Here is a 72,089-nt window from a genome sequence, read left to right as displayed (position 1 = left end):
ATGGAGGAAGAGGGCATAGGCCAAGGAATGTGAGTGGCCTCTGGAATCTAGGAAAGGCACAGAGACAGATTCCCCTTGTGAGGAAGTTGGCATTCTATGGACAACTTAATTTCAGTCCAGGAAGATCTGTGTGAAACATCTAATCTATAGACCATGAGATTAAAAAATAGATTGTGGAAAACCATGAAGTTTGTGGTCATTTGTCACAGAGAAATAAAAAAGTAATCCACTGATACAGATAAATCTGAGTCAGAGATCATGCTCCTAACCTTACTATATTTTAACTAGTAACCATCTTCTGGGTGAGAAGGAAATTATTGACAAGACCAAATGAAAGGTCATTGAGAGTAAGAAAAATAGTCAAGGTGAGGTTTGACACTGATTCTCTCTCTCTCCTGTTAATGAATGCACACATACCTTGCTGAGGGTATAGGTTAAAAAATATACGTTTATATGTGTCATCCATATTCATTTTAAAATACAAAATAAAACAATAAATAACTTTAAACAAATTCAAATGGCCTACTTATGTATTTAATTACCTCGTTAATTAGTATCAGATTGCCTTATTCTAATTAGATATATATTTACTCATACAACAAACCAAGTAAAATAAGCAGTTAATATAAGATAGAGTAGTGGAAATAAGAATTTAAAAGTAAAGATTTTGCAGTTTAGTAAATAAAGTGTTTGTCACAAATTTAACTCAAATTTATTTCTAGAAAAGAGTATGACTAGGGAAATGTGATTATTTTAAAAATTTATATTTTTTGTAACATAAACACAAACTTTATTCTACTGATAGGAAAAGAACAAAAGGGAAAGAAAAAAAACAGAGAGATGAGGGAAGAAAGAAAGGAAGAAAAACACACAGTTTTTAACAACAAATATGAGTCAAAAAGAACAAATTTACTAATTTCTAATTCTGTTAGACTAAAGTCCTTTTTTAATTACATTATTTTAAATTTAAAGACTGAATCACCAAGGATGAACCCTTCTTCCTCATGAATAATAAGACAAAAAGGTGAGAGACATCAAAAGATGAATACCACAGCCTACCCCTAGGTGACTCTTTCCTTTTTCTTTATCATGACTGTTATATTGCATTCTAATTTTAGGGTTAGAAGAGTATTACTATGTCACACACAAAAATTGAGTATTTGAATATGATTGGATTAATGGGAAAAGAGAAAAAAAGTCATTTTTCTTCAGAGATTTATTTCTACAACTATTGTTTATGAGGTAAATATGGATATAGTTCAAACAATACTGTTCAAATAGTTCCAATAGTACATAATAGAAAGTAAGTTGCTTTTTCACATCCAGAACATTTCTCTGTCATTACTTCAAGTTAGCATTCTTTCTTTATATGAATCAAGTAGAGAAAAAAAAAATCTACCCTCTTCAATAAATAGCACCTCTCTGAAGCTGCTCAGGTAAAGTATTGATATGAATAGGCCAATTGGGGGTATTTCCTGGGACTCTAATGAAAGAAGTGGGTTCAAAGGTCTCTTTTTCTTTGGATACTAGTAGGACCTGTGTAGCCTTGGAGCCATAGGATGTTGTGCTAGGAGGGACATTCTTGTTCACAGGGTATGAACAATATAGAGACAGGAGACTCTGGAGAGACTACCTTATTGAAGGCAACCCTGAATCAGAACTTTGTATTCTGCAGTTAGGATTGTGAACTAATAAATATCATTCATACATCTATCTTTCTGGGTTATTTTTTAATCATGTTTCTTTTTCTACAATTTTATTCATTTTTTCCCAAACCAGTTTAAATTGAATTTCTGTGATTTTCAACTGAAATCGACATGGTTAATAGAAGAATAATAACCATATAATTCCAAACCTCTGAGGTACTCTGTGGCAGAGAGAAGGCTTGGTCTACTGATTTGGAGGAAGTGTGGAGTCTAAGAAGATGGCATCTTTGACAGTTTATAAGTAAGTAAGTCATTAGAAAATATATTTTTTTATGTTTTTTATTGATTTAAAAAAATGACAGTGGAATGCATTAAAATTCTTATTGCACATATATACTACAATTTGTCATATCTCTGTTTGTATATAAAGTATTTTGACACCCAATTCATGTCTTCATACATGTACTTTGATAATGATGTCTATCACATTCCACCATCCTTGCAAATCACCTGATCCCTCTCTTTCCCTCCCACCCCTCTTCCCTATCTAGAATTCATCTATTCCTTACATGTTCCCCCTCCTACCCCACTATGAGTCAGCCTCCTTATATCAGAGAAAACATTCAGCATTTGTTTTTGTTTTTGTTTTTTTGAATTGGCTAATTTCACTTAGCATTATCTTCTCCAACGCTATCCTGCAAATGCCATGATTTTATTCTTTTTTATTACTGAGTAAAATTCCATTGTGTATATATGCCATATTTTTTTATACATTCACCCACTGAAAGGCATAACCCAATCAACAAATGGGCCAAGGACTTGAACAGACACTTCTCAGAAGAGGATATACAATCAATCAACAAATATATGAAAAAAATGCTCATCATCTCTAGCAATTAGAGATATGAAAACAAAACTACTCTAGGGTATCATCTCACTCCAGTCAGAATGGCAGCTATTATGAGGAAAAACAACAATAAGCACTGGTGAGGATGTGGGGAAAAAGGCACACTCATACATTGCTGGTGGGATTGCAAATTGGTACAGCCAATATGGAAAGTAGTATGGAGATTCCTTGGAAAGCTGGGAATGGAACCACTTTTTGACCCAGCAATCCCTCTCCTCGGTTTATACCCAAAACACTTAAAAACAGCATACTACAGGGACACAGCCACATCAATGTTTATAGCAGCACAATTCACAATAGCTAAACTGTGGAGCCAACCTAGAAAATGTATTTTTATTGCCTGCACTAAATATTAAATAATTGGACACTTCAATTAACATTAGAAATTTTCAAAATAGATAAAGAAAAAAAAGAACCATCTATATTCTGTCTATAAGAAAGATAATTTATGTATAAACAAAGCAATAAATAGAAAGTGAAAGACTGGGAAAAATATATACTACCCAAGCAGTAAGCACAAGAATGGGCATGTGATGATATTAATATCAGCTGAAATAAACACAAAGAAGATGAATATTTTCTAAAGTGAAAAGAGCATTAATAAAAAATGAAAGGGCCAATTCATCAGGATGGTCTAACTATCCTACATTATAATGAACATACAATAGAAATTCAAAATATATGAAGCAAAATCAAAAGAAATAAAAGAATACAACAAATACTGAAACATAACTAGAATTTTACCACCTCTCTCTTAGCCATTGATAAAAAAAGACAATTGAGATACAGAACACATGAACATGATAGGTCAATTTGAGCTAAATGACATGCATTGAAAAATATACCTAATGATTGAAGAGTTTGAATATATTTCAATTACCTATGAAACACCGACCATTCTAAGTGAATAAATTGCAAAAAATACATGTGTGTATAAATACATAAAATATTGTGTATTGAACAGAGTGATACTAAAAATACCAGGTATATAATAACCACATTTATAAGTGTGTCAGAAAAGTGTTTAAAGGTAAACTTAATGGTTTTTCCAAAGTTTTATTTTTTTTCTCTGATCCCTTTTTCAGGTGTAGTTATCTATCCTTAAACTTTGCATTAGCTCACTCACTTACTAAATATCAGATAAATTCCTGATTCCCTCTCTAGCTATTTCCTGGATTACAGGGGTTGGCTTCTGCGAATGACATTTTTCAAGTCCTCTGACAATTAGTTTCAAACCAGGTTAAATCAATGGCAGTCATGTGCAGGAAAAAGGCAGGTGTAAAAAGGCTAACATCTGGGTTATTCCTTCTCCTTTCCCTCTTCTGTGAGTGGCATCTACAGCTTTACCTGTGCCACCTATCAGGTTCTAGCTCCCACCAGGCAACCCTGCCTCTCTTTCTCTAGTAATAGGACTTTCTCCCTCCATACCTTCAATCTGGTTCTGATTATAATTTTACTTCTTATGTAGATTGATGAGAAGATGATCATTTATTGAATAAACAATTATAATTCTTCATGATACATTTATTTATCAATCATCCTGTAAGACTTTCATTTATATATATATTAAAATATGACTCAAACTCTCAGAATTTTATAAGAACTAGCATCAACATCTTCCCAGTGGACAGTCAGGTCCTGTTGTGTAGTAAAATAATTACAATGAGACCTACCATCTATAGATATGGAGTCTTAAGTTAGTGTTTTTTATTTTTATGTTTCTGAGTATCATTGTTCACCATATTTGATTAATGCAGTCATAAAACAATGCTTGGTAATCTATTTACATGTTTACTTTTTAAAATTTTTGTTTATTTATCTATTTATTTTTAGTTGTTGATGAACCCTTTATTTATTTTTATTTATATGCAGTGCTTAAAATCATACCCAGTGCCTCACACATTTGGAGGCAAGCTCTCTACCACTGAGTCACAAACCCATCTCTTGTTCTTTGATATCTTGTGCTTCCCTGTCCTTATACACTTCCCTGTCTTAGGGGAAAGAGGATGGTGAAACAAGGAGATGACTACTTCTTAATGACTGGTGCAGATGTGAGAATTTTCTAAGTGTGGTGAGCCACCCTGCAATATTTTAACATATTCAATACTTAAGGAGCTGCAACTAAAAATGGATAAGATAAATTGAAATGTTGTGATTTAAGTGCAAATTAAACTCTCAAAAGCATTAAAATATAGGTTTTGCATGTAATTAATGAAGCAAAGAGAGAGTATAAATATTATGTGGTAATTAGATTGGTCTATAGTAAAACTGAGGTAACTGGTGATTTATTTTTCTAAGTCAGAAACAAATTTAGAAACAACTGTATTAAATAAAGCAATTACTGTTTTATGATTTGTAAATAAAGTCATATATTAAGACTTGAAACCTAGGATACCATTCTTTAAAAATAAGCCATTTCCAACCTTGGATGTCTCAGGAGTGCTTAAGTATGAGTTATTAGATCTTTGAAAGTTTTTTCTATTTATTGAAAAATTAAGCTGTAAAGTACTTTATTTGAAAGAATGATTAATTTTATTTCTATTTAAAATAATCATGGACAAGATCTTAATTAATTGACACTTTTAAAATATATGACAAATACAAGACATATCATGATTATGTGCCAAGAAAAAGATGTTTGTTAAAACTATAATAAATCAATCAAATATATCAGCATCAAAATGTGTAGAAAGTTGGGTTGGGGATGTAGCTCAGTGGTAGAACTCTTGCATACTCAATCCCAGGGTTCAATCCCCAGGTACCAGAAGAAACAAAATAAAAAAATTTAAAAAGTAGATTTTTGCACCAGGAGTGGTGGCACATTCTTATTATCCCAGAGATTCAGTATGTTGAGGCAAGAAGATCGCCAGTTCAAAGCCAGACTCAACAATTTAGCAAAGCCCTAAGCAACTTAGTGAAACTCTTTTTCAAAATTTAAAAAAACAAATTAAAAGTGTTTGGGGATAATGTTCAGTGGTTAAGTGCTCCCTGGATTCAATCCCTGATACTAAATAAATAAATAGTAAGTTTTTTTACTTTTTAAATTTAAGACATATTTCTAAGTTAAAAGATATAACACAGTCTTAAAATATTTAATCAAAAACTAGTGATCTAGTGTTTGTTCTGATTCTATTACAGACATTGGACAAATTTAAGCTCAAAACCTGATAATCCCTTTATAATTATCTCTCTATGTACAAATTCCATTCTTTTCTGATCTCTCCCTTCAGATACACTGCACTCAAATCATAAACTTTTGGCTTTCAATTTTTAACACAATCTGTATCATTTTTATAATTTCCTTTTTATCTGCTAAAACAACCTGTCTTCTTTCTGTTTCATTCCTGGATCATCTGAAGTCTGGCTTTCTCTTGAAAGTTTGCTTTATCTCCCCTCCTAGACATTCACACTGTGCCTTGAATGGATCTAACAGATCTCCTTAGAATATGTTGATTGGCACACACACTACCATGTCCACCCTATTACAGAGTTGGATGTGTGAAGGAAGAATGAGGATAAAGGAGTGAGCATAATCTGTAGAGACAGGGCTTAGGTTAGAATAGCAGTCGGATCTCAATTATCTACTTTCATAGTAGCAATAAATATGTGTTTATCAAACAGGTGAATAAAGAAATCAATATTGCCTTTCAAAATTGAACTTTTTGTTTGTATATAATAAAAAGCTTCACTGAATTGTACTGTAGTTCTCATAGACTGTGAGAAGTATATGAAAAATGCCTTGCTCTGATTTCTAACCTGATGGTAACTGTAAACCTGTTCTTAAAAGAATGTATATGTTCCAAATTTGCATACAGTTTGGCATGTTTCATGGAAATCTTAAGATTTTTTATTTAATTTTAATTTGTGACTAAGCACAGAAGGCTTTGAATCACCATTTATCTTGAATGAGTAGTCCATAACACTTAGATGACTATATCTAAGTACTCAAAAGGAGGGAATTATGGCAGAAAATAATTGATAGCAGATGTTAAGAAATGTTGATATAATTAAATAATAGCTGGGAATCTGATTAAAAAATTATAATATTTCAACAATTTCATTTGTCAAAGTTACCAGAACATTTCTGTTCATACTGGCAAAAATGAAGCTATCTCTGATTACTTATATTCAAATTATTTGGTAAGCATTTATTAAATAACAAAATAAAATATTAAATTTCATAAGTATTTTTTAATTATCTATTATTCTATAACAAATTTTCCCCAAGACTTAGTTACCCAAAACAACAGCCATTGTTATTGAAAAGATCTGGACATGGTTTAGGTGGGTCTTCTACTTAGAGTCTGTCACAGTTATCATTAAATTGTTGACTGAAGCTGTATTCATCTCAGAGCTTGACTTGGGGAACTTTCTGCTTCCAAGCCCACTCACATTCTTGCTGTGGGGTTCAGTTCCTGATGGGCTGTTCTCCAATGGGTGCCCTGAATTCCCATGACAGCTTCCTTCATTAAAATGTGCAAGACAAAAAGGCAATAAAATGAGACCAGTGAAACAGAAGTCAGATCTTCTTAACTGAAACACAGAATCTACAACTCATTTGTTGTATTTAATAGAAGCAAGTTATTAGGTTCCAGCCACACTCAGAGGGAGGGTATTACACAATGTCCTTGGAGGTGCAGATCATTGAATAACTATTATTTTGCCTATTGCAGGAATACAAAATTAAGACTATTTGTCAAAGAAGTCTAAAGTAATAAAGGTTCTAATGAGATACTGAGGCAAAACAAAAAAAAAATCACAAGGAAAGTACTTATTGTTACTGATATACTAACAAACAGTTTAATATCATTATTAGCTCTAATAATTATTTTTGTCTTCTATATCTCATTCTTATTGTGTCCTTATATCACAGAAAGATGAACTTTGTAGATCAGAGAAAATGCAGTGAAATGGTAAATCACTATCAGCAGTATTAATAGCCATGTTAGTCCAAATAATATGTTTTTTTTTTATTTCTCATTTACTACTAATGGTAATTACAACTCAAAATAAGAATGAATGTAAGGAAATATTATTGACCTTTATGTTCCATGATGGCTGAATATGAGGAATAGACCCAATTAAGTGTGGGGACAGAAATTTCTGCTTCTTGAAGGCAGAAACTTATTTCCTCTGTGAGGCATATTAACCACGAAGCCAAGGAAAACTGAAGATTCAGGACTTCTCACCAATAGTTCCAAAGTTTGTGTTTGGGTGGGAGATGGACGGATGATCAAATATGAGAAGGAAAATTTTTGTTGTTGCTGTTGTTTTCAATTTTGTAAAAGGACTATTCAAAAATTTAAAGGTTTCTGGTTCCAGAAAATTAGTTTTATAGAGTGTAAATTATTCTTCAAAGGAAGTAAGTTCAGTCTATTTCACATGGAAAAAGAGCATAACCACAGGGGTATGAGGGATTCAAAGTGTGAAAAAAACTTGACTAAAGGAGGAAGAGTGGGCCACTGTGGACAGTCTCTACAACAGTGAGAAAGCAGATTTTCGTCGTGAGGCACCAGAAAGGAATGGGCCCTGCTAACACGGATTTTAGCACAGTGAGCAGCCTTGCAGATTTTGACCTTCAGAATTATCCAATGATAAATTGATATTGCTTTAATCCACTGTTTGTGGTGAGTTGTTACAGAAGAAATAGAAATGAATGCTAAGTATTATATAGTAAGTCTGTGATAATGAACTCTATACCTAAAATATTTACTGTAGCAATGTATACAAAAATCATTTTAAAAATACAAAATAAATTATTTAATATATCAACATGGAATCTTCACAAATTAATGGAATGGTTTTGACACAGTAACTTCATTTTTAGTTTCTGAAAGTTTGTTTTGTTTGTTTTTCTTTTTGTATCAGGGAGTTTATCATAGTGAGGATAAATTTAAAACTGAAAAAATTATAATAGCTATCTGCGCACACAGAATGTAGTCATCTAATACACCCATATAGAAAAAGTACATATAAAATTAAAAATTAATGTCAATTAAAGAGAAACTCTGGTGTTTATCACCATTGTTTGGATTTTGATCTAGAATGTTTCCCCAAAACTCATGTGCTAAAAGGTTATTTGCCAATGCAGCAGGGTTCAGAAGTGGGGCTCAGGCAATGGGTAGATCATGGAAGTTTTATCCTATCAGTGGATTAATCCATTTATAGTCAAATAGACTACTGGAATCTGGGACCTAATTGGAGGACATAGGTCACTGGGGATGGATCCTGGAAGGGTTTATCTTTTCCCTGCCCCGGCATGAACTCAGCAGTTTCGTTCTACCAGCCTGTCTGCCATGTTTCTGCAATGGAGTCAGCCAACCATGGACTGAGATCTCTGAAAATGTGAAATCTTTTTCTTGTATGTTGTTCTTATCAGGTATTTTGGTCACAGTGATAAAAAACTGACTAACAGAACTTGGTTATGATTTTACTTGTTTCTCTCAGAAGACAATTCAAACTAATTTAGTGTGCTTTTAAAAAGAAAGTAGAAGTTTATTTACAATTTCTGTTCAGATGTGAAACAGATAAAATATTTACTAACTAATCAAGTCATGATAAGAAAAACAGCATTAAATCAAAACATCTATTAATATGCTTATAGAAAAAAATAAAATGTCCTTGTTTTAGAAAATCATTGTTTTACTAAAAGTAAATGCATTTCACATACTTTTGTCATGATGCTAATCTAGAGTTCAGGTTCTAAGAAGCAGAGTGAATAGAAGATAAGGAATCTGTTACTGTCCTTATGAAGGAATTTGTTAATGCCATTCTGAAGTCCTGAGATCTGCAATCTGTAAGCTGGACACCAAAAACACTCAATGATGTAGTTACAGTTTGAAAACCAGAAGGCTTGAGACCCAAGAAGTGATGATGTTCGGTTTGCACTGGAAAGCAGGAAAAGACCAACATACCAGCTCAATGCCACCATACAGGTGGAAATTTTTCCCTCTTTTGCCAGGGAGAGTTAGCCTTTTCCTCCTTAAGATATACATCATTCTTCTGTCATCATCTCTGATCAAAACATTACATTCTAATTTTGTTTTTAGAGTTTTGTAAATATCCCTAGTTTTTCAGGTTTATTCTAAAAATGCTCAACCTCATTCGAAGTTCTTTTCTGAAAATGTTAGATGGTGTCGAATTATAGACATTATGTTTTTGATAAGTACATTCATTAAAAGTAGTATGTATAATAATTTAACCTACATATATATGTTGTGCATATTAAATAACTGAGGATATAAAACCATTCAGAAAATGTAAGAAACATAATGTTGTTACAGGGTTTCTATGTTCACCAAGAATGAATGATATGGGAGAAAAGGTAAAGAAAAAAAAAAGATTTCTCTGACTCTCTCTGCATGATATCAACATTCACAGTATGTGAATTTTAATTTCTTAAGTGAGAAATTATATTCTAATAATTAAATTAGAATAATTATTAGAAATTATATTCTAATAATTAAATTACAAAAAATTAGAATCCCAAATAGATCCAGAAACATGAAAATCAATACGTTTATTATTATTTTACACTCATAGGACTTTAAGAAATTAAATGAATCATTTCAGTCTGTGTCATCATATGTTTTACAAAAATAAATCTTCGCAAGCAATATGCATGACATGGCCTTTCAGATATATTTTAAGATTTTATTTCTAACTTATATAATTACATTTTTGGTATTTTGAACAACTACTAAAACTTTTCAATGAAAATAAAGAATTCCAGGGCTGGGGTTGTGGCTCAAGGGTAAAACACTTCCCTCACACACATGTGAGGCACTGGGTTCAATCGTCAGCACTACATAAAAATAAATGAAAAGAATAAAGGTATTGTGTCCATCTACGACTAAAAAATATTTTTAAAAGACTTCCATTTAAAAAAATAAGAATGAAAGAAATACTTTCAATGTATGACTGATATGAAAGAGAAAGACATAGGTGGAGAGAACATGAAGTTAAGGAAATAATTCTATAAAATGGGCCCACTGTTCTGACCCCTACATGTTTTCATTTAAAAAAAAAACAATTCTGCAACCTTACCTGATGTAAGTCCACAAGGTGTGTTATAGTCCTGGCCTTCAAATGCTGATAATAACACAAGTTACCCTGAAAGAAGGGGAGGTAACGATTGTTACACAGACCATATCCTAGAACTCTGGGAGTTAAGAATAATTCCCCTTAAGTATAAAATCTATAGAATGAGATTGCAATTAGAACCAGTCACCATGGGCCAAAGTGACCTAGAGTTGTCATGCACAGTGAGGAGGGGATATAAAAGTCTGATGTCATCCTCCTGTCTATCAAAAGTCAAGAGGTGGACTAGGTGGGACTCTCTTAAAAACTTCCCTGGGACCCTCAATAAAACTGGAGGCAGGAGAAGCAAGCTGTCCCTTTCCTCTCTGAGAGGACCCACATTCTCTCCCTTTCCCCTTTCCTACCCTTTCTAATAAACTCATACCTGTTACTCTGAGTGACATATCTGGAATCTTTTCTCCTGGTAGCAAGAATTGGGGTGAAGGGGAACCTTCTTCATGCTGCTTTAGTTTTGTGAAAGGCCTCATGCCATTAACATGACCAAAGTTTATTTCATTTCATTTGAGGTTTAGGTTTGAAGACCCTATGGTCAACAGTATCAAAGCAAAGAACAAAGCAAATTTGGTCTCTCCAGACATTACCACTAGGCAATACAAAATATTTAAAAAGGTAGCACAGTGAATTTCACTTCTATTAAAATTCTATAACTTGGATAACAATGAAGGACAAAGGGACACACTTTATAAATATTGTGAGAAGAGATTGTAGAGAAGGATTTTGGATGATTCCATAAAAGAAGAAAGCTTCATGCATTTAGGACAGAGAATCAGCAGCAATGGTTTCTTGAGATTGGAAATAAGTAATACTGTGGTGAGTTGAAGGTCTAAAACCAGAAATTCAAAATCAGAAAGATATTCTTTTACTTTCTAGACCATATCTTCTCACTTATATGGAATAAGCAAGCTAGTTTTAATATGTTATTGAAGTTTTGCCAAATAGCAATGAAGAAACTTGGGAAGGTTCCTGAAAAACAGCCTTGAAGGATAAACTAGAGAAAATGACAATTTGTCATGAGCGTGAATCATCCTTTTATTTCCAGTTGTGATGTGTTCATACAAATCATGAGCACTTCTACTATAGTGAATAATGTCAATTTTTGGCTCACCTTGCCAAGTGAACCAGTGGATACCACAAATTTAAATGAAAATTTTCTCCCTTAGATGACAATAAAAAGCAAATAATCTATATAAGGTCAACAAAATATAGGTCACACTTGTAAATTTGAAAAATATTTGAAATAAGACAGGGTGTTATTCCTGTGACCAGTGCTGCACTAAATATCCTTTTGCAAAGAGAAATAATTTTGTGCTCACAGTGGCCAGAGAGCCTGTGGAAAGTAGCTGGTGCAAATGACCAGGAAAGGGAATTTTGCTGTCATTAAACCTTATATTATATTTAAATAATTGCATGTGGATAATGGCTGCCATATTGAACCAAAAATTTCTAAATAACTGAGAGTTTTGAACCCTTTGTCAATTTCAGTGTCTGACTATCAGGATAAATTATGAGCTGAAGTTTCTCTCTTTTAGCCTTGGGGGTACAGCTACTGAAGCAATATCACTCTCTGCTAGAAATACTTCTGTCTGTTTCATGGAGTGTGCCACAATCCAACAGGGGAAAAATAAAACATTATTCACCTTTTCTGCATAAGTGAATGTTGATTTTTATTTGTCGTAAGTGAAGGCATTGATAACATGTAACCTTGTAAATAGCATTTGTGTATAGACTGGTGTTGAATATTTCCTCTCAATAGAGATGCTGCTTCTATGAGTGAGGCTTACCTTGGGGAAAGAGTCATAGTAGGTTGTACTGTTTTCTCTTTAGTCATTTTAAGTTGTCTTCCTTCTACTTTTTTCTTTTCCTTAAGTAAAAAAAAAAAAAATCTAGTATGTTACATCTATATTCCATAATGACTGAGAGTCTTACTTTGTATAAAGTCTCTATTATGTTGGTAATAGTGTTCCTTGTTAGAATATTAAGATTTTATAAATGGAAAAGAAAAGCAAGGGGTATTGAAGAATGCTTAAAGTTAATTAGAAGACAATTTTTCAAGCTTGATGAATCAGCAAGTGGAAGACATGCAGCTTAACTAACTTTAAACAACAAATACAAAGAACACAATTAACATGTTAAAAAATGTGTTTGTTTTCTTCTTGTTAATTGGTGCATTGATCTCTTTTTGCAAAATTGCAACCCCTGAAAAGCATTGTTTCCTAAACAATGAGAGGACCATCCCTTCTATCCTGAATTTATAAAGCACTAATCTATTGGTAGAGGTAGAAAAAAACATGATTCTTGGGCTAAAACTTGAAAAGAGGAAAGAAAAATATAAGAATTTTTATTAAAAATTTGGGATGAGTATTAAATATATGTCAAATACAGATAAATCAATGTAATAGTAAAATTATGTACAATGCAAAATTTCACTAAATATTTATTTTAAAAGATATGGCATAGATGAAAGTATTGAAAAGAAATATTCTGTGGAATATCACAGTGGAAAATATAAAATCAAGGAATATTCTTATGGAATTTTTTAATTGCTATTTTCATCACTAGCTTTCTAATTAAGTAATTACATAATTTCAATTTATTGCATTAAAATATATTCAAAATTTTGTTTTCAAATTTTCATGTATTTCCTGACATTTTAAATTTTACTAACCACTACCTATGCTAATATTCTAAAAAGTGAACTTTGTGTGACTCATTTTAATACTTCAATATTTTAGCAAAATTGAACTTGACTTTCTCTTGAGAATGATCTGTTATATTTAACTTATTTATTAAGATTTTGAGGAAAGTTGTTATTAGAAATATAGAAATAAAGTTGCTATAGAAATAACTAGCTTAGTATTATCTACTGCTTGTGGAGTTATTCAAGAAATATTACAGAAAGATGAATTAAGAAAAAAAGACACTTCCTATCAATCTCATTTTTATAGGAATGAATGCCTTTGAAAACAAAGCACTAAAATAGCCATCAATCCAAAAATAGTAATTTCAGATATCATACATACATTAGAGTCTAGAAACAAGTGATCTCTATCTCTTGTCTTTATTTCATCTAAGATTCTCATAGTACATTTTCCATTGTCAAAGGAATAATGAAGTTCTTCTATTTCTCTCTATGAGATAGAGATGTAATCTAAGTTCTTACTCCTGTCATTAATATTATTAATATTATATATAACATATATATAAATATATATCTATATTTTTTTCACATGTTCATTGCACACTTTTCACAATGACCAAGAAGATATGGACTCAACCTAATTGTTCATCAACAATGAATGGACAAAGAAAATATGGTATGTATACATGATGGAATATTATTCAGTCCAAAGAATAAAGTTCTTTCATTTGCAGCAACATGAATGAAACAAGAAGATATTATGATAAATGAGGTAAGACAGGTACAAAAACATGAACACTGCATGCTTTCACTTATATGTGAGAACTAAAGAGTTGATTCCAAAGAAGTACAGAGTAATAGTTACCAGAGTCTGGGAAGAGTGTGAGAGAGGTAGGTATATAGAGAAAATGGACAGTGGGTACAAGATTGAAGTTGGATGGAAGGAATAACTTCCAATTTCTATTATATAGTAGTATAAATATGGTTGGCTGCAATTAATTGAATATTTCAAAATAACTAGTAGAGAGGATTTTTTTTGAATGTTCTCAACACAAAGAAATGACAAATGTTTGAAGTGATAGCTATGCCACTTACACTTACCTGATCATTATACATTGTATATGCATAGTGAAATGCTACACTGTACCCCCAAATATATGTGATTACTATGTGTCAAGATATGTTAATAACAAGTAAATAAAGTAGCAATATCAAGTTTAGTCTAGTAAATACATAAACCAGTAAACTAGTCATTTATTATCCCTATCAAGTATTATATATTGTACATAATTATATGTAATATACTTTTATACGACTGGTGGGAAGGTAGGTTTGTTTACACCTGCATCGCCATAAATGTGAAAAATGTGTTGCACTACAACATTATAATAGCTATGACATCACCAAGGTTACAGGAACTTTTCAGCTCCACTATAACTTATGGGACAACCATGCAGATGAGATCCCTTGTTGAACAAAATGTCATTATGCATTGCATAACTATTGTATGACTGATTGCTCTATTTGGATGTTTTATAATTCAGAATATTATGGGAAAAATAATAGTTACAATGTATTTTTATAAAGTCACATGAAAAAATTGTGATTAAAATAAAAATAATGTTGTAGATTCAGGACCAAAAAGTATTTGTTTATTAAAAGTTTGAAACTTTATTTTCCTTTGACTCTATGAAACATCAATATGACAAGGTATCAAAGAAAGGAAAATCCAGTGGAAGTTAAGAGTTGACTCACGAATTTTAAAGTTCAGGTGCAAGGTTGGATTACTCTTTCTGACAATAAGAAAACTCAAAAAAGACGTTCTGTTTTCAAACACAGAAAGTCTTGCAATCTGGGAGCTAATTTTTTTGTACTATAGATAAATTAAAAATAAACAAAACTTGATGTTGGTAAAACTGACATCCCTTCATAAACTTTCAGAGGTCACTTGCAGGGTTCAATGAGTCCCTAACTATCTTCTCAAATGTTTTTGTGAATCAATTCAAAAGAACTTTCTAAACACTGTTCATCTCAGTTATCTTCCCCCTTGTGATTTAATACACTCTAAAAGGTAAAATGAAAGGAAATAAAGTGAAATTCTTAAATAATTTCTAGAATCATTATATGATATGAAATATAATTTTATCACATTGTAGTTATTTTGTGAATATATAGAGGTATGAACATGTACACAAAAATTTAAGTTTTCTAAGTATATTGACGAATAATTCATTAAATGTGGTTATTGTGTATATTTGTTTTTCCTTTTTTTAAAAATTAGAATTATGGAAAGGCAAAAAAATATCTGAAGGGAGAAAACATCTTACACATTTCTTGGGTTATTTTCAGAGAGCAATAACTAAGGATAGCCAGAATATCAAGAATAACAATCAAGTTTCCAAATATGTACAACAAGATCCAATTTATTGTGGTTGTCCCTAATATCAAGTAAATTAGGAATCTGGGGGAGCGGTAGTCATGGTGATAGTCTAATGGTGCATGCATATGTGCCTGTATGTATTTGTGTGATCAATTCATTTACTTTCACTTCCTTATCTAGCCTGTTTTCTCCTTTAAAAATGTTATTGTTTTTTTTTCCTGTTCATTCACTTTTTTTCTTCTCTTTACTATTTATTTTCTATATTTTTGTCCCTTTCTTTAAATCATGTACCTAGAGTTTAAACAAAAAAGAAAGACCAGGGACTCAGAGAGCAATTAAAGGAATGTGGCTTCTCTGAAGGAATGGACAGAAGATTGTCTTGTATGTCCCCCCACCCTGCAAAGATATGCATTCTCTGCAAACACTTCAAGTCAGGGCTAAGCAAGTGGATGCTTAAATCAATCAAAAGACATTAGACTAACCCAACTGAAATAACTTCACAGCAAAGATTCAGTGCAACTTTTATGTTTCCAGACATACTTGACTCCAGCATTTACACAGCTTCCACCTAGAGATCATATGAATTTTTGTATGAACTCTGAAAAGGTGCTTCCCCATGTTATCTGTGACTCCCAAGGTAGAGAACAAACATGTTAAGTAGGACCATAGTACTAAATAGTGTTTGTAAGCAGATGACTGACTTAGAGTATCATAGTTCCATTTTCTTTCACCTTTGTATTTTAAATATATTACTAATAATGCATAAAATATTTTTTCTAATAATAACTACTTTTATTAAAGTAAAACATTAAAATAATACCTTCACTTTCACATTCCTTCATCTAACTCTCCCTCACCCATATAATCATTACTGTCAGGTTGGTGTTTCACTGTTACCAGTTCTATGTTTTATATTTACCTTTCTCTTACCTATCAAATACAGATAAGTGAGAAAAATGTGAGACCCATTATTCTCCCTAAGCTGTTGTTATGTAATAGTTAATTAAATAAAGAATTATCAATTGATTATTAAGTTTCAGGCATTGGGAATGTAAGCATGAGTAGGTATGTGAAGTTTATATACAATAAGATAATACAGAAAAAAATTCACATTTTTTTTTGTTCTTTTTAGATATACATGACTATAGAGTCACCTTATACATACATGGAGTATAACTTATTCTAACTAGGATCCAATTCTTGTTTTTATACATGATATGGAGTTTCACTGGTGTTATATTCATATAGGAACTTAGGAAAATTACGTCCAATCATTCTACTGTCTTTCCTATTCTCATCCTTCCTCCTTTCTGTTTATTCCCCTTTGTCTAATTCAATGAACTTCTTTCCTTCCCTCGCCCACTTATTGTGTATTTGCATCTACATATCAGAGAGAACATTTGGTCTTTGGTTTTGGGGGATTAGCTTATTTCACTCAGCATGATAGTCTCCAGGTCCATCCATTTACCAGCAACAGTCATAAAGTCATTCTCTTTTATGGATGAGTAATATTCCATTGTGTGTGTATACCACATTTTCTTTATCCATTTATCTTTTGAAAGGTACCTAGTTTGGTTCCATAATTTAGCTATTGTGAATTGACCTGCTATAAACACTGATGTGGCTGCATCACTGCAATATGCTGATTTTAAGTCCTTTGGGTATATACTGAAGAGTGGAATAACTGGATCAAATGGTGATTCCATTCAAGTTTTCTGAGAAATCTCCATAATGCTTTCCAGAGTGGTTGTACCAATTTTCACTCCAACCAGCAATGTATGAAAGAACATTTTTCCCTGCATCTTTGCCAACATTTATTGTTAATTGTGTTCTTGATAATTGTATTATAACTAGAGTGAGTTGGAATCTCAGGGTAGTTTTAATTTGCATTTCTCTAATTGCTAGAGAAGTTGAACATTTTTTGTACATTTGTTGATCATTTGGCAGAATTAATATTATCAAAATGGTCAGACCACCAAAATGGCTACACAGATTTAATGTAATTCCTATTAAAATTCCAATGAATTTCTTCATAGAAATAGAAAATACAATTCTGAAATTCATTTTGGAAAAATAAGAGGCCCAGAATAACCAAAGCTATCCTTAATGAGAAAAGCAAAGCAGGAAGTATCACAATAACAGACTTATTTTAATTAGGACCTCACTTATGGGATTTAATTAGCATCCATAGATAATACTATGGAAGTATAGTATCAAAAACAGCATGGTATTGTCAACATAACAGATATGAAAATCAATAGAACAGAGTAGAAAACACAGAGACAAATCTCATACTAGACAAAGGTGCCATAAACATACATTGGAGGAATGATAGCCTCTTCAACAAATGTTTCTGGGGAAACTGGAAATCTATATGTAGCAGAATGAAATTGAACCTCTATCTCTCAGACTGCACAAAACTCAATTCAATGTGGATCAAGGACCTAGGTGGACCAGAGACCCTGGGGCTACTAGAAGAAAATGTAGGAACAATTTTCCATAATGTCATCTTAGGAATTGACTTCCTCAATAAGAATCCTAAAACACATGAAGTAAAAGCAAGAATCAATAAATGGGATGTTATCAAACTAAAAAGCCTCTTCACAACAAAGGAAACAATCAAGAACATGAAGAAAGAACCTACAGAGTGGGAGAAAATCTTTGCCACCTGCATTTCAGATAGAGCATCAATATCTAGGATATATAAAGAACTCATAATATCATGAGCAAAATATCATTATAAGGACAGAAGGCAGAAACAGACTGATAGTGTTAGAGAAATTTTTTTATGGAAGGAGACATTAAAGCTGACATATAAGTAAGCTTAGGAATTACTCAGATTTGTGGTATATGAAAAAGATTCATTTAGCAGAAAGAATGGAAAGGCCTAGAGGCAACAAAATACACACCATCCTCTCTGAAAAAGAGTTTGAGGTATGCATGGGAAGAAAAAGTTGACAAAATGAGACTTGGACCAGATACAACAGCCTTAAGTCAGGTCAGTTATATGCAGTATTTGGGATATTATCATGAGACCAATGAGGAGTCAATAAGAATGTTTAAAATAGATGAGTGAATTAATATGATTGAAACTTTAAAAGAACATTGTCTATAATGGGAAGCATGGCTTATAATGGAGTCATGTGGGACACACAGAGTCTCTTTTGATAAACTAAATGACAGACAATGAGACATTGAGTCAGGATTTTTACAAAACATAGGAGATGAGTGAAGATCGTTTTTAGAGGTACCAGTATATGGACATTAAATTTACCACAATTATAGGATGAATGAATCTAAATATGATTAAAAATAAATTTCAAGGTTTGGGCTTAGTAAGTTGAGTCATAAAAATGAGTTCATAAGAAAGAGAAGCAACTGTTGTAGAAGGTGCTAAGTTAAATTTTTGAATGGCAAAACTTGAGGGCGATGTATTCCATAAATCATTAAAACTGTCTGACAGCTAAAGAGCAGGTGTGAGGCATAAGAGAGAAGAGGTCTATGTGTGATTACGAGTCTTTAGCTAACACATAGGAATGGTCAAGAATGAGGTAAAAAAGAGGCTGAGGGAAAAATCAAACTGTTGTAAAACTAAACTTAGTGTTGAGGAATAGAGGAAGCAGATTTATTGAAATTATACTGTTTTTGGAGTACAATTTGATAAAATAATCTGAAACACAAAGATGACCCAAGGAAAAATCACACAAAAAATGAAAGAAAATGTTTAAAAATGTCAAAATAAATGTATATCTAGATTTCAAATAAAAATTATCTAAATGCTAATAAAAGCAGTGTGATTCTACACTTTCAACTAAGAAAATAGGATTAATTGCTGTCATTGATGTAATGCTGTAAATTAAATGTCCTCTAAAATAAAAAAAAATGATATGAGGAGCTCTTATACAAATGGCCTCAACACATTCTCTTTGTATTATCTTGGTGTGTTATGATTTAATGTTCAATCATTTGTGACTGTCAGTTTCCAATAGGTAATAATATTAAAGGGTACAGTTCAACTCATATACATTGGCTGAGTATTCTTCCTTACATAAATAAAACGTTTGTAAAGGTATGAATCATTCTTTTAATATTAATGTCATTGCTTCAGGAATATGGAATTCCTTTATTATAAATGTGCTTACTATTCCTTTAACTATAAGAATCACCCCACCTTTAGAAAATCATCCATGTGGCAACTGTCAATACTTAAGATTTAGTTTCAGATTACATTACTGATGTTTTTAAGAAAAGATTTATAATGAAATATATTTGTGTGAATGCAGAAATCCATCATATATATATTAAATCTTCTCTTATCATGTGGCCTTATTTGTGCATCATTTATCTAATACTGTGGAAACCATCATCTCAGCCTCAGTAACCTATTCTACACATCACTTGGGATATGTGAAAAGAGAGATACAGAACAGTAATTCTGTGTTTTCCTTATGGCTTAATTCAGTGTTTCTGGTTATTTTATGGAAAATAACAACCATGAATAATGAAACTCACCTGTATGAGATTATATATACATTTTATTTCTTATGTGTCCATAAAAAACATTAACACACTCATTTTCCTTTTCATAAAATGGATTATATTTAAGAAGGAAGTTGGTATTAGGTTCTGATGAAGTTTTTCATCTTATTTATATAGAATGTTTCTATCTATTTGGGTTCTTTGGGGATTTTTGAATAGTCTACTTTAATTTAATGATTTTTCTCTTCTAAATTTTGCTGTAATGGTTTAACCTGTAAAGATTTCCTGCTGTGTAACATGTTTTGAAAATATAAACTGTATCTTTTTGTACACAAATACTTATCAGAATATAAATAGCAAAAACACATACTGATTCTTATGCAATTACATAAATTTAGAAATTTAAAAACACACACATAATCAATATCCAGATGAAGAAAAGAAATACTGAAAACCCATCTTATGCTCCATTTCAGATATTATACCTTAAGTATAATCCTGTGATCTAGGACTATAGATCTTGATATTGCCTGTATTTAAATTTATATAAATCAAATCATTTGGTATACATTTTTAACATCTTTTGCTTGGTTTAGATTTATATTTCTGAAATTCAACCTTTTGTATTTTTTTCAATTGTAGCTTATGAGGAGATATTTGAATTTTGCCTAGCTGATAAATAAGAAAAAGTGACCTAAACTTTTATTTTATTCTCTTATGAAACATTAAAATTTGTGTTTCCATTCTTCTTAGACTTGCTTTATTCCACTATCTTAGGGCAACTTTGCAAATTAGTCAATAAAAACTGTTTCTGAGCCACAGTTATAGGTTCACAACAGTTGTGGCTCAAATGACCATTTTTTCCCTTCTCCCATGTTATCCTGCTTTCATAGACCTTTCTAAACTGAAAATAAGCTGATAATTCTCTGTCTTGATTGGAGCACAGGAATTTTCTCTGAGATTTTCTATGATCTCATATTCAATTGTGCTATGTAGCAATTTTTAATCTGACCCCATCGATTCCTCACAGTAATACTAAGCACCACAGTCCAGATAGCATATGCTGTTTTTGTATTAATGATCTCTTATTCTCCTCTACCTACCCAGGCAAAAGTAATATCATTTCAGTTTCATGACCATTTCAGGTGTCTTCTCTTCAGATGTGTTCATGATAAGTTCTTATAATATCACCTTCATTTTATCTTCTCTGCACATCTTTTAAGATCTTTTAGAAGTTAGACATTTTGCTAGAAATAACCAAGAATGAAGGCAATTTCTGTTTTTGTTGTTGTTGTTGTTCTCCTATATTCTTCCTCTTGTGTGATGAATTAGAGAATAGTTTACAAACTTAAATGGGTACAAAAGTAGGAAATTAAATATTGTTATTATTGATGCATATTTTAGATTTTGCTTTTTTTCTTATATTTATCTGCTAAAATTTTCTGATGACATGGATACAAAAAGAAGATAAAAATTATCTAGAGGGGAAAAAAATAGAACAACTTTTCAATGTTTTAAATCCAGTTAAGGCAAACTTTTGGAAGCTTCTGGAAAACTTTCTGAGGAATAGTATCTTTTAAATCTGGAATAAAGGAAAAAAACTAGAAATGTATGAACTTTGTAACTCTAAATTTCTATTATTTTAATATTAAAAGTCTTTCTGTTATATGGATTATTCTGTTAGATTCAATTACTTAACTTCTTCTGAGGGCATACATACTGTTTTTATAAAAGATCAACAGTAAAAGGAGAATTAGAGATTATTTAAGCTAATCTTCTTGACCAGAGGAGAATATTAAGACTCAGGATGGATAAATAACAAAACTGAGTATCAACCTCAAGAGTTAAGCTTTTCACACATTAACTCTTTTTTTAAGAGAGAGAGAGAGAGAGAGAGAGAGAGAGAGAGAGAGAGAGAGAGAATTTTTTAATATTTATTTTTTAGTTTTTCGGTGGACACAACATCTTTATTTTTTATTTTTATGTGGTGCTGAGGATCGAACCCAGCACCCCGCGCATGCCAGGTGAGCGCGCTACTGCTTGAGCCACATCCCCAGCCCTAACTCTTGTTTTGATCCAAGGCAAAGTATATTGGAATTATATTAATTACATTTAAATTCCTTTTAAGGAATGAATTATTAATTCTAGATGTATTTTAAAATTATATTTTATGATCTGGAGCTAAAAAATTGATGTCCTTTGAAAGTTTTACCTTATATCTCACAGAGTAGAAAGTTATTCCTTTACATGAATAATAATAATAAATAATTGATACTAATGATTACTAAAGTAAAAAAGAGGCTATTCTGTATTATAAATATCAATTTAGTGTTATGCACTTAAATATTATATCTCCTTAAATTCTAACAAGAATTTTAGTAACAAAAGTTTCATGTATTCATTCCTTTCTGATATAAAATGTATTAATCTACCATATTATAAATATTCAATTTTATAACTAATTTCCCTTAAGATGCATATGCAAATGATATAGCTGCTCATCAAATCAGACTCTGTACTTTATTTCTTGTTGTATCACAATTTAAACTAAAGTATAATTTTTTAATATACCAACAAAATTTTCATTCTTGGAAATAGACTTCATAATATATACTAAGACCATATAAAATGAATTATTATTGCAACTAAGTATGCACTGTGAAATGACTTAGCAAAACACTATCTTGCATACCATATTCTTGTCCTGCTTGACAATTGCAATAAAATAGAAATGATAGGGCTATAAAAAATAGTGTAGAATTAGAAACAGAAATTACTGTATATTACATTGCCATTTGATATGAAGCACTGTAGCTAGCTGATAGTAATCTTAATGAGTATCACACTAGAGATATTAAAGTATATATTGCTATCTATTAACAATCAGACACTCAAATATATTTATATTGTGTCTACATTTTATGCTCCTTTAAAAATGTTCTTATTTTAATTAACAAGACATTGAAATCCTATTTGGTAAGAAATTTAAAAACTAAGTTAAGCCATCAAAAAAAATCACCAGAAAAAAAAATGTACAGAGAAAATGCAGAGAACTTGCATGATTTTGAAATTTTAAATGTGAAAGACAAATTCAACTGGGAAAATATAGCATCTGGTGATGACATTCATTAAATTGTGTAAGATATGGCCATTGGCTCACCAGGTGGATAAATGGATCTTGTATACATTTATTCCCTAGAGATGAGCAAATAAGTTTGTATTTAAACACTTAAGCAAAGATATGATTTATTTTTTATATTTCCTTCATCACTATTAAAAAATCTAAATATATATTTCAGTATTTAGGATTCTCTCAATTAAACGTATCAGAGATTCTAACCTAATGGAGTAGAAGTAGAATTTCTTTTGGTAGAGGTGAAGGATGAAAGTTAGGTTTTTACCTTTAAAAAATCCAAGATATAAAACATCAACAAAAAGGCAGGGAGAAAGCTGAATCAAATTACATTTGGATCTCAAACAACAATTTGTCCACTCATATGTTTTCCCTATTTGCATTAATTTAATTTATTTCATTTGTTTTCTACATGATAGTCAACTTGGAAAAATACTCATTTTTGAGTATTTATATTTGAAATTTTCTCTCATTTCTAATTTTGCAATCCAGGGTGAAGTTTCTAGTTATCCCTGCCAGGATTCACTTTCTACACTTGGCCAGGTTTACTTAGATAATGAAAGGATGAAGAAGTTCTCAGGGGACAGGAGTAGAACAGGTTTTGTGCAAGGGAGTGATAATCACTACTATTCTAACAGACCAAATAATTATTGCCTTTCACACATTATTGTAGTTGCACACGAAATTTAGAGAAACTGTTTGTAGTCTTAGTTTAGATGAATTAATCCAAAATTAGTATTGAGTATCTGTTGAGTGTGCTAAATTCCTGGGATTCCACCATAGGGGTGGGGGGCAGCTTTATTGTCCTTACACAGTAGACATTTCAGTATGCAGATAAATAGACAATACAATACTGCCTTGTCACTGACATAGTGTGAAATAAAGGGATTAAGATACAGAATGATATAGGATGGTTGTTTTAAATAATATGGAAAAGCGAAGAATGAAATAAAAAAGTTAACAGCATGTGCAGTCTCTGAGTTGGGAAAGATTATTGGTAACTAGTAGTCCTAGTTAAGATTGGAGAAACAATCAGACCATATGTGAACTCAAATGCCTGGAGTATGAATTTTTATTTTAAATGCAATAAGAAGTCTTTGAAGCATTTCAACCCAGGGAGCAACATGATCTCATCTATATTTTAAAATGATTTTCCCTTGCTGTTATGTGGAGAATGACTCAGGAATAAGATGAAAGTCTTATTTGGTGATATACTAGATGTATGTGGGTATGGAGAGAAATTAAGAATTTAGGCTAACTCCACATTTGAGGGCTTGAATAATTGGAAGGTGCTATCAAAAACAAAAATAAAGACTTGTTTATGAAAAAATAACTGTGATAAGGAGAAATCTAGAGCTTGCTATAGTGCATGGCAATGTTGAAGTGACTGAGAGATAAACAAATGGAAAACTCAGGTAATTATATGCACAATTCTGGATGTTAAAGTGAGTACAGAAGCTGCTTATAGAATAGTGCGTCATATCTCATGTGGATTTCATGGCACTGATTCTGAGACCTAGGAGTCTACACTGTGATTTTCCTTTCTATTATGGCTTCCTATAAGTTATACATAGGTCATTTTCCTGGCAAAGTTATCTTTATAATATCAGTGATTAGTTTGTTTGCTCCTATATTGGAAATGATTATTACCTGAATCATCTGTAGAGGCTTTTGTAAGGCTAGAATACTTTAGCTTGAAGAAATTCCTTCAGTAAATTACTAAAGGTCTTTTGGGGAAGAAAACAGGGAACATATAGAAACTATATCTGCCATGATTTTTCATTATTTTTCCAATGAGAAATGCAGACTTTCTTTCTGTATGCCTTCATTGTCTGAAGAGTGGCTCTAGTTTGGTAACTTACTGCATTGTTTGTTAATGTTGTTGCTAAAACTAAGTAGCTGAGGTGAGTACTTTGTAAAAGTGCTTTCTTTTATAAAGTAGTTTCTCACAGTTCTGTAGATTTGGGTTCATGGTACTCAGCTGTGCTGAGGGCTTCATGGTGGATGGCAATACAATGGTGAGAGTGCACGAGAAGAGAGGTATCACATGGTGAGACAGAAATTAAGAGACCAGGGAGAGGCTGTACTCTCTTTTCTTATAACAACAACTCTTGATTGTACGGGTCCCCTCCAACAAAACTTGATTCACTCTCATGAGACATTGTTATTCTTTCCACAAGGATGGAGCCCCCATGACATAAGCACCTTCCACTCAGTCTTAGCTCTTAAAGGTTCCACCACCTCAACACCACACTGGGGACCAAGCTTTCAGCATATAACACTCTGGGCCACAAATCATATCCAAAGTGTAGTACTTATCATGAACAATGACTTTTCCCTGGGGATGCTTCCCTTGGTCTCCTGATTAGGCAAAATCCTTGTTTGCTGCCCATTTATTTTTCTTTAGAAACAATGAATTCTGTTAATCATCTCCAAAGCTCTTTAAAGATGGTCCTCTATTATTGACAATCTACTGTTACTTCTCATTGCAACAATTTTGACCATCTAGATTTTAAGTTCTACCCCTTGACATCTAAGGATATCAGTTCCTTCACACCATCCTTATTTTTTCATCATCATTTCTTAGCTAGGGTTTACAAAAGGGAGCTAAGGTTTTTAAAGATTTTGGTGGCCTCTCATCAGTACATTCCTCATCACTTTGTTCAATGGAGTATCCTCCAGACTCATCCAGGATGAATGGAGTCAGCCACTGAGTTTTCTTGTTTTGTGTTGAATATCTATTTTGTAATCCCTGGTTCTCTAACATTATGATCCTTTCATTTATTATCACCACATTTTTGACATTTTTACTTCATATAAAATAAATCATCACTTTATGTAAGATTTAAAGAGAGATCCTATTTGCAAAATAACATCACCTCCCCAAATTCTTATCAGGTATTAAATCTTGTATCATAGTGGTATTCTGCCAAATCAAGAAACTCTCCCTTCTTCAATTTTATGTTCCTCCCTGCTATATCAAACACCCACAAGGTCCAGACACAGCTCCAGACAAAACCTATTAACCAGATTCTAAAATTTCTTTGTTTACTTTATATCTTCTCCCTTTAAAAGACCAGCTTCTGTTCAGTCAGTCTGTGCAAGATATAAGATATATTTTTGATTTGGATGCCCAATGAAGGACATAAGAATGAATCCTAAAACAGGCAAAATTTATTTTGTAGGGTACAACATGATCTTTAGACAAAGGAAGGAGGATCTGTCTTCTAACAGGGATAATATGGCACTTTAATGCACAGTTAGCTTAGAGGAATCTGCAAATACAGCGTTCTCCATTGTATCTGCCCAATTGACCATACACCAATCATTCTCTATTATATCCTACTCATTTTGCAAAAAAAACACAACATTAAGTCTTTAGTGAAACATGAAGATTTTTCAAAGCATAAGGTTACAGATATAAAATGCATGTAAAAAATATAAAGATAACTCAGCTAATTAGCTTAACCTGTTTCATTACAAAAGGAAAGGAAAAAGGAAAATTTATCTTACTAAAGAGATTTTTCTCATTGCTAGGACAATTCCTTCATTGTCAACAGATTTCAATAGCTTGAAAAAAGTGGCTTGCACATGAAGTTTAAATACTCAGATGAAAATATATAGAAAAATTATCTTTTATGGATGTAAATGTAAAGAAATAGATATAAGAGAAGTGTTTGCCTAATGTGTGGCTAATTGGTGACATTCTGGTGACATTTAGAAAATTACTTCGATTCTTAGATACTTTGTTCACTGAACAGAAGACACCAATTAAAACAAACATGACAGCATAGTGGTTTGTTATGAATGTTAGAAATAGTACCTGTAAGGCTCTCTATATATGGTACATAGGAGGTACTTAATAAAATTTCTTGAGTAAAAAAGTTTTAATTGTTCAATGCAAGATAAGTGTATTCTTTAAAATATTTTTATAGTAGATGAATACAATGCCTTTATTTTATTTTTAAGTGGTGCTGAGGATCTAACCCAGTGTCTCACACATGCTAGGCAAGCACTCCACCAATTCAGCTAAATTCAGCCCAAGATAATTGAATTTTTTATAATTTCAATTATAAAAAACTGTGTGTCACACAAAATCTCAGAAAAATACATTTTCTTGATTCTATTGGAGTGGGGGAATATTTGAAAAAAAAATAAGATTTTTATATTACCATTTTAAACTACTATTCTTAGGAGATCTACAGTTGCCAAGATTTCTTACACATTCTGAGTAAAAGGAATCAGTGATTTTAGACCAGAAGCCATTCAAAATTCAATTGATATATGTTAAAGAATTTCATGATGAGAAGTAGTTTTATAAAGAAATTTGTAAGTTTACATGTAAGTTTAAATTTTTATTAACAACAAATTTATTAAATACTATGCATACTAATGACTCTTTATAATAACTTAGATGTTGCAGATTTTTTTATGAAACTATAATTGTTCTAAAATATTTTAGAATCTCTCTTTAGATTTCTTTTTTTTTAATTTTTTATTGTTGGTTGTTCAAAACATTACATAGTTTTTGATATATCATATTTCACACTTTGATTCAAGTGGGTTATGAACTCCCATTTTTACCCCATATACAGATTGCAGAATCACATCAGTTACACATCCATTGATTTACATATTGCCATACTAGTGTCTGTTGTGTTCTGCTACCTTTCCTATCCTCTACTATCCCCCCTCCCCTCCTCTCCCCTCCCCTCTTCTCTCTCTACCCCCTCTACTGTCATTCATTTCTCCCCCTTGTATTATTTTTCCCTTTCCCCTCACTTTCTCTTGTATGTACTTTTGTATAACCCTGAGGGTCTCCTTCCATTTCCATGCAATTTCCCTTCTCTCTCCCTTTCCCTCCCACCTCTCATCCCTGTTTAATGTTAATCTTCTTCTCCTGCTCTTCGTCCCTACTCTGTTCTTAGTTACTCTCCTTATATCAAAGAAGACATTTGGCATTTGTTTTTTAGGGATTGGCTAGCTTCACTTAGCATAATCTGCTCTAATGCCATCCATTTCCCTGTAAATTCTATGATTTTGTCATTTTTTAATGCAGAGTAATACTCCATTGTGTATAAATGCCACATTTTTTTTATCCATTCATCTATTGAAGGGCATCTAGGTTGGTTCCACAGTTTTGCTATTGTGAATTGTGCTGCTATGAACATCGATGTAGCAGTGTCCCTGTAGCATGCTCTTTTTAGGAATTTAGGGAATAGACCGAGAAGGGGAATAGCTGGGTCAAATGGTGGCTCCATTCCCAGCTTTCCAAGAAATCTCCATACTGCTTTCCAAATTGGCTGCACCAATTTGCAGTCCCACCAGCAATGTACAAGTGTACCCTTTTCCCCACATCCTCGCCAGCACTTGTTGTTGTTTGACTTCCTAATGGCTGCCAATCTTACTGGAGTGAGATGGTATCTTAGGGTGGTTTTGATTTGCATTTCTCTGACAGCTAGAGATGGTGAGCATTTTTTCATGTACTTGTTGATTGACTGTATGTCCTCCTCTGAGAAGTGTCTGTTCAGGTCCTTGGCCCATTTGTTGATTGGGTTGTTTGTTCTCTTATTGTCTAATTTTTTGAGTTCTTTGTATACTCTGGATATTAGGGCTCTATCTGAAGTGTGAGGAGTAAAGATTTGTTCCCAGGATGTAGGCTCCCTATTTACCTCTCTTATTGTTTCTTTTGCTGAGAAAAAACTTTTTAGTTTGAGTAAGTCCCATTTGTTGATTCTAGTTATTAACTTTTGTGCTATGGGTGTCCTATTGAGGAATTTGGAGCCCGACCCCACCGACTGTAGATCGTAGCCAACTTTTTCTTCTATCAGAAGGTATGTCTCTGATTTGATATCAACCTCCTTGATCCATTTTGAGTTAACTTTTGTGCATGGCGAGAGAAAGGGATTCAGTTTCATTTTGTTGCATATGGATTTCCAGTTTTCCCAGCACCATTTGTTGAAGATGCTATCCTTCCTCCATTGCATGGTTTTGGCCCCTTTATCAAATATAAGATAGTTGTAGTTTTGTGGATTGGTTTCTGTGTCCTCTATTCTGTACCATTGGTCCACCCGCCTGTTTTGGTACCAGTACCATGCTGTTTTTGTTACTATTGCTCTTTAGTATAGTTTGAAGTTTGGTATCGCTATACCGCCTGATTCACACTTCCTGCTTAGCATTGTTTTTGCTATTCTGGGTCTTTTATTTTTCCATATGAATTTCATGATTGCTTTCTCTATTTCTACAAGAAATGCCATTGGGATTTTGATTGGCATTGCATTAAACCTATAGAGAACTTTTGGTAATATCGCCATTTTGATGATGTTAGTTCTGCCTATCCATGAACAGGGTATATTTTTCCATCTTCTAAGATCTTCTTCTATTTCTCTCTTTAGGGTTCTGTAGTTTTCATTGTATAAGTCTTTCACCTCTTTTGTTAGGTTGATTCCCAAGTATTTTATTTTTTTTGAAGATATTGTGAATGGAGTGGTTGTCCTCATTTCCATTTCAGAGGATTTGTTGCTGATATACAGGAATGCCTTTGATTTATGCATGTTGATTTTATATCCTGCCACTTTGCTGAATTCATTTATTAGCTCTAATAGTTTCTTTGTAGACCCTTTTGGGTCTGCTAGGTATAGAATCATGTCACTGCAAATAGTGATAATTTAAGTTCTTCTTTCCTATTTTGATGCCTTTAATTTCTTTCGTCTGTCTAATTGCTCTGGCCAGCGTTTCGAGAACTATGTTGAACAGAAGTGGAGAGAGAGGGCATCCCTGTCTTGTTCCAGATTTTAGAGGGAATGCCTTCAATTTTTCTCCATTTAGAATGATGCTAGCCTGAGGCTTAGCATAGATTGCTTTTACAATATTGAGGTATATTCCTGTTATCCCTAGTTTTTCTAGAGTTTTGAACATAAAGGGATGCTGCACTTTGTCGAATGCTTTTTCCGCATCTATCGAGATGATCATATGGTTCTTATTTTTAAGTCTATTGATGTGGTGAATAACATTTATTGATTTCCGTATATTGAACCAGCCTTGCGTCCCAGGGATGAATCCTACTTGATCGTGGTGCACAATTTTTTTGATATGTTTTTGTATCCGATTCGCCAGAATTTTATTGAGGATTTTTGCATCTAGGTTCATTAGAGATATTGGTCTGTAATTTTCTTTCTTTGAAGTGTCTTTGTCTGGTTTAGGTATCAGGGTGATGTTGGCCTCATAGAATGAATTTGGAAGTTCTCACTCTTTTTCTATTTACTGAAGTAGCTTCAAAAGTATTGGTATTAGTTCCTCTTTAAAGGTTTTGTAAAACTCTGCTGTATACCCATCCGGTCCTGGGCTTTTCTTAGTTGGTAGTCTTTTGATGGTTTCTTCTATTTCCTCAATTGATATTGGTCTGTTTAGGTTGTCTATATCCTCCTGACTCAATCTGGGCAGATCATATGACTTAAGAAATTTATCTATGCCTTCACTATCTTCTAATTTATTGGAGTATAAGGATTCAAAATAATTTTTGATTATCTTCTGTATTTCTGAAGTGTCTGTTGTGATATTGCCTTTTTTATCCCGTATGCTAGTAATTTGAGTTCTCTCTCTTCTTCTCTTCGCTAGCATGGCTAAGGGTCTGTCGATTTTGTTTATTTTTTTAAAGAACCAACTTTTAGTTTTGTCAATTTTTTCAATTGTTTCTTTTGTTTCGATTTCATTAATTTCAGCTCTGATTTTAATTATTTCTTGCCTTCTACTTCTTTTGCTGTTGTTTTGCTCTTCTTTTTCTAGGATTTTGAGATGAAGTATGAGATCATTTATTTGTTGGTTTTTTCTTTTTTTAAGGAATGAACTCCAAGCAATGAATTTTCCTCTTAGAACTGCTTTCAATGTGTCCCATAGATTCCGATATGTTGTGTCTGTGTTTTCATTTATCTCTAAGAATTTTTTAATTTCCTCCTTGATGTCTTCTATAACCCATTGATCATTCAGTAACCTATTGTTCATTCTCCAAGTGATGTATGCTTTTTCCTTCCTTCTTTTATCGTTGATTTTCAGTTTCATTCCATTATGATCAGATAAGATGCATGGTATTATCTCTATTCCTTTATATTGTCTAAGAGTTGCCCTGTGACATAATATATGATCTATTTTTGAGAAGGATCCATGTGCTGCTGAGAAAAAAGTGTAACTGCTTGATGTTGGGTGGTATATTCTATATATGTCAATTAAGTCTAGGTTATTAATAGTGTTATTGAGTTCTATAGTTTCCTTATTCAACTTTTGTTTGGAAGATCTGTCCAGTGGCGAGAGAGGTGTGTTGAAGTCTCCCATGATTATTGTATGGTGGTCTATTAGACTCTTGAACTTGAGAAGAGTTTGTTTGACGAACATAGCTGCACCATTTTTTGGGGCATATATATTTATGATTGTTATGTCTTATTGGTGTATGGTTCCCTTAAGCAGTATGTAGTGTCCCTCTTTATCCCTTTTGATTAACTTTGGCTTGAAATCTATTTTATTTGATATGAGTATGGACACTCCTGCTTGTTTCCGAAGTCCATATGAGTGATATGATTTTTCCCAACCTTTCACCTTCAGCCTATGTATGTCTTTTCCTATCAAATGCGTCTCCTGTAGGCAGCATATTGTTGGGTCTTGTTTTGTGATCCATTCTACTAGCCTGTGTCTCTTAATTGGTGAGTTTAAGCCATTAACATTTAGGGTTATTATTGAGATATTGGTTGTTCTTCCAGCCATATTTGTTTATTTCTGTTACTAAACATGGTTTGTTTTCCTCTTTGATTATTCCCCCCCCCCTTTACTGTCCTACCTCCCACTGTTGGTTTTCATTGTTATTCTCCATTTCCTCTTCCTGTAATGTTTTGCCGAGGATATTTTGAAGAGATGGTTTTCTAGCTGCAAATTCTTTTAACTTTTGTTTATCGTGGAAGGTTTTAATTTCATCTTCCATCCTGAAGCTTAATTTCGCTGGATACACAATTCTTGGTTGGAACCCATTTTCTTTCAGTGTTTGAAATATGTTATTCCAGGATCTTCTAGCTTTCAGAGTCTGTGTTGAAAGATCAGCTGTTATCCTGATTGGCTTACCCCTAAATGTAATCTGCTTCCTTTCTCTTGTAGGTTTTAAAATTCTCCCCTTATTCTGTATGTTGGGCATCTTCATTATAATGTGTCTAGGTGTGGATCTCTTATGATTTTGCACATTCGGCGTCCTGTAGGCTTCTAGGATTTGGGATTCTGTGTCATTCTTCAAGTCTGGGATGTTTTCTCGTATTATTTCATTGAATAGATTGCTTATTCCTTTGGTTTGGAGCTCCATACCTTGCTGTATCCCAATGACTCTTAAGTTTGGTCTCTTAATGTTATCCCATATTTCTTGGATGTTCTGCTCATGGTTTCTTAACAGTCTTGCTGAGCTGTCTATGCTCTTTTCAAGTTGAAATACTTTGTCTTCATTGTCTGATGTTCTATCTTCTAAGTGTTCTACTCTGCTGGTAGTATTCTCCATTGAGTTTTTAAGTTGGTTTATTGCTTCCTGCATTTCTAGGATTTCTGTTTGTTTGTTTTTTATAACCTCTATCTCCCTGTATAGTTGATCTTTTGCTTCCTGGATTTGTTTGTGTAATTCATTGTTGAAGTGATCTTTCATTGTCTGATTTTGCTGTCTAATGTCTTCCTTGAGACTCCAGATCATCTGAAGCACGTATATCCTGAATTCTTTATCTGACATTCCATCTGCTGCAGCTGTTACCTCTTCTAAAGTTGAGTTGACCTGCATTGCTTGTGGTCCTTTCTTTCCTTGTCTTTTCATACTGCTTGCGTTTCTTTCTGCTTGGTGAAACTGTTGTGTTTTTGAAAATTTTCCCCCTATATATTTATATTGCTCTTGTATAGTTGAAAAGTCTCCCTTGCAGGGTCGGGCGGCGGTCTACCTACCTTGCAGGCGCGGGCGGCGGCTCTGGCTCTGCTCTGCCCCTCCTCCAATTGGTGTGAGGTGTCTACCACGCCTGCGGATCCCTGGGCCTGTTCTGCTGGTCGATCGCAGGTCTGCCTACCTTGCAGGCGCGGGCGGCGGCTCTGCTCTGCCCTTACTCCAATTGGGGTGACGTGTGTACCACGCTGGCAGGCCACTGGGCCTGATCCACCGGTCAGTTGCAGGTCTGCCTACCCTGCAGGCGCGGGCGGTGGCTCTGCTCTGCCCCCCCTCCAATTGGTGTGACTTGTTATTTAGCACTGAGCCTGAGTAATTTTTCTGCAAGCTGCAGGCGAATGGCAGCCTGAAATTACCTGTTCTATGGCTGAATGAGCTGTGGTCAGTCGAAAACAGGGATGGTGACGTCAGCTCTCAAAGATGGTGGCCGCTGGCCTCCTCTGTGGTCTGACCAGTGTGGAGAACTGAATTGGATCGCTTCCTTCCCCCGTCTCGAACCCAGAATTCAGCACTGAGTACGGTGCTTGCACCGCTGGCAGAAACTGCAGCGCTGTATCCCTGTGTCGCTATCTCCTCGTTTCCCAGTGCACGCCGCAGACTCTAGCCGCGGGGCGATTTGCTGAATAAGCAGTGTTACCCTCCGTGCGACAAATTTCTCGTGTTTGAGTCCCCGTAGCCGATCCTCGTGCGATGGAAATCCTTCCTCCAGGTTCCGGAGCACCCCACTATTGCTGGAAATTCCTAACAAGATAGCCTTTAGCTGTCCTGACTCCTCATTCTCCCACACAGTGACGTGGCACACGGGGGCAATGCACTCCCCTCGCCGCCATCTTCCAGGATCCACTCTCTCTTTAGATTTCTTAGAGTCAACATGTGGAGAACACAAGGCCACACACACAAACACATGTACATGGACATATTATTTGGTAACCAACCCTTATTTCTTAAATGTATTGTCCCATTTAGTTAACCCACCAATTTTATTCATAGCCATAAAACGGGTTAGACAAGAGTAAGTCAACTCAGACAAATGTGGCATAAAATATGAAGACATATCCAAAAGGATAGCTCCATGACTTGCTTTGGAAAAAGCAATGTCACCAAAATATATGTATGACCTGCAAAAGAAACAACTTGAAGTTATAATTGATTTTGTTTTCATACATGCAGTTCTATGGTTTGTATGTTTGTTTCCCATCCACCATTCTTGTAAAAACCTAATCCCCCATACAACAGTACTAAGAAGTGTATGTCACCACCTGCAGGACAGTTGATTCAGGTGTAACCGAAGCAGTCAATGAGGGGGATGGAGAAAAGACAAACACACACACAAATAAAAAAAAAAAAAGCTGGGTCCTGGTGGTTCAGCCAAGCCCTGATGGGGTAAGATTGACCATGAGCAAGCTCAGCATGTTTATTATATAGGTTTAAATATCAAAAGGATTTATCATGAGAAAGTTTCTTCAAGATAAACAGAACTGATTTTGAAGGCATGCATAACCCAAGTAAAACTTATCAGCTTGCACCCATAATTCTCTATCCCTGGGCAGCTGGCATTAGAATCGGAGGTTAAGAACAATGAGTTTGAAGGCTGGCACAGAGTCTTCCTTTGAACAGGGTGTCATCAGAGCACCTGGGCAATCTCAAATCAACACCCTCACCCAGAGAGTTCTCCGGAAGGGAATCACCTCTGTCACAGGACAGTTCAAAACCTGCTCCTGACAAGTGGAGAATTTAGGGAGTGATTAGGCCATAAGGGTTGTATCCTCATGAATAGATTATTGTCTTACAAAAGAGTCTTATAAAAGAGTCGGAGGGAGTTAGTTCCTATTTATTCATTTATGTATTTATTTTGCTTCTATTTATTTATCGGTAGAGGGTGTATTTTGATATATTATATATACATGGAGTATACTCTATTCTAATTAGAATCCCATTCTTGTGGTTGTAAATGATGTGAAGTTTCACTTGTGATGTATTCATATATGAACACAGGAAAATTGTGTTCTATTTATTCTACTATCTTTCTTATTCTTATTCATCCCCCTCCATTCTCCTTTATTTATTTTGTTATGTGTGGACACAGGGTTCATCCAGAAGTTGCAGCAACAAGGTGCCATCTTGAAAATAAAGGACAGCCCTCACCAAACACTGAACTTTGATCTTGAACTTTCTGTGTCCCAAAACTGTGAGAATTTCTGTTGCGTATATATTCAACGGTCCCAGGTATTTCGCTACAGTAGCACAAATTGACTAAGATATGAAATTAATACTTATTTAAGTTAGTTCGTTAAAGTGTTCTTATACCATCTTTGGATGTCTACCATCTCAATTTCTACCAAGAATGAAGTATTTTAATGTGATATATTATTTAAATATAATGTTTTGTTGATCATTAATTTCTGAATGGATATTAATAGGTTTCTGAATTCAGTGAAATTTATGAATTAATTTGATATGTATAATATATGTATATATATTAATATCAGTAAATATATAGTACCCTAAAATGTCCATGCTAAAATGAATATTATATTTTATAATTTAAATGTCAAAAAGATAAATTATGTCTAAGGTATTAAACAAAACCGAAACTTTCTCAGGATATATATTTTTTTTATTTAGTAAAAAAACAATCTGATAAACATAGGAAAAAAAATAAAACAAACATATATCAAGTTTAAATATTTCCTCTTATCCTTTTACTAAAATTTTAGTTTCCTAAATTATGAGATTGAGGAAAATTATTCAATGAATTTTGGTAAAAAACTTAAGAAGCCTGAAAAATGTTGACTTTATCACTATTTTAAGTTATTCTTTTAAAATTTTGTACATAAAATGATTTTGAAGGTGTAAAATATTTTGTGAAACAAACACAAATTTTTCAACAATGCATGTCAATAATAAAGGTTTGGGGGGAGGCCTGATTTCTTTCCTACTTACAGTTCCCTCTCTTTTTTCAACTCAATGATAACCTAAATTTTGTTTTAATCATCATCATGAAATTTTAAGATCAATACTTAGATTGATTTTAGGTTTTAGAGTGATTTTAGACTTTCACAAAAATGGTAATAGTACAGGGTTTCTAAGTATCCCCTACAGTTTCCTTTCTTACTAGCATCTTGCACTAAAGTGGCACCTTCTTTAAAGTTGATGACCCATTATTGATAAATTATTATTCACTGAAGACTAAAATTTACAGTAGGAATCCTCTTTGTTTTGTAAAGTCTATGGCTTTTGAAATTTTTGTAATGTCACATATCCAGCGTTTTCACCACTGATAGTTTCACCCTCTTCTCCAGCTAGTTATCACAATGATCTCTTTGACAATCACTAATTTTTCATGGTCTCTGTAGTTTTTCCTTTTCTATTTTATCATATACTTGAGTCATGTAATATGTAAACTTTTCAAATTGCCTTCTTAGACTCAGCAACATGCATCCTAGGCCCCTCTGTGTCTTTTTGTGGTGCTACAGCTCATTACTTTTGATTGTTGAATAATATTCTATTAGAGGGATGTAATACATTTTGTTTATCCCGCTATTGAAAGACATCCCGGATGCTTCCAAGTTTTGACAGTAAAACTTCTATAACATTTATGTGAAGGTTTTTATGTCTACATAAAATTTCTACTCATTTGCATAGCATGATTTTTGGATTGTAATGTAAGAATATATTTACTTATGCAAGAAAAGAACAAACTGTCTTCCAAAGTGCTTTTACCATTTTGTATTCCCATTAGCAGTTAGTGAGATCATGTGTTCCATATTCTTATCAGCATTTGATGTCAGTTTTTGCACTTTAGCAATTCCAGGAGATATTTAAAGGTACTTCATTTTAATTTGCAATTTTCTCATTACATGTGGTATGTGTGCATTGTTCATATGTATATCTTTGGTGAGGTGTCTGTTTAGATATTTTGCCCACTTTATAATTTGGTTTCTTGTTTTCTTTTTGTACAAGTTCTGTATTAGATATGTATTGTGCAAATACATTCTCCTAGTCTGTGGTTTGTCTTTCACGGAGTAAAAATTTCTAGTTTTAGTGAAGTTTAATTTATGAAATTTTTATTTCATGGATTATGCTGCTGTTGTTATTTTTAAAACTCATTGACAAACTCACGTCATCTAGATTTTCTCCTATGTTAGCTTGTAAAAGTTTTAGATTTACATTTTACATTTAGATACATCATCTATTAAAGTTGATCTTTATGAAAAAAGAAACATTTATGTCTGGACTCATTTTTCTGCATGTGGTTGTCTTGTCTTGCTGTTCATACCACTATCTATTGAAAAGATTACCCTATCCCAATGAATTGCCTTTGATCCCTTGTCAAAGGTCAGATGAGTATATCTGTATGGTCTGTTTCTGGGTTCTCTATTATGTTCCATTTTTCTAATTGTCTATTTTCTTCAATAGTACTACAGTGTCTTAACTACTCTAGCTTTACAGTAACTCTTGAAGTTGAGTAGTGTCTGTCCTCTGTTATTCTTTGATATTGTGTTGCCATTTGAGTCTGTATTTCCATATAGAATTTAAAATCACTATATCTATATGCACAGAGTAAGTTGCTGCAATTTTGATAGCGATTGTATTAAACCTATAGTTCTGGTTGGGAAGAAGTTACAGTTTACCAATATTACAATAGTGAATATTTCTACTTCAAAACATAGACCCTCTCTCCATTTGAGCAGTTTTTGGTTTTTGTTTTATTTTCTTTTGGTTTTAGATATTGAAGATGCAACACAGGTCCTCACATGCTAGGCAAGCACTATACCCCTGAGTTACAATCTCTGCTCTTTCTGTTTTATTTTTTAGGAAGGGTCTTGCTAAATTGCCAGGGATGACCTTGAACTTGGTATATTGCCTTAACCTCCCAACTAACTGGGATAACAGGCAGGAACCACCAGGGCCAACTCTGTAAAGTTTTCTCATGATTTTTTTCATGAGGGTTTTTTTAGATTTCTTCATTTTATATATATACATATATATATTTTTTTTTCATGAGATTTCTATTCAATGTCTCATTTTTGTGATATTGTAAATAATATTGCATTTAATTTTAAATTCTAATTGTTCATTGAGGATATATAGCAAAAGCAACTAACTTTAGTATACTGAACATGCATACTGCCACAATGCTATCAATGTTTATTACTTCAGTTTTTTTTCTGGTTCTTTGGAATTTTCTGCCTAGACTATCATCTGAACTATGACCAAAGATCATTTTATTTCTTCCTTTATGATCTATATAATCTTTGTTTCCTTTCCTCATCTATTTAATTAAATAGGATTTCCAGTACCCTGTTAAGGAAGAGTGACGAAGGAGAAATCCTTGTCTTGTTTTTTTTTTTTTTTATTTTTTATTTTCCAGTTTCAGGTGGACACAATATCTTTATATCACTTTTATGTGGTGCTGAGTATCGAACCCAGTGCCTCACGCACACCAGGCCAGCATGGTATCACTTGAGCCACATTTCCAGCCCCCTACCTTGTCTTGTTTTTTATCTGAGGAGAAAGTATCTAGTTTCTCACTTTTAAAAAATAGCTAACTGTAAGTTTTTTGTAGAGGTTGTTTATCAACTTAGGAAGTTACATTATCTTCCTACTTTGTTGATGGTTTTTAATTATAAATGGTCATTGGATTTTGTGGAAAGCTTTCCCCCCATCTGTTGACATGATCATGTGATTTTTTTTCTTTAGTGTGGTGATGTGATAAACTACATTATTTAATTTGAATGGTAGATGAGCTTTATATACCTGTTTTTGTAAAATGAATTAGAAAGTGTTCTTTTGCTTCTGTTTTCTGAAGCACATGGTAGAGGATTGGTATCTATTTCTTCCTTATAATCTGCCCATTGGAACTGAACTTTTGGATAGGTTGTTTTTTAATATTTTCAACAATAATAGTGGATTTGTCTACTTCTTTCAGTTTTATCACTTTTACTTCTGTCACTGGGTTAATGGCATTACGTGGTATCATTGGGTGAATGATATTAAAGATTCTATAAAGTCAGGCATTGTGATACCATCAGTATTCCCTTTTTGGCTTTGAATTACTTTAGTTAAGACCCAATCTTTTATTCTTCCAAGTGAATTTTAGGACTTTGTGTGTGTGTGTGTGTGTGTGTGTGTGTGTGTGGTTCTGTGAAGAATATCATTGGTATTTTGATGGGAATTGCAAGGAATCTGTATAAGGCTTTTGGTAGTATGCCCGTTTTGACAATAATTCTACTTATCCAAGAAAATGGGAGGTCTTTTCATCTTGTTCAATTGACAAGGTTTTGTTCAATTTCTTTCTTCAGTGTTCTATAGTTTTAATTCCAGAGGACTCTGGATTATTATTATTATTATTAGTGTGTGTGTGTGTGTGTGTGTGTGTGTGTGTCGCGACCCCCTCACCAGCAAGGAAGACACGACACAGGATTCTTCTTTCAGCGGTTTATTCAGGCCTTAACTCTAGTCTTCTCTCAAGCACGCTCCTCTCCACGCACCCACACACAGCCTAATAAAGCTTACTCAAGTCCAATCAAAAGCTGCCACGTGGGGTTTTCTCATAGGGTATTGAGGGACAGCGCACCAACTTTCCCTAATAAGGAGTTGTTTACCAAGATCCACAACGGAGACCGGCGCCATCTTCTAATGGCGGCAACGGTCTACAACACGGCTCACCACAGTTCCCCCTTATCTCTTAAAAAACAATGCAGGCGAAAGTAGAGGTCCTATCCCACTATGCAAACATGGCTGCAATGTATGGCTCAGTCCCAAGGAGGCGCCTTCCCTAGATCTGACACCATATCAGCCGACGCCTTTTTTCGTGGGACGGGGCGTGGACGTCAAACCCGTATGCAATAGGACATGCTTCCCTTGAGGTCCGGAGATCGGATCACTCAAGTGCAGTGCCTTGCCTCGCATCCTGCATCGTGCTGACAGCGAAAAAGAAAGGGGGATTTTACAAGTAGCCGGTCAGTAACTATGAGGTTGGAAGTGGCAACACCATCTCTCAGCCCCTGAGAAAACGAAGGGTCCAAAGCATAAAGTGCAGCACCAGCATGGAAGCCCGCCTGTGTGCAATGGCAACAAGGCCTGCAGAGTGCATGGGCCTTCCATAACTGGGAAGGCAGGAAGAGGAGGGCATGCCAATCCCAGTGCAATGTCAAAGATAACTTGGGGTGCAATGGCCAAAACCCAGGAAATTATTGCTTAAGTTGCGCAAGCCAAACTTGTGGAGAAATACCATTCTCTAGGGCTGCAAAAGCCTGGACGATCATAGCCTTTTCTTGGCTATGACGAGCTCTTAGGCGACAGAAAAGCCACAGACAAAGGACAACCCCAAAACAACACATCGCTCCAAAAATGCCTACTCCCACCCATTCCTTAAAGAAAGAAAAAGCAGAAGACAGCCAATTCGTAAATTGGCCCAATGTCACAGGGTCCACACGAGTGTTGTTCAACATGGCAATTTGTGTCAGTTGGGTCTGGATCAACTTCTCTGCTTCCATGGACCAGTTTCCGGCCAGGTACTGTCCGATGATTTGAGAGGTATTTCTGGAATCATTAAATCTGAGAGATGTTATACATAGATGTGCACGATGATCAACACAACCCAAATGTACTAGGTCTGACAAATCCTCAATCTGAGCTTGGAGGAGATCCACCCTTTGATTAACGGCCAAAATTCCTGATAAAATATGTTGATTGATTTTACTTTGAGACTCTAAAATGCTGGAAGTTTGTTGGATGACCTGATTAACCGTGGCCGCAGTCTGCACTTGACTAGCCATGGCCACTCCAGCAGTGACCGCTGCAGCAGCAGACACTGCGACCGCTGTCACAATAGCTGCCGTGATTCCAAAATCCCTACGGCTCCTGAGCACCTCAATAATAGGGAAGGAGTCCGGATCCGCAGTAACCGGAATCGGGACGAAAGTCGGGACCTTCATAACAACTGCCGTGCTCCAGGATCCATTCCAACACTCAGACAAGACACATGTACAATTAGAACAGTCAATCATTTCTGATCCTGTAGTATTGGTATCATTGGTCAAAAGGAACAGAAACGGAGAATGAAGACAGACTGCTGCAGGGGGCAGTGTAGCATTGGACACCTGAGAATTGTATGAAATGTTTTTAAGCCTCCTATCATTATCAGTGTCCTGTACAGAGCCAGACACATTAAACAGCCAACTCTGGACTCCTTTCAATTGAGCCAGAGCAGAGACATCGTTTGTGGCCCCCCTCTAACATAAATGCTCTCCAATCCAGATACTTTCCTGGAGAAACACAGGCGCGCACCAGGCTCGCCCAATCAGACGGAGTCATACAAAAGCGAGAAAGGCCCTCCACCTGGGTAAGTGTAAATGCAGCATCCACACCATAGGTTCGGACTGATTCAGCCAATGTCTTGACAATTTTAAAGTCAAGGGGTTCATGATATCGCCCCCGATTGGCATCTTGAAACACAGGGAATGCTAGACCCATGTCCGAATGAACCTTTCTCCAAGTTTGCGCATGAAACGTCCTATTGAGTCCTGGGTTAGGATAGGGTGGAGGATCAGGAGGAATCTCCAAAGCATCAACCCCCTCTTCCTCATATCCCACATCTGTCTTTGGGTTCTTATGTTCTGTGTAGACAGCCTTACAGGGATCACCTCGCCCTTTAGTTTCACCTTTCCCCCTTTTCTCTCTAGCTTGCCGTGATAGCAATTCCAATACTTCCTCATTGTCTGAACTACTGTCTTCCTCAAAGGCTTTCAATTCAGTCAAATCTGGATAAAGTCTAGTCTTTGGCTGGCTTGAACGTTTATCATCTCTATCACTTCCCCCACTCTTAATACTTTCAGCTCCCTCGGACCTCTCCTCATGCAATTGTTCAAGAACCTCCTGTCCTTTGGTTAGGGCGTCCTGACATCTACTGTCAGATAAACAACCCCTTACTAACTTCCATAAAGGAATCACCGCACCTTAGAGGGTCCCTTGTTCGTGTGCAAAATCTAAATCCTTACCTAGTTTTTCCCAGCTGGGGGTCGTGAGACTGCCCGAGTAAGCAAACCATGGGGCCGCTAGATCTACTTGTTTTAAGAACATCTGCAAAGTACTCTGTTTAACTTTTAAACCTTTAGATCGTAGCAGTCCATCCAGGGCTAACAGAATAGGGCTAGAAGCAGAGGCGCCCATTGCGTTAATGCAGAAAGCGAAAGCAAAGAAATAAAGCGAAAGTCCAAAAATCCCCGCTCTCTCTTTTTACAGAGGAGCGACCCGCTAATTTTCTGCGGATTCCCACTTACCTGGGAACTTACCGGTGCACCACCCTGACCGCTGAAAGTTCTGGATCCTGAGATTGAGAGGTATTTGGTTCCTGGTGCGGGCCACCAATTGTCGCGACCCCCTCGCCAGCAAGGAAGACACGACACAGGATTCTTCTTTCAGCGGTTTATTCAGGCCTTAACTCTAGTCTTCTCTCAAGCGCGCTCCTCTCCATGCACCCACACACAGCCTAATAAAGCTTACTCAAGTCCAATCAAAAGCTGCCACGTGGGGTTTTCTCATAGGGTATTGAGGGACAGCGCACCAACTTTCCCTAATAAGGAGTTGTTTACCAAGATCCACAACGGAGACCGGCGCCATCTTCTAATGGCGGCAACGGTCTACAACACGGCTCACCACATGTGTGGTTATTGTTAACGGGCTATAGTTTTTTCTGATTTCTTTCTCAGCAGATTCATTATTGGAGTTTAGGAAAGCTATTAATTTATATATGGTGATCTTGTATGCTGCTATTTTGCTGCATTTGTTTATCAGCTCTAGAAATCTTCTAGAGGAGTTTTGTTTTTTATTTCTTTTTTTCTAAGTAAAGGATCATGTCATCAGCAAGCAAAAATAATTTGACTTCTTTTTTCCTATTTTCAGTCCTTTATGTCCCCTTCTTGCCTAATTGCTCTGGCCAAAAGAATTATGTTGAAGATCACTTGTTTTGTTTCTGATTTTAGAGGAAATGCTTTTCAGGTTTTCTCCATTCGGTATGATGTTGGCCTTGTGTTTGTCTCCTTTTTACTTTTTATTTCTTCTTCAAGAAATATTTCATTGAGTATGTTTTGTATGCCAGGTTCCTCTTTTTTCTTGTTTATTACAGAAGATTTTTATTTCACTTCAGTGCTGAAGGATGGTTTTGCTGGACTCATTAATCTTGTTTGACCCTTGCTTCCTTTCAGGTCTTCGTATAAATTTTTGCAAGCCCTTCTGACTTACAGGGTGTGGGTTGTGAAATCAACTGTGATCCGCATTGGTTTACCTCTAATGGTTACCTGCTGTACATCTTTGTCTGAGGGCCTGTGTAGATTAGGGGGAGTACTGGATTAGGGCTAGCACTCTCAGGAAGTGATTTGTTCTTGTATCAGCTCCATCCCACTCCCCTTTTCTGTGGTAAGGGGGAGGGGTTTTCATTAACTTTCATCTAGAAGCAATCCCTCTACAATGGGATTACTAACACAACCGATTTCAGAGGTATTCCCTTTGGTTCTGCTATGGAAGTGGTAAGAAACTATATTGATTTTTTTTTCAAGGAAGTCTGTGAACTCTACAAATAGCACAGCTCTCATCCCACAATTTGGACTACACTGTGTGATCTCCTTCACTTTCTGCTCCTGTTCTATTTTATCTTGGTCGGCTTTTCTTTCCTGCTCTCCTTAAGGATGAAAGTTATGCTTCTCTTCTCTTTCTCTCTCTCTCTCTCTCTCTCTCTCTCTCTCTCTCTCTCTCTCTCCTCTCTCTCTCTCTCACTCAGTTACCACTCTCCCCAACCAAGCTGCTTTAAGGTTGAAGCTGGACAACATTTATTTATTTATTTATTTATTTATTTATTTATTTATATTCTCAAGGAAGTAAGATCATCTTCCTTGCATTTACTCTGTCACTCACCTCTGAGGTCAGCTGTTCTTTCACTGTTTAATTTCTGGGCTGTGGAAGGGTCTAATTTCCTTTCTAGATCTGCTTGACTATCTTCTTTCTGTCCATTTATTTCATTTCCTCCGCAAATATTTTTATTTTTTTATTTTGAAACAGGATCTTGGTAAGTTGCCTTGGCTGCCTTAAAACTTGCTTTCCTCCTGCCTCAGCCTCCTGAATCATTGGATTCATAGGAGTGTACCACCATGCTGGGCTCCACTGATCTTTTTATAAGCACTCTTTACACAAATCCATGCTTTTGATCATTATCATTTTTCCTCTCTAAAGAAATTTTTTTAACATTTCTTGCAAAGTAGGTTTTCTGTCAATAACTTCTCTCAGTTTGTTGGTCTGGGAAAGTATTTATGCTTAATTTGTGTAGGATTGTTTCACTGTATAAGTAATTCTAGATTGGTGTGAATGTAATATTTTTTTCACATTTTTCTTGTGAAAATGGAACTGATACCTTCAAGATTTTTATATATTAGACTAAAAAATCCAGAAGATATTTTCATGATTTTTGTTAGAGTCTTACTGTACATGTATATAATCTTAATACATATACATATGGGATTGTGTGTATATAATTAGTATGTTGCATTTTGGTCCTTTTTTAATAAGTGAAATTATGTAGGATGGATTATTCTGTGATCTGCTTTAAATTTCCAATTTTTCATTATTTATGTCTGAAGTAGTAATCCATTAATTTACGCTGTCAGAATCATATCAATGTTCAAACATTCATTCATTCATTATTTTGTCACAAAATACTCAGATATATTATTTTTTTCTAATTTAAAAATATTCTCTAAAGACCATCTTTGTGCATTAATTAGCTGTATATGTTTCTATAAACTATGATATAAATTTTAGTTGAAATTTTTTGGCTGACTGGTTAACAAGATAATGTCATCTTATTTTCTAAGGTGGTGATAACAATTGATGCTCTACCTGGTAGTTTATAAGAATCAGGAAGATGGGTATAAAGTGGCAACTTGATGTAAAAAAAGGCACATGTCCTTGACTAGTAATGATATCAAATATATTTTCTCTCTTGCACACAAATATAAAATTGTATTTTCTTATTCTTCTGTAAATATTATTTTATTCATATTTAAATTGAGTTGTTTTCATATTCCTATTGATCTATAGTGTACTTCATGTTTTCCAGATACCATTTTTTTGTATATAGTAACTATAAATAGATAATTTTTAAAATTTCTTCTTGTCTCAGTGTTATTGGTCAGAAGGAATCTCTTGCTTACCTATATCACATATACAGCGAACATAATCTCTCACTTCCTTGAGAATATAAATCTTTATTGAGACGTTTATTAGCTTTTTCCTCAAAGTCATCAACAGTTTCAAAATTTGCACTTCCCCCACTCATCTCCTCTTTCTTGTATGAGTTTTATATGCTTAATTGAGAGTTCTACAGTGAATTCAATTGTGTGTGAGTGTGTGTGTGTGTGTGTGTGTGTGTGTGTTTTATGAATCTGGAAGTTTTGAAGTGACTGAACAGTCTTTAAGACTATGTTTCTATATATCAGGAACAGTAACATGTAACAACATTAAAAAAGGTTTTTGTTTACATAGGAAAAATCTAATATTGGTCATCTACTCTCAAAGTTGTTGTTAAATATTCCAAAAATGACTCAGATTAGGCCTGAGAATTCTCCATCTTTTAATGGAAACTTCTGCTATTAAAGATCATTTTGATACAACTTTAGTAACACTTGGTTATGACTGCATCAGTTTTTTGCTGGAAAGTATTCCTGACTTACACTGGTCTCGGGTAACATTTGTATCTGAATGAATGTCTTCCATCATTCATCGTTTTTCTAGGATGGGGTTCAGACCAAATTTTAGTGCATTCCCCTATAGTTTGGGACTTCACAGCAGATTTAAGAACTTCTATATTAATCAGATAGTTATTTTGTTTTTGAAATTTGATTTAAGGGCTATATTTTATTACTGGTCAGATTGCACATAATCCTACAAAAATTGCATGGAAACACATATATAATCAAGTTGGCCATTGCTTGTATCCGTGGCCTTAAACGTGAATGTACTATAAGGCATTATTATTATCAAATATTTTCTTGTTATCTTTGTATGTATTATTAAAAAACAGAATTATTCTGGAAAATCTTCTGGTAATGGTTGTTTCATATAAACATGTTCTGAAGGCTATTTAGTTTGAAATTTGAGGAGATAAAATAATTCTTTCTCTCTCAAAATTATAACATTAATTAATTAAATAATTAATTTTAATAAATATAATAAATATAATTAAAGAAAAAAGGATTAGATCTATGGCTAAGTAAATTTCTTTAGATTCACTACAAAGTTAAACTAATTATCGAGTCATTATCAAAGGGAAGGTCTGCACATTTGTAGAAAAACAACACATTAACTAAAATACATAACAGAGAGCAATGTGAATTACAAGTCTTGTAAAATTGTTTTAAAACAAAAAAAAGAGACTTCTTCACTAATTTTCATACTGTCATTCGAAATATCTAATTAGACATATTAAAGAGTGAGGGGTAGAAAAATCAGAGGATTTCTTTCTATTTTTTTTCTCTGCAGTATATAAAGGAAAAATTTCAATGTATACAGAAATTTGAGGTGAAAACTCTTTTTAATTATATAGCTATTATTATCAGCTCTGAAAATACTCTGCTAACTTCTGTCTTTAGTTGGAGAACTTGAACACTTTACTGTATACAACAGTAAATAATCTACAGACTACAGTTAAATTGGGAGCACAACTAATATTCTTAAGAATGTTCTTCACATATTTGGCAGGAGTTTTTGATTCTGAGTGATTCTGTGTGTGTGTGTGTGTGTGTATGTAATGGTGATTTTTAGGGACCAATGAAATAGATTTTTCTTCTTCTTGAAAATCCCTAGAAAAAAAGTACCACAAGACATAGTCTACTGGGTATAAAACGAAATAATAAATAACAAAAAGTAATTTTTATCACAATATAAAACTTCCTTATATGAAACCTGTTACTCTCAGAGATGTTCTTAAGAAAATAACAAAATGGTCTTCAGTCAATGAAAATTATGTTTTTAATGATTTTAAAACTGTCATGATGTAATGGTAAATTTCTTAAAATGACTATTTTGTCAATAATATGATAATACATATACATGAAAATGTACACATGCATGTCCATTAATTTTTTAAGGAGAAGAAAATGCATTTTCACATTAAAAGTTATTCTCCTGAATAGTGAAATATTGGTTAATTTTAGTTTTGCATCACTTCCCTCTAAATTCTCCAGTTTCGCTTTTTTTTTAAAGCATACATTTTTTTTAAAGAGATAGAGAGAGAGAATTTTTTAATATTTATTTTTTAGTTTTCAGCAGACACAACATCTTTGTTTGTATGTGGTGCTCAGGATCGAACCGGGCCGCACGCATGCCAGGCGAGTGCGCTACCGCTTGAGCCACATCCCCAGCCCCAGTTTCGCTTCTTTTGTGTCTACGAGTTTAACCTAAAAATTCTAAGGAGATTTTCTTCATAATTAGTAGTGGATCTCCTAATGACAAACACAAATTTAATTTTGGTTCAAGTGTTAAAATTACCTTTGTATGTAAGCACTCAAAGAAAATATTTTAACTATTTTGGAAATAGTTTTATATTTTTTTCTTAATCATTTGATTTATGTTAAGAGAAAATACCATGGAGTATTACTCAGCACTAAAAAATGACAAAATCATGGCATTTTTGTCATTCTCATGCAGAGAAATGGATGGCACTAGAGCAGATTATGCTAAGTGAAGCAAGCCAATCCCTAAAAAACAAATGCCAAATGTCTTCTTTGATATAAGGAGAGCAACTAAGAACAGAGTAGGGAGGAAGAGCATGAGAAGAAGATCAACATTAAACAGGGATGAGAGGTGGGAGGGAAAGGGAGAGAGAAGGGAGATTGCATGGAAATGGAAGGAGACCCTCATCCTTACACAAAATTACATACAAGAGGAAGTGAGGGGAAAGGGGAAAAACAAGGGAGAGAAATGAAGTACAGTAGATGGGGTAGAGAGAGAAGATGGGAGGGGAGGGGAGGGGAGGGGGGATAGTAGAGGATAGGAAAGGCAACAGAACACAACAGACACTAGTATGGCAGTATGTAAAAACGTGGATGTGTAACAGATGTGATTCTGCAATCTGTATACAGGGTAAAAATGGGAGTTCATAACCCACTTGAATCAAATGTATGAAATATGATATGTCAAGAACTATATAATGTTTTGAACAACTAATAAAAAAATTAAAAAAAAATAAGTAAAAAAAAGAATAGGCAAGTGTAAAAAAAATGGAAGAAAGGCACAATGTTTTTCATTATCCATTTAGTTATCATAATTCAGTTGTTACAAATGAATTACATAGATAGTGTAAGTAAATCATAATAGTGTCACTCTGAAATTGAAGATCCAGCGTGCAGTTCTGGTTTTGCAGATTTCAGTTATAGAGCTTTTGGCAAGAGACTGATCCCACAGAGTGTTTTGGTGAACATTAAATAGTGTATTAAGACCAAATTGAGTCTTATTACTATTATAATTCCATTAAAATATAAGGTAAACTAAAAATACTAAACTAAAAAATTCTTTAGTAATACTGATGTTCATTAACTTATTTTCTCATTGAAATAAAAATTGCTTCTCAAACCTGTAAATTTTATGATATTGTTTTTATTTCTCACATAGCATTTTCTAATAAGTTATATTATGTATTTATTTAATACCTGTTTAGAAAGCTTTGAATAAGTTCTTAAAGAGAATATAATTTGATTGTAGTGTTTGAATCTGACATATCTTTAAATTTGTATTCACATGATGCTTATTTTTGTAATATCTTATTTGGAAAAAAATATTATGGGTAAACTAGTGTAAATGCATCACAAAATTATTTTAATAAAAGTAATGTCAGCAAAATGTTTTATTTACATAGTATGCAAATAGCCTCTAACTTTTGAATGTCTTACAAAAGAGCATAAAGGAAGAGTTTTATTCTTTTTCAAAGTTTTAAGTTTTTCCAGATGTCTATTTTATTTATATACCATGATATAAGTTAGTATCACATGTAAATAAAAATTTTAATTTATGGAATTGTATATCTAGATAGCAGTAAAGTAAATATATTCTGGTATATTATTTAGAAATAGACTTAAAATATGCAATATTTTCACAAGTCAGGGATAGGAGAAAAGGCTATGGTTTAAAATCTTGAGTATTAATAAAAAGATTTGCCCTAAGTATTTAAAAAATTATTCAGGCTAAATTTTTCAACTGTTGTCATGACAACATACATTTTGCCTAATGTGAACATTAGAGAGTGAATAAAACTACATCTAGACAAGATGGTGTGCTATGATATGTAGCAAACGCTTCATTGTGTTTTAATCAATTTTTAACAAACTTTATTAATGTACATTGTACTTTTTCTAAGGAAAACAGAAATAATTCCAAATCGTCTATGGCTTTATAACATTGTCTTTATTTTCGGTATCATTTGAAAATCTATTCTACTTACAGTGGAATCACCAAGCATTTCTAGAAATATTTCTTTATATAAAATATTCGAATCAGTCAAAACTATTCTACAAACATGTAAAGAAAAAATAAATTTTAACATTCATGTGTATTAGATTACAACAGAAATCCAATGTCATGTAAATGTAGATAAAAAATCTCTTTGAGAAGGTAAAAATTTTGTCAACATCCTACTTTTACCACAAAGACATACTTTCGCTAAAATATTTTTGCTAATATAAGAAAATTTTGGATTTTCAAAGTATACCAATATATTCTAACTTTAATATGTGTTACAAAACAGCATGAAGAAAAATAATTTGTTAAATATTCCAAAGAATATTCAATTTTTAATTTTCTTTCTTCTTGGGGTCAGTCACTGTGTCAAACAATTGGTCTTGACTTTTTCTTAACCTAAAAAAAAAATTTCCTAAAAATATAGATGAAATTGATTTTCATCTAACTATTGAAAAAATATTTTCCCTTTGGAGTGATCACATTGAATAGCAGGTTATTATCACATACAGTTAATGCTTCATTATAATGAAAGACATGACTCTATCATTATTTACATTTTATTCAGGTTATTACTGCTAAATATGAATGGTAGCTATTAAATTATGAACAATTACTTCTAAGCTATTTTTTTTTCTGACCCTAGAAGCCTCTTGGATGGCAACTAACCCATGAGGTCCTAAATTACAGGTAACCGATAAAAAAGAGTAAGAGGGAAAAACAAAAATTCTGAGTATTTCAGTTAGAATTTAAATGAGTGAATAGTTACTCTCCTTGGACTGTGTAGGGGCCTTCAGATTTATAAATATATTCAGCAGAGTCTCCATTCTAGAAGTAAATTCATACTATTTATTTAATATGGAGAGAAATATTTAAAACTTGACAGTGGAACTTGTGCAAATTTGAAACACTAGTCTGGAATTTCAACATGGAAGACAGGATTCAATGAAACGTGGAGTCTAGTTTAGCATATGAAGTTTGCTTCCTGGTAACAAGAATTCACTAAAGTAGACCACACTTGAATTTTATCTGATCTCCAAAACATAAAATAATCTCTTATGCCATACTTTCTTTACAACAGGAGTAAAAGGCATTAGGCTAGGGAAGATGCCTCTCTGAGCAATAATGGTAAAGCATGCCAGACTTTACTCAGGTTGTGAAAGGACACTGGCTCCACTTGAAGAGAGTGCCATTAAAGACAAGTATATAATCATGTCTATTAAAGAGAAGGTCTTCCCTACACAACGCTGGTTATACATTAACTAAAAGCTAGTTAGACCTGCTTTTCAATATCCCTGAAAGCTGCTTACACATGGGACTTTATCACTTGCATATTATTGACATACTTTCTACAGTTACACATTTCTTTATATATTAGACATCACTGACCTCTTTCTGTAGAGAAGGCATTCATACCTCACTAGCAATGCTTTTGTAAAAACTTTTCTATTTCTTAGATGGTTAATGTTATTCCTGAAAAATCCCTGACGTTTCTAGCTAAACAATTTCTCCACAATCTGAAATGCTACCCATGTAACACCCTATATATCCGCCCAGCCTAAACTATCCTTTCCTTACAATTTTACTCCAAATCGTAATAATCATGCTGTTGATTTCATGCCTCAAGTTCAGAGGTACTTTGCAAAGTACCTCATGAATTTACCCAGAGATATTGCCAAAGACAAGAATTTAAATTTTCCAAGTTTTCTTCTTTTCCCTAACCCATTTTTTCCAACTTTCCTATTTCTTATAAGATTCTAACTTTATTGCATGTTAGAAGAAATGTCCAAATTAGTTTTAGATATTAATCTTTGGTAAATAATTTTTCACAACTTTGTATCACTTTCCACTGTCATTTTCAATCATCCTGCATTCATCACGTATTATTATCTCACTCATGTTCTAGAATACCATAGTACAATATTTAATTAAATATCCCTAGCTAGAAGTTCTTTTCAAAATAAGCAATTATAGCAACAAAAGTCAGAAGAGGTAAGAGCAACTCATATAGTAGTAATATGAATTTTGTGTTCTGTTTGTTAATCAAATTACAACTCAACTACAAATTCTATATCCTCCATACTAAGGAACAGGGTTTTTTTTAAATCAAAATTTATTTGATACTCTTCATCTTTAAAGTACATAGTACAGGGAACCTAGACTATTTTTAAGCAGTTTTTCTTTTTTTTTTTTTTCGTACCAGGAATGAATTCAGGGGCACCCAACCACTAAGTCATATCCTCAGCCCTTTTTGTATTTTATTTAGACACAGATCTCACTGAGCTGCTTAGGGCCTCGCTAAATTGCTCAGGATAGGCTTTGAACTAATCATCCTCCTCCTCAGCCTCCTGAGCTGCTGGGGTTACAGGCATGAGCCACTTTGCTCAGCAGTTATTCTCTTTAACAAATCCCATAGTTACTAGTTTTTATGATTTTTGTTAACACTTTTCACCTTCATTTTATTATTTACCATTTTACCATGAAGACATTCTATATGTCCTTGAAGAACCATATCAGTAATTTATTTTTCTTCTGAAAATCTCTCTCATTCCAAAGGTCATTTCTCCTTCTGAAACACTCAAGGGCTCTGGATACTTCTCATACATTTACCTTCTATTGTATTTATTAACATCAACTCCACTAACTTTATCTGTGTAATCATTCACGACATATCCCACTGCCACACTGCTTCCTTCATAGTGCTTTATGACATATGTAAGTCCATATATTATGAATGCAAGATTGTTCAATCAACAAAAGCATTAAATAACTAGAACTGCTTGTATGATGGCAATTTTCTTCAAATATTCTCATTTTAATTTCTAATTCTTAATAACTTCTTTGCATAAATAATTTGCAGTTTGAATTTATCACCTGACAATAAAAAGTTTGCTTATGTCTCCCATTATTTCAGCTCTTTGCATTTTGCTGCTTTAGCTCTTTCCTGGCCCTTCAACCCTGAGTGCTGAGTGCTCTCTGGTGACACATTTTCAATGTGTACTATGGGTGACTTCCCACAGGCTTCTAACACCTTCTGACAACATATCAAAAGGATGAAACACAATCATTTTTTTCCTTCAATTTAAAACACACTTGATGGGATGTTTTTGTAGAAATAAATGGGAAAATATATCTAGAAATGCTCTATAAGAGACTTATAGGCAAAGTTTATGAACATTTAAAGTTACTTGCAAAGGAAACTTCGATAAGATTCTGATAAAGTTTTTACCTTATTAAAATGTTCTCTTTTCTGATGCCTGCTCTTTACTCTATGTTGTTACAACTGTTATCTAATACTTATCAATTCTCCATCAGAAATATACAATTAACACTGACAGCTTAAAGTTGACTTCATTCTATTTTGCATAATCATGCTGTAAAATTTGCATTATTCTTTTTCCACCAAGCATCTCTAAAAGTCAAAATAGTAATTTCCCATTTTAATTACATTTTGAATATCAAAATAATAAAAATTTGATATAAATCCTGAAGGTACTGCCAGCACCTCAAGATGATAGTTTACTATAACAGAAAATAAGTTTTAAAACTCTGTAATAGACGTAATAACATGTAGATCAAAGACAACATTTGCAATACTTTTCTCAGAAAAACAGAGGGTGTAGATAAATATGTGAAAATAACATGTTCAAAGGAAAAGTCCAAGATGAGTAGAGATAAAAAGATACATGAATACTTAAATGTTAAAATTGAATGTAAAAAATACTTGAATAGTTTGTAAATGCTAGTACAGTAGGTCGAAAGGAGATCTATATGTTTTATCTGTAGTCACTTCCACTATTTCAACATAAGGCTAGATTTGCTGGGAGTCTTCTGCAGGTGTCTTATCATGATTTCAGAACTAGGGAACAATCCAAGCCCAGGTTTGTCCACCAAACAGTATTGGTATGTTGTTCAGAAATAAACAGGACAGTGAGTATAAAGAGTAGTCTTGCCACCCAAGCCTTTCTCTGTGACCAGGATAGTCCTAGATGCCTCATCCACAGTCATTTTCCTGTCATTAGGCACTGTGGAATTTTACCCCACTCTGAGTAGAGTCACCATGGAATGACCAGGCCCAGTAACTTATTCTGTGCCTGTTGTTACCAGTGCCATGAAGCTGTGTCACACTCTAAGCCCACATCCTACCAAGGCCAGCAGAACACAGGTAGGACCAAGGCCCCCACTACTGTGGACTGCCTATTACTAAGGTGGACTAGTGTCCCAAGACCGCAGCAACCAGCCACAGGTGATGCTGGCTGGTGATGCAGCTGATAAACTGGAGATGTTCCAGAAATTCTATTCATTGGTAGGCCTGGGAATGGGGATATTTGGATCTTCTCAGTGCTAGGTTTCACTATCCTGGCTCTAAAACCCAGAGAAAAGCTAAAATATATCGCATTGTTCTATCCCCCAGCATTGTTCTATCCCCAGGCATCACGCTGTGTTGCCTGAGGCTGAGGTAGTGTTGGTGAAGGCAGTCCCTTGGCCATGTAGGCTGATGCTAAGCTGTGCCTCACCTGTGTCTTTCATTTGCAAGGGCTGCATATTCTCAGTGTGTACCAGGACCTATGCCACAACTGGCAAGGATGCTCGCCCAATCACTAGTTCATTCCACTAGGGTTCAGATCTCTGCCTGATGCCAAGGCAGGTTTAGAGTCTTGTCTGGGAGTGCTTGTGAAAGTTGTGCTGCTGAGTTTTGGGAATGGGTAGGGGAGACAGTCACTTGAATGCCAAGGCTAATGTTAAAAGAGAGTCTTACAATTGCAAGGGCTTAAGCAGTCTCTGGAGGAGGACGCATGCCTCAGGCCCACTCCAAAGCCAGGACAAGTGCAGGATGAAACACTGGTCTGTCATGTCAGCGCACAAATCTCTGTCTGATGCTGGACTATAGGTTCTGTCTGTGAGCTCTGGCCTGCATGTTATACTAAACTTAGGCACTAGGGTCTTTCACATGATTTCCTTAGCTCTTGGAAAAGTGGTTTAGTGTTGAGTGGCAGTCTAACTTGGGGTACCTGTTGGAGAATTGGTGGGAACATCCTGCTCAGTTGCCATCTTCCTCTGCCTCTGGGTATACTTTTATTACCTTTTAATATTTTTTTCTTAGTCACCAATCTTCAGTGCATATTGATTTACAATTCAAAAGAAAAGTTGTCTGATTCTTCAATAGTCATTAAGGAGTTGTGTCTTCAGTTTCGACATTGAGTCATGAGAAGATGCACCATTAATTTGAAAATAATGACTTGAAAGTTTTAGGTTTTCTGTGGTATTTCTACTCGCTTATTTCAAATATATCTGTTTTCATGCATAGGAGTTCACATTTTCTAGTAACATTTTTAAATTTTGAAGAAATATTTTAAATTATAAGGAAAGGTAAGCAAATTTGAGTTATTTTGTTCAGAAAATTACATTAATTAGTATGACTTTATATTTAAAAATGAAGGAAGAAAGGTAATTTTGGGGAAACTCAACTTGCTTTTTTAACTCATTAAAAAAATGTAATTTCTCTGAATGTATAGAATTTTTTGTAAAAATAGTAGTATGACAGTGGAAAAAGTCCATTTTATGTTTTTAATATTAATTTATGATTTTTTAGAGGGATGAAATCTGAGAAAAAGATAAGCTAGAATCTTTTGAGATTTTAAAGTTAAGATATTATGTTAGAATTTGTTTTCTCTTCTAACTATAACAAATTATAGTTTTAATTTGCTCCTTTGTTCCCATGATCAACATGAAACAATTTAAAATTCCATATCATGGATTTATTCTTAGTTTCTGGCACTGAGTATAGAGCAAAACACTGCCTTTTTGATGATACATAGGAATTCCTATGCATGATGTGCAGCCTATCTTGTTATAAAGAGCCAAGAAACTCTGCTTGCATATAAAGTTATTCCTGGTCACCTTTGGTTAAAGGTCATCATTTTGCAGTGTCATCATTTTGCAGATAGTAACTTTTAAAAAATACAAAACAATGTATCTGATATACATGTAAACATACATGACACCTTTGCATTCATATTACCTATTGCATAGATAACCTCATTTTTCTTCTTATGATATGTGTATACTTGAGATTATAAAAATAGAAACTCACACTTTTACTTCTTCTTAATTTACTGTTGGTCTTTTTAATGTATTTATGAAAAGATAAATACATCAATATCTTTTTCTCTTAATTATTTATGTGGATTTTCTCATATTTAAAACATTAAATTTATATATAGCAGATTCATAAAACATAAAAAGTGTACATAATAGTGGGGTACTATGTATGTAACCCAGTACATGTATACATTTTGTAATATTTAAATCTGCTTAAACATGTTCATGTCCCCTCCCATGAAATTATCGTTTCCTTATGCTAAAAATATCCAAGGTATTTTCTTTAAGCTTTTTGAAATATACAGTACATTATCTATATTCATGCTATTGTGCAATAGCACTCTAGAACTTCTTATTCTTATGTTACTGGAACTTAGTACCCATTGAGAAACCCATCTCTATCCCTCTTTTCTCCCTGTTCTCTCCAGTCTCTGGCAACCACCATTCTATTCTCAACCTCTATAAGACCAACCATTTCGGATTCCACATACAGTCAATATCGTGCAATAATCACTTTCTGTGTTTGGCTTATTTTACTTAGCATGGCAATTATGTGCTGGGTACTATTACAAGTGCATGGCAGCACCTGATAAAACAGCACATTGTTCTTTAGTTAAGGAACACTATGCACCATGTACTGCTATTCGTTATTTGATTTGAAAGAAATATATACATATATATATATATATATATTAAAATATATATAAATATATATAAAAATATATAAGATATATAAAATATATATAAAAATCTGTGGAGTGGCAGGGGTGGGTGAAGTGTTAGGGACTGAATCAGAGTGTGTTATATTCTATGTTATATGTCATGGTGTATCCTGGAGTTGTATTATAACTAAAAAGAACAAAAATAAATAAATAAGCAAATAAAACAAATATTCACATGCAATTCTAAAATTGCCTGCGGAAAGGCACTCATGTCTAAATAGAAGCATTTATGTATTCGTGGAGTAGAGAGAAAGTGATGGTGTAAGTAGATGAGTGTAAAACAATTTCCTGTTTGTTAAAATTGTTTACCTTCTATTCTGCCTATATTCTCTTTAACATTGTTTTGAAATTCAGCTATTTTCTGCCTTAGCTAATTTCTGTGTTGTAATAGCTTTGAAAGGTAGCCCAAAATGTCAAACACAATGGACATGCAGCTGTAATGTTCAATAGAAAGCATGCTTAGATTGTGCAAGCCTTTTTTAGTATTTGCAAGGTCATAGATTCAAATTCTACCACTGCAACAACAACAACAAAAATAAATAAGAGCCTCAAAATTTACACACACACTCTATTACCATCTACTATCACTTCTTTGTAATCACCTGGTGCTTCACAGTTATACATTTTGTCTTCCAGGTGATTGTAGTTGACCTTTTGCTACATATTTTATATTTTATAATATAGATATTTAGCATTGCAGCCTGTATTATCACACAAAGATCAATTTGATATTTGAAAAACAAATATCAAATATTTTGGTATTTCAAAAAATTTAAAATAACTAATATTGGTTTAGTTGCCACTCACTACTATTGGTGCATCTGGAATTATCAATGGTTAAAGCAATAAGAGGCTATTATTCATCCATGTTAGTCCATTGCAAATGTTCCAGTTAAGCTGCCTCCATCTGACCACTCTAGGATTCAGACTCCTTTGCTATCTGATGCCACTATTCTATAAGTCCTCAGGGCCCTTGCATTCCCCTGGCAATAAGGAAAAGGATGGAAAAAAAAAAAAACTCATATATTGACCATTTGGTTTGAAACGAATGTACGTAACTATTTTATTTTTTTGATGAGGACACAAAAAATTGCCTATGTATATGAGGGAAATAATATGTGGTAAGAAAATGAAATCACTATTGGTGAACACTTCACATTCTCTGCCATAGAAAATTTAGGTTTTTTTTTTTTAATTTTTTTTATTGGTTGTTCAAAACATTATAAAGCTCTTGACATATCATATTTCATACATTAGATTCAAGTTGGTTATGAACTCCCAATTTTACCCCAAATACAGATTGCAGAATCACATCGGTTACACATCCACATTTTTACATAATGCCCTATTAGTAACTGTTGTATTCTGCTACCTTTCCTATCCTCTACCATCCCCCCTCCCTCCCCTCCCATCTTCTCTCTCTACCCCATCCACTGTAATTCATATCTCTCCTTGTTTGTTTTCCCATTCCCCTCACAACCTCTTATATGTAATTTTGTATAACAATGAGGGTCTCCCTCCATTACCATGCAATTTCCCTTTTCTCTCCCTTTCCATCCCACCTCATGTATCTGTTTAATGTTAATCTTTTCTTCCTGCTCTTCCTCCCTGCTCTGTTATTAGTTGCTCTCATTATATCAAAGAAGACATTTGGTATTTGTTTTTTAGGGATTGGCTAGCTTCACTAAGCATAATCTGCTCTAGTGCCATCCATTTCCCTGCAAATTCTATGATTTTGTCATTTTTTAGTGCTGCGTAATACTCCATGGTGTATAAATGCCACATTTTTTTATCCATTCATCTATTGAAGGGCATCTGGGTTGGTTCCACAGTCTAGCAATTGTGAATTGTGCTGCTATGAACATCGATGTAGCAGTATCCCTGTAGTACGCTCTTTTAAGGTCTTCAGGGAAAAGTCCAAGAAGGGCAATAGCTGGGTCAAATGGTGGTTCCATTCCCAGCTTTCCCAGGAGTCTCCATACTGTTTTCCAGATTGGCCGCACCAGTTTGCAGTCCCACCAGCAATGTACAAGAGTACCCTTTTCCCCACATCCTCGCCAGCACTTGTTGTTGTTTGACTTCATAATGGCTGCCAATCTTACTGGAGTGAGATGGTATCTTAGGGTGGTTTTGATTTGCATTTCTCTGACTGCTAGAGATGGTGAGCATTTTTTCATGTACTTGTTGATTGACTGTATGTCCTCCTCTGAGAAGTGTCTGTTCAGGTCTTTGGCCCATTTGTTGATTGGGTTATTTGTTTTCTTATTGTTTAATTTTTTGAGTTCTTTGTATACTCTGGATATTAGGGCTCTATCTGAAGTGTGAGGAGTAAAAATTTGTTCCCATGATGTAGGCTCCCTATTTACCTCTTTTATTGTTTCTTTTGCTGAGAGAAAACTTTTCAGTTTAAGTAAGTCCCATTTGTTGATTTTTGTTATCAACTTCACAATATCCTCAAAAAAAAATAAAATACTTGGGAATCAACCTAACAAAAGAGGTGAAAGATTTATATAATGAAAACTACAAAACCCTAAAAAGAGAAGTAGAAGAAGATCTTAGAAGATGGAAAAATATACCCTGTTCATGGATAGGCAGAACTAACATCATCAAAATGGCGATATTACCAAAAGTTCTCTATAGGTTTAATGCAATGCCAATCAAAATCCCAATGGCATTTCTTGTAGAAATGGATAAAGCAATCATGAAATTCATATGGAAAAATAAAAGACCCAGAATAGCAAAAGCAATTCTAAGCAGGAAGTGCGAATCAGGCGGTATAGCGATACCAGACTTAAAACTATATTACAGAGCAATAGTAACAAAAACAGCATGGTACTGGTACCAAAACAGGAGGGTGGACCAATGGTACAGAATAGAGGACACAGAGACTAATCCACAAAGCTACAACTATCTTATATTTGATAAAGGAGCTAAAAGCATGCAATGGAGGGAGGATAGCATCTTCAACAAATGGTGCTGGGAAAACTGGAAATCCATATGCAACAAAATGAAACTGAATCCCCTCCTCTCGCCATGCACAAAAGTTAACTCAAAGTGGATCAAGGAGCTAGATATCAAATCAGAGACTCTGCGTCTGATAGAAGAAAAAGTTGGCTCCGATCTACATATTGTAGGGTCGGGCTCCAAATGCCATAGAAAATTTAGGCATTTAATGTTTTTTTTTTTTTTTTTCAGTCTGATATTTTTGTGACTTATCGGCTTAGAATTCCACTGTAGGAAATACATAGAAATGAACTAAGGGAATCAAATCTAATAGGATTTCTACTTTAGACTTTTGTTTTTAATAATTTCAATTAAAGATCTGCCCTTATGTGACATATATCCTTAGAACCAATTCTGTGCCTCAACTTGCATATAATTTCTCAATTAATATGTTTTCTGATTCATTATCAGCAACCAATTCAAAGCATTTATTCACAAAAAATTGAATATATTCTGTAGCTTTTGAGAAGTTAAAGTAAACAGGAGCCCATATTCAAAATTTCTCCATGTCCTAGGAGAAGTACATTAGTGGAAAATTACTTTTTCACATTTATACAGTGGAAGAACTAACTCCAAAATGTTAAGAAGACAATCTAGTTTTAAACACAAGAACACTAAAATGTAAGGTTATTTGATTTGAAAGAAATTAATATATATATATATATATATATATATATATATATATATATATATATATATTAAGAACTCAAATTGGCATTCAGAGTGTCAATAAACACTTTGAATGCCAATCAATGAGAGTCATGTGATAGAAAAAAAGGGAACAATCCTTCCCATAATTTGAATTTGAGTTATTATTTGATCAAGGTTCTTGGCTTCAGCAAATTTTGTTTAAAAAAAATTGGATGAATTACAGAATAGAATATAAATTAAATGCTTGAAAATGTAAGAGAATAAAGATATAGAAACTAGTCCAACATTTGAAAATAATTGAAATTACAGTGTTTCATATATAGAAAATAATTTGAGAAAAATAACTCTGAAAGACTAAATGGAAAGTTGTTAGCAGTCTTGAAAATATTAGGGAATCAATGAAGTAACATTTTGCTTATCAAGTTTTCAGATTTCTAACAACCTTAATCAAACAGAAGATAGATTAGTTATAAAAGTAAGTCAACACAGTTTCTCAATATTTGTTCAAATCCTATGTATTTTATTGAATTTGTAAGAGAAGTGGCTACTCTGAAAACCTTTAGCTCAGAGCCTCTTGATTTCATGCTATTTGTGAAGTTACATGCATTTATTCAATAAGGTGTTCCTCCTGGAAGTATTCTGTTAAGTTCCAGCTCATACGAGAAGATAAAATAGAAGCAGAAAGTGAGTGGTTGTCTTCAAATAAGTTACATTATAGAAACATGAAGTGAAAACTCATACTGGAAGAAAAGTTAGAAATTTATGGAAAGTTAGTGCTCTATCTGATGTGCTAGTAGTAAAAATTTGCTCCCAAGTTGTGGGTCTCTATTCACCTCACTGATTGTTTCTTTTGCTGAGAACAAGCTTTTTAGTTTGAATCCATCCCATTTATTAATTCTTGATTTTATTTCTTGCACTATAGGAACTTATTAAGGAAGTAGGGGCCTAATCCCACATGATGGAGATTAGGACCCACTTTTTCTTCTAATAGACTCAGGATGTCTGGTTTAATTCCTAGGTCCTTGATCTACTTTGAGTTGAGTTTTGTGCATGGTGAGAAATAGTGATTTAATTTCATTTTGTTGCATATGAAGTTCCAATTTTCCCAGCATCATTTGTTGAAGAGGATATTTTTTTCTCCAATGTATGTTTTTGGCACCTTTGTCTAGTATAACTATAATTATGTGGGTTAGTCTCTATGTCATCTATTCTGTACCATTGGCATTCCAGTCTATTTTGGTACAAATACTATGGTGTTTTTGTTACTATTGTTCTCTAGTACAGTTTAAGGACTAATCTCTGGAGTATATAAAGACCTCAAAGAGCTAAACAGCTAAACACCACAAAAATAAAAAATAAAAAATCCAATCAATAAATGGGCCAAGGAACTGAACAGACACTTCTCAGAAGGTGATGTACAATCAATCAACAAATATGTGAAAACATGTTCAAAATATCTAACAGTTAGAGAAATGCAAATCAAAACTACTCTAAGATTTCATCTCACTCAGTCAAATGGCAGCTATTAAGAATACAAACAACAATAAGTGTTGGGGAGGATGTGGGGAAAAAGGCACATTCATACATTGCTGGTAGGACTGCAAAGTTGTGCATCCAATACAGAAAGCAGTATGGAGATTCCTTGGAAAACTGAGAATGGAATCATCTTTTGACCCAGCTATCCTTGATCTATACCCAAAGGACTTAAAAACAGCATACTACAGGGACACAGCCACATCAATGTTTATAGCAGCACAATTCATAATAGCTAAACTGTGGAACCAATCTAGATGCTCTTAAGTAGATGAATGGATAAATAAAATGTGATCTATATGCACAATGGAATATTACTCAGCAATAAAAGAGAATAAAATCATGGAATTTGCAGGTAAATGGATGGAGTTAGAGAAGAGAATGTTAAGTGAAGTTAGCCAATTCCAAAAAACCAAATGCCAAATGTTTTCTTTGATATAAGGAGGCTGATTCATAGTGGTATTGGGAGGTGGAGCATGAGAGGAATAGATAAACTCTAGACAGGGCAAAAAGGAGGGAGGGGAAGGAAGGGGGAAAGGAGGTAAAAAAAGATGGTGGAATGAGATGGACATTGTGATCCTAAGTACATGTATGAAGACACAAATGATGTGAATATACTTTGCATACAACCAGAGATATGAAAAAAAACTTGCTCTATATGTGTAATATGAATTTTAATGTATTCTGCTGTCATATTTAACAAATTAGAATAAAAAATTAAAAAAGAAATTCATAGAAAGTTAAAATATGAGTACATTCAGTGAAATAGTAAATGCCAAATTATCTATACATACATCTTTGGCCTGAAAAATTATATATGATTTAATGGTCATCCAGAGATATGAAGGAACATTAACTTCAAAGCATTACAGATTTTATCAAAGATGGGCACTATTTCTACCCACAGGAATTGAAAGTTTATATCACTACACAAGGAAACTCAGAAAAAAAATCAACAACATATCAAGTGGTGCACAAGCTACAGGAGTAGTCTGAGTTTATTGTCTTATAAAGTGTCTCACAACACAGTTTCAAAAGTTCTGTGGTGAAAAAACATATTAAGGAAGTGTGATATAGCTATATTACCACCAGAGTAGGAAAACAAATACCAGAGGACATCTCCAAACAAATAAAAATAAAACAAAATTGATCACAACGAAGAGATCTTATCTATGTGATGGATGAGAGATGTTGGTATTTCTTTCTAATAACTATTAAAATTTAATAAATCTACTAATAAATGCAACTGACAATTAATTCCCTTTTTTACAATCTTAAAATAAAGATTGCTTCTTTGAGAACAAAAATATTGTAAGACAATAAGAAAAGAACTGAGAGTTTGTAGCTACCTTATAAATCTGAGAAATCATAATAGGGTAGCATAAATTTTATCAAGGTAAAGGTGTATAAAATTCTGTACTCCCCAGTTATTATTTAAGCAGGAGAAAAAAGCATATAACTTTAACTTTTTAAAATATTCTAATGTTTCATGACTGGCCAGTCATCTGATAGACAGCTCAACTGGATTGGACTTGTACAACTCATCCACATGGATGGCAACCTGTAACTCAGCTGAGGTGATGACTAGGATTTCTACATATGACTTCTCTAGCATGACATTTTCAAAATGCTAAGATTTCTGACATGGAACTTTGACATCTTACATTTATCTTTTTAAATTGATTTTTTAAAAATAAATGACAGTGGAATGCATTACAATTCTTATTACACATACACAACACAATTTTTCATATCTCTGGTTGTATGTAAAGTTTGTTCACACCAATTCGTGTCTTCATACATGTACTTTGGATAATGATGAACCCTGACTTTCCAGTGCCAACTAGCAATCCAAAGAGAGTTAGGAGGAATTTGCACTACATTTTATGGCCTTTCCTACTTTAAAGTTATCTTCCGTCACTTTAGAACCTTTCTATTGGTTATGAGAAAATTCTTGCTATTGTCTGGTTTCAAGAGTTGGGCATTGCCGCAGTCCGGCTGCAGCAAACTAACCGGGGGGTGACAAGCAACTTGTTTACATTGATACAGCAGGAGTGGGAGCCGTTTATTGTAGGATAGGAGGGGTATATATACATTACACACAGCTTATCTTAATTAACATAAACTAGATACAGCAGTCAACCAATAAGGAACCTCCACACTTAATGGCTTGCTGGCGTTACTTCACAAACCACTCCCTCTGGCAAAATGCCAGGCGCCATCTTGACTTGTTTACAGACCTTAACAGGGAATACTCCACAATGGTAAGAGTGACAAATATTATGGAAGGAGGTTTGAAAATTGCCTGACATATATTTTCTGTCGCGACCCCTTGCCCGCAAGGAAGACGCAACTCAGGAATCTTCTTTCATCAGTTTATTCAGGCCCTTGATATTTCTTCTTCTTCCTCTCGGATGCCCCTCCCAGCCTTAATAAAGCATCCCAAGCCCCAATGCAAAGCTGCCGCGTGGAGCTTTCTCACAGGGTGGTGAAAAATCATGTGCCAACTTTCCCAGATAAGGAGTTGTTTGTCACAGACCACAGCGGAGCCAGCGTCATCTTGTAATGGCGACCATAGTCTGCAGAAACGGCAGAAGCGGCTCACCACAGTTCCCCCTTTTCTGTTTTCTTAAAACAATACAGGCGAGAGTAGAGGTCCTATCCCACTGTGCAGAAGTGGCTGCATAGTATGACTCAGTCCTAAGGAGGGCCCTTCCCCAGATCTGAGGCCATATCAGCCGACGCCTTTTTTCGTGGGGCGGGGCGTGAACGCGTCTAACCCGCATGCAATAGGACATGCTCTCCTTGAGGTCCTCGTCAAGGATCACTCAAGTGCAGTGCCTTGCCTCGCATCCTGTATCGTGACGATGGTGGACGAAGGGGGATAGCTGAGGCTGAACTGTGGCTGTTTATAATGACAAACAAGTTGACAGCACCCTGAAAGAAAGGCACGAACTTCAAGGCGATAGAAAAGTACTAGTGTGGAAACCCATCTGCGTGCAATGGCAGTAAGACCGGCAGAGTGCAAGGGCTTTCCAACACTAAGAGAATAACAAGGAAAGTCATGTCGATCCCAGTGCAATGTTATAATAACTTGGGGTGTAACGACCATGACAAAGGTTTACTGCTTAAGATGCGCAAGCCAGACTTGAGGCGAGTTGCCATTTTCTAAAGCTGCAAGAGCTTGTATGATCATAGCCTTATCGTGAGCACTGCGGGCCTTAAGGCGACAGAGAAGCCACAAACAGAGTACAACACTGAAGCAACACATTGCACCAAAAATGCCTACTCCCACCCACTCTTTGAAGAAGGAAAAAGCAGAAGATATCCAATCGGTGAATTGACCCAAAGTCACAGGATCGACACGGGTGCTATTCAGAACAGCAATCTGAGTTAGTTGAGACTAGATCAAGTTTTCTGCTTCCATGGACCAGGTTCCGGATAGATACTCTCCGATGATGCGGGAGGCATTTCTGGAATCATTAAATCTGACAGAGGTTATACATAAATGTGCACGTTGGTCAACACAACCCAAATGTACTAGGTCAGACAATTCCTCAACTTGAGCTTGAAGCAGATCTATCCTTTGATTAGCAGCCAGAATCCAAGATAAAATGTGTTGATTAATTCTACTTTGAGATTCAAGTATGGTGGATGTTTGTTGAATAACCTGATTAATAGTGGCAGCAGTTTGTACCTGGCTGGCCATGGCTACTCCAGCTATAACTGCTGCAGCAGCAGACACCGCCACAGCTGTCACTATAGCTGCCGTAATTCCAAAATCTCTATGGGCTCTAATCAGTTCAACAATAGGAAAAGACTCTGGATCTGCAGTAACCGGGATCGGGACAAAAGTTGGAATTTTCATAATCACTGCCGTAGTCCAGGAGCCATTCCAACACGCAGACAAATAACAGGTAATATTAGAACAATTAAGCATCCCCTGTAATGTAACATTAGCCAAAAGAAACAGGAACGGAGATTGGAGACGGACTGCTGCGGAGGGTAATGTAGCATTAGATAATTGTGAATTATTTGCAGAAATTTTAAGCCTCCTACCTCGCTCCGAGTCTTGGGTACTGCCAGAAACATTAAACAGCCAACTTTGGACTCCTAATATTTCCCTGGGGAAACACAAGCGCGGACTAGACTAGCCCAATCTGAGGGAGTCATGCAAAATCTAGTAAGTCCCTCCACCTGAGTGAGAGTGAAAGCGGCATCTATGCCATAAGTGCGGACAGATTCTGCCAAGGTTTTAATTAGCTTAAAGTCTAAAGGCTCATGATATCTTCCCCTGTTATTGTCCTGAAATACAGGGTATGCAAGTCCCATATCTGTATTAACTGTCCTCCAAACTTGTGCATGAAAAGATCTCCCGGAACCTTGGCTCCCCCCCACATACGGAGGTGGGGCAATCGGCACCATATCTTCTTCTAGATATTCTACCTCCTCCTCCTCAGAGTTTTGTTGACCAATGTTAACTCCCTTCCCCTTCTTACAGTAGGCCTGCGTGCCCTGTGTCTCCTTTTTCTTCTTTTTCATTTTTATCTTATGTAGTTGTTGTAACAATATATCAAGGTCCTCAGAACTCTCTGAGTCGCTTGTGTTCTCAGGCGTTTTTAATTCGGTCAAGTCTGGGTAGAGCCTTCTCCTATTTTTATCTTCAGGCTCTTTTGCCTTCTCACTACTGTTACTTTTAATACTCTCTGCCACTCCACTACATGATCCTTCAGATTTTTCCTCATGCAGTTGCTCAAGAATAGCTTGACCCTCACTCACAGCTTCCTGGCATTTACCATCTGTAAGGCAACCACGGACCATTGTCCAAAGGGGTATCACCCCACCCTCTAATATGCCCTGCTCAGAAGCAAAGTCAAGATCTTTGCCTAATTTATCCCAACTAGGCACAGTAAGGCTGCCCGAAAATGCAAACCACGGTGCAGCGATATCTATCTTCTGTAAAAATCTCTGTAAAGTACATTTCACTTCCAGTCCCTTGGAACGTAACAGGCCATCTAGGGCCAGGAGAAGCGGACTTGAAGATGCGGCACCCATGACACAACAACAAAGGAAGCACAAAAAAAAAGAAAGCGAAAGTAGAAGCGAAAGTACACAGTGCAGCTGCAATAAAATGTAAGGCTCTCTCTTTCATTACAGAGGAGCTGTCCCGCTTTGGTCGCGGATCCCACTTACTAGGGACTAACCCCGCTTTGATCGCGGATCCCACTTACCTGGGACTAACCCCGCTTTGATCGCGGATCCCACTTACCTGGGACTAACCGGTGCACCACCCCTGACTGTTGAAAGTTCTGGTTCCCGGGTCTCGGCACCACTTGTCGCGACCCCTTGCCCGCAAGGAAGACGCAACTCAGGAATCTTCTTTCAGCAGTTTATTCAGGCCCTTGATATTTCTTCTTCTTCCTCTCGGATGCCCCTCCCAGCCTTAATAAAGCATCCCAAGCCCCAATGCAAAGCTGCCGCGTGGAGCTTTCTCACAGGGTGGTGAAAAATCATGTGCCAACTTTCCCAGATAAGGAGTTGTTTGTCACAGACCACAGCGGAGCCAGCGTCATCTTGTAATGGCGACCATAGTCTGCAGAAACAGCAGAAGCGGCTCACCACAATTTTCCTACAGCATTGTAAGTGCTGTGAAGGAAGAGTAAAGAGTGTAATTAGCTACTATCACAGTAAGCCCTATATTAGAACCAGCATCAGGGAAGTCTTTTTAGAGAAGGCAACCTAAGGCAGTCCTGAATTATAAATAGAAAATTAAAAAATCAAAGAACTGGAAAAGTATATGATATAAAATAGAAATTATCTTCATATACTGTAGAAAGTCCAGTGTGACATCAATTAATGACAGACTGATAAGAAATGGCATTGGCATACACTACCATGTACTTATACCTATACCTATAAATATTCATAAATGTAAACATCTCTCTATATGTATATATACATGAATATATATGTATATATACATGTATATGTATAAACGTAAATATGTATTAATATTGATTTCTCCACCTCCAATTATTATGACATAAATCTGGCTTCCTCCCCTTATTTACAGGTAAATTCAAACTCTTCCAGTGATAAACCTGGTCCCAAACTATCAGCTATCCATTTTCTTAATTATCAAATTTCATTATACTATATTAAGATATAAGAGTTGTGAAGACTTACCTCTATGGCAAACAAGCTTATGGACTAGGTACTGTTCTTTATGACTTTAGTCTTAGAGACTACACTTATTTTCACAAGTATTTAAGAGACAGGGGACACTCCCACGAAAAACAGGACTTGCTTAAGATTAAGGGAATAAAATATCTCATGGTGGAATGATATAGACAAACTACTTCTCTGTTTTATGGGGCTAAAAGACATAACAGAAAACTATGAATTTTAAAAGCAGATCAGTTTTCAAGGCTATGGAAGTAAGATAACATCCTGGGGATGAGAAGTTGGGAAGCCAGCTCTGCCTTCTGAGTTAATATGGTCAGCAGAGATATGAAAAGCCTGAGCGAAGAAAGATAAAGTCACCAAAATCAAACCCACTGAGATAAGACAATAGTCTGCACTGTTTTGACAACAGTATCAGGGATTCTCCCAGAAGATAAAGAGCAAATTCCAGGTGGTAAGGAGCAAATGCATACATAGAATAGTCATTAAATAATATATATTTATCTTTACTTTATTAACCAAGTAACAAACACATCCCAAGGTAGATACTTAAGATGAAAATGAGTCATGCATGTCATGAAGAGGCATGATGAAGAATAGTTCAGGTACAATTCAAACCCCAACTCTAAATGTGATGGCATCGAGTAATGGGATCTCTGCCTCCTCTGTTGATACTATAAAGCTGTATGTCTCTATCCCTCATTACAGTCAATCTAACACTCTGTGATCAATGCTTTGTCTACCTTCTTACTTGAGAAGAAGCCCTCTCTTACCTGCCTCATTAAAACTTCTCTATCTGCATTTAAGATTCCTCTGTGTATTTTGGAACTTACTAGTAAATTTTCTTTCCTTGTTGAATAACATACCAGTGTATTTATGCACCATGGCTTGCTAGCCATTCACTTTCTGAATTTGTTGATTATGATTAAAGTTTTTATAAACATTCACATGTACTTAGCTGGGTTAGTGAATGGCATACAAGAAAATTCTATATACACAGATGGCAGTCATCTATCTTTGAATTTTAACATATATACATGAATTGAAATTGGAAAGAAACATAATAAGGAATGAAACTTGATTGCATAATTTACTCTTCATTTATTACATAGAAATTCTGTAACTTTATTACATGCTAACAACCATCATGAAGAATTCATACATATAGCTATCATATACTTTGTATCTGATATCTCTTATCATTTATCCTTTGGGAATGAACTAATCCACAGAGCTGAGAGAACTTATTTATCTGTCCATTTGTTCTACTATTTACAATTCTATTCGGTGAGTAGCTTTCTGCATGATTCCAGTCAAATTAAATGAACACTTCTAGAAGCAGAATGTCCAGAACAATTCAGGCCCTTTCTCTTGATGTTTCCCTCAACTTCCCTCCTCTTTTTCCCTTATCTTCATTCCTTTGAAGTGTAATATAGTCTTTTTTGGTAGTTGCTCTGGAAGTATGCATGGGAAACTGCTATTCGTAGCACATATATAATGGAGAATTCTTCTCTAATTTTGCAAAGCACTTAAAACATATCAGACTAAGAAAATTTTGTCTATTGTGGAGAGCGGTGACTTGAACCATGGTCTCTGATTGCTGCATGACTGCATTGTGCTGGGAACTTCCTGTGCAAAGATGCAGGTCAAGATGGTCCAGTTGTTGTGGTGATGACCTGCGGAGGAGGTCATAAATATAATTTAATAGTTTAATAGTTCATGTATATAGTTTATCAGTCTCAATCTTGAGCTCAGACACCAGCTCCTGAGGATAGAGAATTCTGAACATAAAAATATAATCTTAATGTCTTGCCATTCTTACATCCTTCAGATTGCCTGCTTTTCTGAATCTTTCCCACAAATAATATTTTGATGATAAAACCTATATAATAAACACAGTGTACTAGCTTTGAATCACTGCTCCTCCATCAAAAGTCAGTGTCCCACCTAGCCCCAGCTTTCTTTCTATGTGTGTCTGTTTGTCTTTTCTCAATTTCCCATTGCCCCTCCCTGGTTTTTCTGAATTTATGGCTGCGGCTGAGAGATGGGGTCATAGCAGTCTAAGAAATGACTACCTTAGGTTTGTATTTATTCATTTACTCATTTACTTATTTATACTTTTATTCAACAATAATTTACTACCTTCTACATTTCATGTACTCTGCTAGGTAGGATGGCATTATTATTTTTAATTAATTCTGGATAGTCATAAGATAATTTAAATGTTTCCCAAATAGTCTTAACATTTCATCTTTAATATTTCCTGTTTGTTTTCATCTTAAAATCTATTCTAATTCATTCATAACTGGGGTGTAATTTAGGAAGTAAGTGACTAATGTAATTTAATGCTTAAAAATCATTTTTGTGTATGTAAAACTGTACTGAATATTTATTTATCTGATCACCTTATAATCCTTAATTCAATTTGGCTTTTCTGTATTTATTTATTTAGCTGGGTTAGTGAATGGCATACAATCTTCACATAAAATCATTCTTATAGTATGACTTTATTAATATATAGTATAAGAGAGTTCATGTATGTAGTTAGTTGTAAGAGAACTGAACTTAGTTTCAGTTTTTCAGATTCTGAACCAAATCAACTGTCCTTAAGTTTTCCAGCTCTCTAGAAAGTTAAATTAAGGGACTACATTATACTACAGTTCCATTCAAAACTATACTTACATAATTTTCAGAATATCTAGCTTAAATCATATGCAGGTATTTAATAGTCAATCACCAAACCCTACTGTATATCATCGATTCATAGGGAATTTTAATAAATTTAATCTTAAATAATATTACCTATTAATTTCTGAAATAAAAACAAGTATAAAAATGTGTAATCACTGAGGTTATCACCATTCAGTTGTAGCAAACTGAAAGCAAACTTAATAGCTCTAATACCACCGGCAAGTGTGAAGGAAATAGAAAATATTCCAATTAACTCTTTGGCTAACACTAGATAAATATTGAACAATGCTCAAAGGAAGCAGTATGGACCAAGAAGCTGGAGAATCATAGGAAGTTGCTAGTTAATGAGGAAACTACTTCAGTAGACCTTTAAATGCTGCATTGTAGCATGTTTTTTTTTTTTTTTTCATTTGTGTATTAATTAAGAGGTGTCCTGTTTTCTTGGAACCAAACTAAATGATTATATATTGATCTTACAAAGTATTTATAAGTTTCAAAGTAGATTCTTCACATGATATTATTTAGTTTGTTCATGACTCAAATTGTTGAAAAATCTTGTAATTCACCTTTCTTGAGTAGTTACAGTATCTCAGTTTTTTTTAAAAGGCTTATTTCATGTTATAGTTACATAACTTATGGATATTAACATTGGAGTCATTTCACAGATGAGGAAAGTGAAACTTTAGAGTCAAATCCAAGGTTGAAAGTGGTGCACTTAATAGGAGGTAGAGCAAAGAGTTAAATGCACTTCTCCAGTGCTGATCAATCATATTACATTGCCTGTAGTAATGCAGCATTTTGGACAAAGTAATAGAAAAAATGTGTATTGTAATTTATGTTTTAATTTATAAGTAAATTTGAGGACATTATTTATAAATGAAATAATCCAGACCAAGAAGTTAAGGGATCACACAAAATATTTCTAGAATGTTCTGGAAATTGCTTTTATCCCTTCTGATTCTAAGCACATTACTATATCTGGTATAGTATGTCTGTCTGGATTGTAGCTAAAGATTGCTAGAGATCTCAGATGCTGCTTAAATAATCTGATCTTTTCCCTTTTGCCTCATTTATTGATGATTCTCTTCCCAAGCTGATGACTTCCATCTCAAAGCTACTCTGAAGTTTATCTACTCACTTCTATTGTATTAACCAAACCAGCTTCCAGCCCACATTTGTCAGCGACTGAAATTCTACTTCAATAATGAGTAAACAAGTTATTCCAGATACGTACTCAGAAAACATCATCCACTTTAGTTAAAATATGTATTCCTTCCACCCTAATACTTACAACAGAATAGAATGATAGGAGCATCAATTTGGTCCATTGAAAGACTGTAATGCCTTTTGTGAAAGCAGCTTGGAAATTACAACTGCTTTAACTGAGCACTGAGCCTTTAATGATTAATTTAACTCTAAAAATACTTGACATTTCAGAAGGCAAATTTCCCATCCAATATAATTTT

This window comes from Marmota monax, unplaced genomic scaffold, assembly GCF_021218885.2.
Source record: "Marmota monax isolate L192 unplaced genomic scaffold, Marmota_monax_Labrador192_F-V1.1 WCK01_AAM20220418_F8-fsc00019, whole genome shotgun sequence".
NCBI classification, from domain to species: domain Eukaryota; kingdom Metazoa; phylum Chordata; class Mammalia; order Rodentia; family Sciuridae; genus Marmota; species Marmota monax.
This window is presented reverse-complemented; position numbering follows the sequence as displayed.